At 47.3% G+C, this 71743-nt stretch overlaps 4 protein-coding genes across 5 annotated transcripts in view; 1 reads left to right on the forward strand and 3 right to left on the reverse strand.

The window, feature by feature from the left end:
* SPTB (spectrin beta, erythrocytic) overlaps positions 1-220 on the reverse strand; it is a 141871-nt gene extending 141651 nt beyond the window's left edge. The window contains exon 1 of the mRNA XM_063947201.1: positions 98-220. The gene's annotated coding sequence lies outside the window, so the exon portion shown is untranslated. The remainder of the gene's footprint in view (positions 1-97) is intronic.
* A 16697-nt stretch (positions 221-16917) lies between these two features.
* CHURC1 (churchill domain containing 1) lies at positions 16918-27630 on the reverse strand. The gene is made up of 4 exons (XM_063947202.1): positions 27417-27630; positions 25700-25835; positions 19746-19816; positions 16918-17111 (listed from the first exon to the last, which is right to left on the reverse strand). The coding sequence occupies exons 1-4, from the start codon at positions 27453-27455 to the stop codon at positions 17019-17021; spliced, it is 339 nt and encodes a 112-aa protein (XP_063803272.1). The 5' UTR covers positions 27456-27630; the 3' UTR covers positions 16918-17018.
* A 20516-nt stretch (positions 27631-48146) lies between these two features.
* Positions 48147-52795, reverse strand: GPX2 (glutathione peroxidase 2). The gene is made up of 2 exons (XM_063948670.1): positions 52376-52795; positions 48147-48970 (listed from the first exon to the last, which is right to left on the reverse strand). Exons 1-2 carry the CDS (start codon positions 52664-52666, stop codon positions 48620-48622), a joined length of 642 nt encoding a protein of 213 aa, XP_063804740.1. The 5' UTR covers positions 52667-52795; the 3' UTR covers positions 48147-48619.
* Positions 52796-60008: 7213 nt separating this feature from the next.
* Positions 60009-64508, forward strand: SRSF5 (serine and arginine rich splicing factor 5). Of its 2 annotated transcripts, none has more exons than XM_063947203.1 (8): positions 60009-60110; positions 61330-61484; positions 61762-61832; positions 61949-62101; positions 62203-62269; positions 63259-63332; positions 63500-63610; positions 63840-64508. In XM_063947203.1, the coding sequence occupies exons 2-8, from the start codon at positions 61359-61361 to the stop codon at positions 64114-64116; spliced, it is 879 nt and encodes a 292-aa protein (XP_063803273.1). In that variant the 5' UTR covers positions 60009-60110; positions 61330-61358; the 3' UTR covers positions 64117-64508. The 2 variants fall into 2 exon arrangements, with proteins under 2 accessions (XP_063803273.1, XP_063803274.1); XM_063947204.1 differs by having other exon boundaries at positions 60031-60115.
* The last annotated feature ends 7235 nt before the right edge of the window (positions 64509-71743 follow it).

Genomic DNA, 71743 nt, shown 5'->3' on the forward strand with positions numbered 1-71743 from the left:
ATATACATTGAATATATATTCAACAGATCAGATACATTTTTCAAGTACATAGTTTTACACATGACGTTATCGGAAACAAACAGGAATATGACTTTACCTTGTTGTATCCAGCCCAACTCCCACACTGGGTCCAATGTCACCACCACAATGGTGACGATGAAGTAAAACTTAGGGACAAAGGAGAAAGGACAGCTGAAAAAAGGTCACAAATACACTTTCACACAGCACTACAAGTTGGAGGCACGCCCCGTGTTACCAAAATAAAATTATCAGTAAGTGAGCAGGGACATTCCTGAGGTGTGGAGATACTGGGCAGAAGAGAAGCCAATAGAGTCAGCTGTGGAATGCCACGGACAGAGTGTCAGTCAGTCACACACTGAGTTGGCACTGGCAGGACACATCAGTGGGGGTGCAGGGAAAAGGGATGCCATTTCCTCTAAGACTAAGAGGGACATTTACTAAGCAGTGATAAGAGCGGAGAAGTGAGCCGGTGGAGAAGCTGCCACATCAACCAATCAGCAGCTCTGTATCATTTTATAGTATGCAAATTATAGATGTTATTTCAGTGCTGATTAGTTGCCATGGGCAACTTCTCCATTGGCTCACTTCTCTGCTCTTATCGCTGCTTAGTAAATGTCCCCTTTAGGCTATATTTACTGAAAGAACCATCGTCTGTTAATAAATACAGAGTTTTCATTACAACTGCCTGCAAGGAACATTGGGGGTAATTCAGAGTTGATCGCAGCAGTAAATTTGTTAGCAGTTGGGCAAAACCATGTGCACTGCAGGTGGGGCAGATATAACATGTGCAGAGAGAGTTAGATTTGGGTGGGTTATATTGTTTCTGTGCAGGGTAAATACTGGCTGCTTTATTTTTACACTGCAATTTAGATTTCAGTTTGAACACACCCCACCCAAATCTAACTCTCTCTGCACGTGTTACAGCTGCCCCCCACCCCCTGCAGTACACATGGTTTTGCCCAACTGCTAACAAATTTGCTGCTGCGATCAACTCCGAATTAGGCCCATTGGGCCTAATTCAGATCTGATCGTTGGGCTGTGCTTTTTGCCGCCCTGCGATCAGAGAGTTGCCGCCTACAGGGGGTCACATCTGATCGCTGCTGTGCGTTTTCGCACAGCGGGTGATCAGGTCATAACTGCGCATGCACCGCAATGCGCACGCGCGTCAGTCAACAACTGGTCAGCGATGGGATGGTGTGAAAAATCAGATCGCACAGGCGTTCACAAGGAGATTGACAGGAAGAGGCCATTTGTGGGTGGTAACTGAGCGTTTACTGGGAGTGTCCGGAAAAACGCAGGTGGGCTCAAGCGTTTTCAGGGAGGGTGTGTGACGTCAGCTCCGGACCCGATCAGACTCTTCTCATCGCACTGTAGGAGTAAGTCCTGGGCTGCGCAGAGATTGCACACACTGGATTTTCGCAGCTCGGCGTACACATGGGATCGCAGACTTGCACGGTGAATTTACACTCCCCCTGGAGGCGGCGACTATCTGAACGCAGGACAGCAAAATTAGCAGCCCTGCGATCAGATCTGAATTAGGCCTACAGGGGGAGTGTATATTCGCCGTTCAAGTGTGCGTTCCTATGTGGAGCAGAGCTGCTCAAAATCCACTGTGTGCAATCTCTGCGCAGCCCAGGACTTACTCCTACAGTGCGATGAGAAGAGTCTGATCGGGTCCGGAGCTGACGTCACACACCCTCCCTGAAAACGCTTGAGCCCACCTGTGTTTTTCCGGACACTCCCAGTAAACGGTCAGTTGCCACCCACTAACGGCCTCTTCCTGTCAATCACTTTGTGAACGCCCTTGCAAATTGATTTTTGGCACCAGCTTGTCACTGACCGGCGATTCCCTTTGTTGCTGTTTGATGCGCGTGCGCATTGCGGTGCATACGCATGCACAGTTACGACCTGATCGCCTGCTGTGCGAAAACGCACAGCAGCGATCAGATGTGAATGATCCCCATTGTTGTATCTGCTTTCTATGAATTGTTAGTGCTTATTATTTATTCACAGGAATAACATGATATGGGTCAATAGTTATATTGTAGTGTAGCGCTCAGTCCTTGCTCCTAGTTTGGTTGTCTAAGTGAAAGTAGTACTGTCTGTGAGTGCCCTTAGGTTAAATATATTCAATAGGTGTTTATATCTCTTAGTATCTCTTATATTAGTTAAAGGAAGAGTTATGGGTAAACTCTTAGTCATAACTCTTCCTTTAACTAATATTAGCATCAATAAACCATCGTTATCATTAATGAGCTATATGTGGACATTTCATTTGGGAAACATAATTGTTCTGTGATATTGTACACCATTTAAGAGATATAAACACCTATTGAATATATTTAACCTAAGGGCACTCACAGACAGTACTACTTTCACTTAGACAACCAAACTAGGAGCAAGGACTGAGCGCTACACTACAATATAACTATTTCTACAATCTGTAGTCCGGTCGCCTACAAGTGTTAGCAGCTCGTCCACACATTAGGATCTCAGTGCGCAGATAACCCAACAATAGCATGAGATGGGTCAAGTAGTAGATTTTAAATAAAATCTTTCTACTGTTCATCTTCAAATTAGGTTAACATTCTTAATTTATTGCTCTCTTGAGGTCATGCCACAGCATCTCTATCGGGTTGAGGTCAGGACTCTGACTGGGCCACTCCAGAAGGCGTATTTTCCTCTGTTGAAGCCATTCTGTTGTATATCTACTTCTGTGCTTTGGGTCGTTGCCCTGCTGCATCACCCATCTTCTGTTGAGATTCAATTGGGGGACAGATGGCCTGAAGTTCTCCTGCAAAATGTCTTGATAAACTTGGGTATTCATCTATCCGTCAATGAAAGCAATCTGTCCAGGCCCTGAGGCAGAAAAGCAGCCCCAAACCATGATGCCCCCTCCACCATATTTCACAGTTGGGATGAGGTTTTGATGTGGGTGTGCTGTGTTTCGGCCGTGGTATCCTCCCATGAACTCCATTCTTGTTCAGTGTTTTACGTATGGTAGATTTGTCAACAGAGATGTTAGCATGTGCTAGAGATTTCTGTAAGTCTTTAGCTGACATTCTAGAATTCTTCTTCACCTCATTGAGAATTCTGCGCTGTGCTCTTGTAGTCATCTTTACAGACGCCCACTCCTAGGGAGAGTAGCAACAGTGCTGAACTTTCTCCACTTATAGACAATTTGTCTTACCGTGGACTGATGAACATCAAGGCTTTTAGAGATACTTTTGTAACCCTTTCCAGCTTTATGCAAGTCAACAATTCTTAATCATAGGTCTTCTGAGAGCTCTTTTCTGCGAGGCATGGTTCACATCAGGCAGTGCTTCTTGAGAATTGCAAACTCAAAACTGGTGTGTTTTTTATAGGGCAGGTCAGCTTTAACCAACACCTCCAATCTCATCTCATTGATCAAATTAGGTCTTGGAGAAGTCATTAGCCTAGGAGTTCACATACGTTGTTCACCCTGCACTGTGAATGTTTACATGGTGTGTTCAATAAAAACATGAGAACATATAATTGTTTGTGTGGTATTACTTTCAGCAGACTGTGTTTGTCTGTTGTTGTGACTTAGATAAAGATCAGAACACATTTTATGACCAATTTATGCACAAATCTGGAGGGGGGGGGGGGGGGGTTCAGGGGAAATTTAAGGAAAAATTACTTCACAGAAAGGGGAGTGGATAAGTGGAATAGCCTGCCATCAGAGGTGGTAGAGGCTAAGACTGTAGGGCAATTTAAACATGCTTGGGACAGGCATATGAATATCCTTACAAAGAATTAAGGTTAAAAAAGGGTTGAGATTGCCTAAAGGATAAAATAAAAAAGGGGCAGACTAGATGGGCCAAGTGGTTCTTATCTGCCGTCAAATTCTATGTTTCTATATAAATCCAGGAAATTTCAAAGGGTTCACATACTTTTTCTTGCATCTGTATTTTATGATCTACGTGGACTATGATTGGGAATAGTAACCTTGCCCGAAGCATGGTGAGTGAAGCGAGCCATGTGAGGGGACACGGGGCACTAATTGGGGTTCCTGGTCACTTTACAATGAAAATTACACCAAAAACAAAGACCGTAAGAGAGTAGCCCTTAAATGTAAATTAAGTTTTACAGTGTTGAGGGAGACGTAGGACAGAATGAATAAATACAATGTAAAATACTAATAAACTCACCCGGAAATGATCACTGCTAAAGGTTGTTGCAAAGATGTACTGACTATCACACACATCACTTTTTACAAAGTAACAAATGTATCACTTAACCACTTAACTGACTCTTTTTATCCCCAAAAACCGCTCAGAAATTGTCAGGTTTTTCTATGAGTGAATGAGGTGAAGAACATGAATTTAACCTTATCCAAAATTATTTGAGTTAAAAATAAAGAAAAAAAAATAATTTTCCTCAAACATCGGGCGGGAACATTGGTAACATTGGAACAATGGTAACATTGCAACGTTATATTTTACACCTAAAACAGCCGCCAGGTACACAGGGAGGGGGAATTGGGTGGGGGTTTACACTTTCACAGCGGCTGCCATTGTCTACAGCCGGTGGGTGGGGGGTCCTGCTGACCGATCAGCAATGATCGGCAGCACAGCAACACTGAGGGAAGGGTGCAGTGAGACAGGGGGACCTTCCAGTCCCTCTGACAGCAGCAGCAGAGGGAAGTTTCCCTTCCCTGCAGCTGCTAAAGGGCCCTTTAATTTACATTTAACGATTGCCTGCCGAGCTGCCCGATGGTGGATTCGGCCAACGGGCGACCCGGCGGCGGGGGGGGGGGGGGGCAGTGCATGCACAAGCGACGGGGCACCAGTGATGAACGAGCGCGGGGCCGCACACCATTAATCGTTGGTGCCTCCACACTCAAAGATACGAACGAGTTCTCGTTCATTAATGAACGAGATCTTTCATATCTTTCAGTCAGATCGACCAGTGTGTAGGGCCTATTACACTATTTATCTGACTGGTTGCATCCTGTGCGACCAGGTCAGATAAGACACTTGCTGGTGTGGTCGCATCCGATGCCACCATACCAGGCAAGTGGTTAAGGAATAGACATACTTGCCTACCTGACCCTCTCCATGAGGGAGAAAATGCTCTGTTCCTGGACTTTCCTGGTAATGTATGATTGCCATCACCTGGGGTGAAACACCTTTCTTATCAATTACCCAGCTCACCACAGGTGATGGCAATCATACATTACCAGGAAAGTCCAGGAACAGAGCATTTTCTCCCTCATGGAGAGGGTCAGGTAGGCTAGTATGGGAATAGATAAGGATTAGATCAGAATCATCTTAATGTATAAACACACTGGGCAGCTGCCCAGGCTCCCACACTTCTAGGGGCCTACCAGCAGGTGAGGGTTGGTGCCTCCGGAGCTTCTTGGGAGGCAGGTAGATAGAGTGGCCTTGAAGCAGTGATTGTGAACCACACACAGTCATATCAGGAAGGCAGCTTTCACTACATGCCTCCCTGCCTGCAGCCAAACAGTGAATATCTGTAAACATGTTTATTGGTGGATGGCTGGAGCTATCCACCAATCAGAGTGCTGAAAGAGGGCCCCAGCGTATTGTTTTGCCCAAGGCCTACAATGCTGTTAAAACAGCCCTGGATTAGATGATTGTTAATTATGTCCTGATTGAAAGGTGCGCTCATCTTATTTCCCATATAAAGCTGTATATGTATCAAGTACATGCAAAATAAAACATTTCCGGTGATGCCAGTTCTGCTTCTTCTTTGTATCTGCCCCCTGTATACATATAGGAGAGCCTTAATATCTTCTGCCCTATGTAGGCAGCAGTAAGGATATGTACACATTAAAACCATGGGGGTCATTCCAAGTTGATCGCTAGCTGCCGTTGATCGCTGCGTAGCGATCAGTGAAAAAAAAGGCTAATCTGCGCATGCGTATGCACCGCAATGCGCACGCGTGTCGTACGGGTACAAAGTCCTTCGTGGTTTTGCACATTCCAACATTGACGATTCCAAACACACAGCCGATCGCAAGGAGATTGACATGAAGTGGGCGTTTCTGGGTGGCAACTGACCGTTTTCAGGGAGTGTTTGGTAAAACGCAGGCGTGGCTGGGCGGGTGTGTGACGTCAAAAGCCGTCCCTCCGTCGTTAGAATCAACGCACACGAAGTGTAAGTACAGGGCTGGTCTTGTTTTGCACAAAATGTTTTTGCAGGCGCTCTGCTGCACAAGCGTTCGCACTTCTGCAAAGCAAAAATACACTCCCCGGTGGGCGGCGACATAGCATTTGTACAGCTGCTAAAAACTGCCAGTAAGCGATCAACTCAGAATGACCCCCCATGTGTGCTCGATGCAACATAGTTTAGGACGGGGCATTGGCAAGTGCATACACACTTGCTAATGTCGGGAGCAATGGGGGTGGCCATGCTGCGGCTTCATCTACGATATGGCCCGTTGGACCTGCATGCAGGTCCGACGGGCGATGTTGCAGACGACCCACGGGAGTGCGCATCGAGCAACATATCGTCTGTACAGACTAGACAATATTGATCTGAACCGGCCCATATCGGCCTGATCTAAGCGATGTCGCCCTACTGTGTACGCACCTTAAGGATTTTGGGGGCCCTGCACTACAGCGGCTGGTCAGAGCTTCCTGTCTAAGACAACCTCAGATTATGGAGTAACGACCAGAAATAAGTTACGTTATTGCTGCAACAAAGAATCAGCGCTCAAAAGAAATATTTTTTTCCTGAAATACAATTTTGCTACTATATCACCATCACTTAACTTAGTGATTTTAGTTTCTGAAGAGGGAAACATTGTAATTTTTTCAGTAACACAAAAAAGGTTCATATTAATTAAATGTTATTAATTAAAGATTAGGGCTTCTGGCCCTATATATAGCTCAAACCTTGCAAATGGTTTCAAAAGAAGAAAAAGAAAAAAATCAAATAATTGGTGCAAACTAAATTCATTTACAAACCAATTACAGTATACCATTATTTTTTTCTCTGCGATGGCAAAACATCCTAATTTTTTTAGTATGCGGTCGGCAGACACATTTTCTGTGCATGGAAATAGACACAAAGCAGAACCAACAGCGCCATCTGCTGCCAAGAAGTGTCAGTGAAATAAATACACCACAAAAACACAACCAAGAGCTTTACATTCCAAGCCAGGATTTCTCTGCTCTTTTCCTGGACATGCGGGCTTATTCCTGTAACCAATTACCTATATATGTCCTCCAAAGGTGTGATCTTATTGGTGTATATTTGGGAATACTTGTCAATTACTCCATTATATGACTAATACCCCTTTCAGACCTACAGCAAAAATCCGGATTTTTGCCCATGAACGTGCATTGACCTGGGTTTTTGCTATGTGTGAACAGAAACAACCCGGGTTTGCCTCTAGTGTGTACGCAACCAACCTGGCATTTTAGACTCGGTTGGGAAGAAAAGTGTCTGATTGGCTGTTCAGCTAATGGCTATAACTTGCCCCAGCTAAGTTTAGACTCTTATACCGCTTTTCCACCTACTGAGCACGGGTCGTAGCCGGGAGCCTGACACGGGTGCTACCAGGCTGCGGCCCTTGCTCAGCCCCCTTTCCCACTGCGCTCACCAACCCGGCACATTGCCGGGATGGTGACGCTGCTAGTGACGCGGCAGGGGCGGTGCTAGGGACCCCAAATATACAGAGACGCCTTGATGCGGCTTTGGGGCTTATTCACACATTTGCGCAAATATGTGTAACGAAGATCTCTGAATTAGATCACATGATCTCCCAGCACCACCCTTCCATACAGTGTAAACGGGAGCAGTGTCACATCGATGCGCCTTCCGTTTACAGTACAACCCTACCCGGATCATTCCCGTGTCCTACCCAGGTAAGATTCACGGGCCACTTGATCCGGGTTTTTGCGGGGGGACCCTTTTCCACTAGCAAAAAACACGGGTAAATGCGCGCCTCCGTGCATTTACCTGTGTTTTTTGTGCTAGTGGAAAAGGGGTATTACACAGCAGACTATGTAAATGCTGTATACTTACAGGAAGCTCACACATGACAAGGGCAGATCTGACACTGAGGAATGGTAATACTGGCTGATAGGTGGGCAGTACGGATGGTGTAATGGTTAGCATTGCTGCCTCACAGCACTGAGGTCATGGCTTTAATTCCCACCATGGCCCTAACTGTGTGGAGTTTGTATATTCTCCCCGTACTTGCGTGGGTTTCCTCCGGGTACTCCGGTTTCCTCCCACAAACCAAAAATATACGTGTAGGGTAATTGGCTCCTGACAAAATTAACCCTAGTATGAATGTGTGTGCGTGATCATGTGGTAGGGAATATAGATTGTAAGCTCCACTGGGGCAGGGACTGATGTGAATGGCCAAATATTCTCTGTACAGTGCTGCGGAATATGTGTGCGCTATATAAATAACTGGTAATAAATAAATAATAGCTGGGTGTGGGAGGGGAATGTGAGTGGAAGCAACTCCGTAAGAAAAAATTATTACCTACTGTAGTAAGTAGCACAGCTTTAAAGCAAAATGTATTTAAATATGAAATAAAACCACATATTTGCCATTAATAAATGGCTGAATAATATACATGAAAGTGTCACCTTTAAATACACCCCAAATTCCAAGGCAGAGCCAGGTTCTGTGTGAACGCATCCAACATGGGAATTTCCCCGGTTTTTGGTGTAGTGTGAATGGGGGACTCAGACTGAGACCGGGAAATATCTGGGTTGATAGATCTGGGTCATACCCATGTATTTCCCAGGTCTTATGTCTGAAAGGGGTATAAAAAACATGGGCCCTTATTCCGAGTTGTTCGCTCGCTAGCTGCTTTTAGCAGCATTGCACACGCTAATCCGCCGCCTACTGGGAGTGAATCTTAGTTTTGCAGAATTGCGAACGAAAGATTCGCAGAATTGCGAATAGAATAGCGATTAGAAATTTCTTTGCAGTTTCCGAGTAGTTCGAGACTTACTCTGCCACTGCGATCAGTTCAGTCAGTTTCGTTCCTGGTTCGACGTCACAAACACACCCAGCGTTCGCCCAGACACTCCCCCGTTTCTCCAGCCACTCCCGCGTTTTTTCCAGAAACGCCAGCGTTTTTTCACACACACCCATAAAACGGTCAGTTTCCGCCCAGAAACACCCACTTCCTGTTAATCACACTACGATCACCAGAACTATGAAAATTCTTCGTTACGCCGTGAGTAAAATAACAAACTTTTTTGCTAATTTACTTGGCGCAGGCGCACTGCAAACATTGCGCATGCACAGTTTGCGACTTATCGCACCGATGCGAAGAAAAAGAACGAGCGAACAACTCGGAATGAGGGCCATTGTTGATAAGATTTTAGGCATTACCAATCCAGGAATCTGATATAATAAACATTATCATTCATGGCTCCCTGTCTTTTAACAAATGTTTTGTTTTGAGAATCTTCTGTAGGAAGATGCAGTTATGTGTCCAACTACTAAAACAATAGCTCACAATCTCAGTCCTCAGAACGACACAGTTCAGGTTTTCCAAGTTACCTAGCAGGTGCACAGGTGTACCCATAACTCACACACAGGTGGAGCTAATGATTCTGTGAGAAGACGTGGAAAACATGAACTGTTTGGGCTCCTGAGGACTGAGCTTGGGAACCTATGTTCTAAAATATGAATTTGATAGATCACTGTGGCAACTTTCCCATACCTCCCAACATAACCCTGTCCAGGAGGGACACAATGCTCTGCTTCTGGACTTTTCTCTTAATCTATGATTGCCGGCACCTGTGCTGAACAGGTAATGTATAAGAAAGGTGTTTCAGTACAGGTGATGGCAATTATAAATAAAGAGAGAAGTCCAGGAGCAGAGCATTGTGTCCCTCCTGGAGAGGGTCATGTTAAGAGTTATGTCACACTCTTATAGGCCCTACACACTGGCGGATTTTCTGAAAGATATGAACGATCTCGTTCATAAATGAACGAGAACTCGTTCATATCTTTCAGTGTGGAGGCTCCAGCGGTGAACGATGCGCGTCCCCGCGCTCGTTCATCGCTGGTCTTCCGTCGGCTGTGCATGCAGGCCAATATGGACGATCTCGTCTATATTTGCCTGCACTTCAATGCAGCCGCGTGACGGGGGGAGTGAAGAAACTTCACTCCCCCCGTCACTGCCCCCCCGCAGCCGGGTCGCTCGTCGGCCGTTTCGGCCGTCGGGCACCTCGGCGGCGCATCGTCAAATGAGTAGGGCCCCTTAGGAGCCGAAAGACTAAAAGGGAACTTGACTGATGTTTTTTTTAAATCATACATTCTAGCATAAAAAGGGTTTGAAAATAATGATCTTGGTTTTTTTCTGATGGAAATAAAACACACTGGGTGAGATTCAAATGATATATCACGCTCAATTTCCTTTCTAAAATGATCTCCGTTATCGCGCATATTGCGCCCATAGTAATCAGGTTTAGCTGTGTAAATGGTCGGGTGCCTCGCTACTCCGAGGGTAGCGAGCTGAAAATAAGAATTTACTTACCGATAATTCTATTTCTCATAGTCCGTAGTGGATGCTGGGGACTCCGAAAGGACCATGGGGAACAGCGGCTCCGCAGGAGACTGGGCACAAAAGTAAAAGCTTTAGGACTACCTGGTGTGCACTGGCTCCTCCCCCTATGACCCTCCTCCAAGCCTCAGTTAGGATACTGTGCCCGGACGAGCGTACACAATAAGGAAGGATTTTGAATCCCGGGTAAGACTAATACCAGCCACACCAATCACACCGTACAACTTGTGATCTGAACCCAGTTAACAGCATGATAACAGAGGAGCCTCTGAAAGATGGCTCACAACAATAATAACCCGATTTTTGTAACAATAACTATGTACAAGTATTGCAGACAATCCGCACTTGGGATGGGCGCCCAGCATCCACTACGGACTATGAGAAATAGAATTATCGGTAAGTAAATTCTTATTTTCTCTAACGTCCTAGTGGATGCTGGGGACTCCGAAAGGACCATGGGGATTATACCAAAGCTCCCAAACGGGCGGGAGAGTGCGGATGACTCTGCAGCACCGAATGAGAGAACTCCAGGTCCTCCTCAGCCAGGGTATCAAATTTGTAGAATTTAGCAAACGTGTTTGCCCCTGACCAAGTAGCTGCTCGGCAGAGTTGTAAAGCCGAGACCCCTCGGGCAGCCGCCCAAGATGAGCCCACTTTCCGTGTGGAATGGCTTTTACAGATTTTGGCTGTGGCAGGCCTGCCACAGAATGTGCAAGCTGAATTGTACTACAAATCCAACGAGCAATCGTCTGCTTAGAAGCAGGAGCACCCAGCTTGTTGGGTGCATACAGGATAAACAGCGAGTCAGATTTTCTGACTCCAGCCGTCCTGGAAACATATATTTTCAGGGCCCTGACTACGTCCAGCAACTTGGAGTCCTCCAAGTCCCTAGTAGCCGCAGGCACCACAATAGGTTGGTTTAAGTGAAATGCTGAAACCACCTTAGGGAGAAATTGAGGACGAGTCCTCAATTCTGCCCTGTCCGTATGAAAAATTAGGTAAGGGCTTTTATAGGATAAAGCCGCCAATTCTGATACACGCCTGGCTGAAGCCAGGGCTAACAGCATTACCACTTTCCATGTGAGATATTTCAAGTCCACAGTGGTGAGTGGTTCAAACCAATGTGATTTTAGGAATCCCAACACTACATTGAGATCCCAAGGTGCCACTGGAGGCACAAAAGGAGGCTGTATATGCAGTACTCCCTTGACAAACGTCTGAACTTCAGGAACAGAAGCTAGTTCTTTTTGGAAGAATATCGACAGGGCCGAAATTTGAACCTTAATGGACCCTAATTTGAGGCCCATAGACAGTCCTGTTTGCAGGAAATGCAGGAATCGACCCAGTTGAAATTCCTCCGTAGGGGCCTTCCTGGCCTCGCACCACGCAACATATTTACGCCAAATACGGTGATAATGTTGTACGGTTACATCCTTCCTGGCTTTGATCAGGGTAGGGATGACTTCATCCGGAATGCCTTTTTCCTTCAGGATCCGGCGTTCAACCGCCATGCCGTCAAACGCAGCCGCGATAAGTCTTGGAACAGACATGGTCCCTGCTGGAGCAGGTCCTGTCTTAGAGGTAGAGGCCACGGGTCTTCCGTGAGCATCTCTTGAATTTCCGGGTACCAAGTCCTTCTTGGCCAATCCGGAGCCACGAGTATAGTCTTTACTCCTCTCCTTCTTATGATTCTCAGTACTTTTGGTATGAGAGGAAGAGGAGGGAACACATACACTGACCGGTACACCCACGGTGTTACCAGAGCGTCCACAGCTATTGCCTGAGGGTCCCTTGACCTGGAGCAATATCTGTCCAGTTTTTTGTTGAGGCGAGACGCCATCATGTCCACCTTTGGTTTTTCCCAACGGTTTACAATCATGTGGAAGACTTCTGGGTGAAGTCCCCACTCCCCCGGGTGAAGATCGTGTCTGCTGAGGAAGTCTGCTTCCCAGTTGTCCACTCCCGGAATGAACACTGCTGACAGTGCTATCACATGATTTTCCGCCCAGCGAAGAATCCTTGCCACTTCCGTCATTGCCCTCCTGCTTCTTGTGCCGCCCTGTCTGTTTACGTGGGCGACTGCCGTGATGTTGTCCGACTGGATCAATACTGGCTGACCCTGAAGCAGAGGCCTTGCCTGACTTAGGGCATTGTAAATGGCCCTTAGTTCCAGGATATTTATGTGAAGTGACGTTTCCATGCTTGACCACAAGCCCTGGAAATTTTTTCCCTGTGTGACTGCTCCCCAGCCTCTCAGGCTGGCATCCGTGGTCACCAGGACCCAATCCTGAATGCCGAATCTGCGGCCCTCTAGGAGATGAGCACTCTGTAACCACCACAGGAGAGACACCCTTGTCCTTGGAGACAGGGTTATCCGCTGATGCATTTGAAGATGCGATCCGGACCATTTGTCTAGCAGATCCAACTGAAAAGTTCTTGCGTGGAATCTGCCGAATGGAATCGCTTCGTAAGAAGCCACCATCTTTCCCAGGACCCTTGTGCACTGATGCACTGACACCTGGCCTGGTCTTAGGAGTTTCCTGACTAGGTCGGATAACTCCCTTGCTTTCTCTTCCGGGAGAAACACCTTTTTCTGTACTGTGTCCAGAATCATCCCTAGGAACAGCAGACGTGTCGTCGGAATCAGCTGCGATTTTGGAATATTTAGAATCCATCCGTGCTGTCGTAGTACTATTTGAGATAGTGCTACTCCGACCTCTAACTGTTCTCTGGACCGTGCCCTTATCAGGAGATCGTCCAAGTAAGGGATAATTAAGACGCCTTTTCTTCGAAGAAGAATCATCATTTCGGCCATTACCTTGGTAAAGACCCGGGGTGCCGTGGACAATCCAAACGGCAGCGTCTGAAACGGATAGTGACAGTTCTGTACCACAAACCTGAGGTACCCTTGGTGAGAAGGGCAAATTGGGACATGGAGGTAAGCATCCTTGATGTCCAGAGACACCATGTAGTCCCCTTCTTCCAGGTTCGCTATCACTGCTCTGAGTGACTCCATCTTGAACTTGAACCTTTTTATGTAAGTGTTCAAGGCTTTCAGATTTAAAATGGGTCTCACCGAGCCGTCCGGCTTCGGTACCACAAACAGCGTGGAGTAATACCCCTTTCCCTGTTGTAGGAGGGGTACCTTGATTATCACTTGCTGGGAATACAGCTTGTGAATGGCTTCCAATACCGCCTCCCTGTCGGGGGTAGACGTTGGTAAAGCAGACTTCAGGAACCGGCGAGGGGGAGACGTCTCGAATTCCAATTTGTACCCCTGAGATACTACCTGCAGGATCCAGGGGTCCACTTGCGAGTGAGCCCACTGCGCGCTGAAATTCTTGAGACGGGCCCCCACCGTGCCTGAGTCCGCTTGTAAGGCCCCAGCGTCATGCTGAGGACTTGGCAGAAGCGGGGGAGGGCTTCTGTTCGTGGGAAGAAGCTGTCTGTTGCAGTCTTTTTCCCCTTCCTCTGCCCCGGGGCAGATATGAGTGGCCTTTTGCCCGCTTGCCCTTATGGGGACGAAAGGACTGAGCCTGAAAAGACGGTATCTTTTTCTGCTGCGAGGTGACTTGGGGTAAAAAGGTGGATTTCCCAGCCGTTGCCGTGGCCACCAGGTCCGATAGACCGCCCCCAAATAACTCCTCCCCTTTATACGGCAATACTTCCATATGCCGTTTGGAATCCGCATCCCCTGACCACTGTCGCGTCCATAATCCTCTTCTGGCAGAAATGGACATCGCACTTACTCTTGATGCCAGAGTGCAAATGTCTCTCTGTGCATCTCGCATATATAGGAATGCATCCTTTAAATGCTCTATAGTCAATAATATATTGTCCCTGTCCAGGGTATCAATATTTTCAGTCAGGGAATCCGACCAAGCCACCCCAGCACTGCACATCCAGGCTGAGGCGATTGCTGGTCGCAGTATAACACCAGTATGAGTGTATATACTTTTAAGGATATTTTCCAGCCTCCTATCTGCTGGCTCCTTAAGGGCGGCCGTTTCTGGAGACGGTAACGCCATTTGTTTTGATAAGCGTGTGAGCGCCTTATCCACCCTAGGGGGTGTTTCCCAACGAGCCCTAACCTCTGGTGGGAAGGGATATAGTGCCAATAATTTTTTAGAAATTAGCAGTTTTTTGTCGGGGGTAACCCACGCTTCATCACACACTTCATTCAATTCATCTGATTCAGGAAAAACTACGGGTAGTTTTTTCACACCCCACATAATACCCCTTTTTGTGGTACTTGCAGTATCAGAGATGTGCAAAACCTCCTTCATTGCCGTGATCATGTAACGTGTGGCCCTACTGGAAAATACGTTTGTTTCTTCACCGTCGACACTGGAGTCAGTGTCTGTGTCTGGGTCCGTGTCGACCCACTGAGGTAACGGGCGTTTAATAGCCCCTGACGGTGTTTGAGACGCCTGGACAGGCACTAACTGAGCTGCCGGCTGTCTCATGTCGTCAACAGTTTTCTGTAACGTGCCGACACTGTCACGTAATTCCTTAATTACGGCCATCCATTCAGGTGTCGACTCCCTAGGGGGTGACATCACCATTATAGGCAATTGCTCCGCCTCCACATCATTTTCCTCCTCATACATGTCGACACACACGTACCGACACCCAGCACACACACAGGGAATGCTCTGATAGAGGACAGGACCCACTTAGCCCCTTGGGGAGACAGAGGGAGAGTTTGCCAGCACACACCAGAGCGCTATATATGTATAGGGACAACCTTACAATAAGCGTCTATCCCTTATAGCTGCTTATATCTGTTATTTTGCCAAATAAGTGCCCCCCTCTCTTTTTTACCCTGTTTCTGTAGTTGCAGGATGCAGGGGAGATTCTGGGAGCCTTCCTACCAGCGGAGCTGTGTGGGAAAAATGGCGCTGTGTGCTGAGGAGATAGGCCCCGCCCCCTTCACGGCGGGCTCTTCTCCCGCTTTTTCTGGAAAACTGGCAGGGGTTAAATACATCCATATAGCCCAGGAGCTATATGTGATGTATTTTTTGCCAAATAAGGTAAATTCATTGCTTCCCAGGGCGCCCCCCCCCAGCGCCCTGCACCCTCAGTGACCGAAGTGTGAAGTGTGCTGAGAGCAATGGCGCACAGCTGCAGTGCTGTGCGCTACCTTATGAAGACAGGAAAGTCTTCTGCCGCCGATTTATGGACCTCTTCTTGCTTCAGCATCTGTAAGGGGGCCGGCGGCGCGGCTCCGGGACCCATCCATGGCTGGGCCTGTGATCGTCCCTCTGGAGCTAATGTCCAGTAGCCTAAGAAGCCCAATCCACTCTGCACGCAGGTGAGTTCGCTTCTTCTCCCCTTAGTCCCTCGATGCAGTGAGCCTGTTGCCAGCAGGTCTCACTGAAAATAAAAAACCTATTTAAACTTTTACTCTAAGCAGCTCAGGAGAGCCACCTAGATTGCACCCTTCTCGTTCGGGCACAAAATCTTAACTGAGGCTTGGAGGAGGGTCATAGGGGGAGGAGCCAGTGCACACCAGCTAGTCCTAAAGCTTTTACTTTGTGCCCAGTCTCCTGCGGAGCCGCTGTTCCCCATGGTCCTTTCGGAGTCCCCAGCATCCACTAGGACATTAGAGAAATAATGATACAACGTCCCTGAGGGCAGAAATAGAATGGGTGTGGAAAGGGGTGAAAAGAATTGAATCCCGCCCACTAAATCAATCGTATTACACTTATGATGAGCGTACAGCAAATCTGCGTAGTAATAGCTTTCACGACCCCCTTCTTCCTCCTAGCTGTTTAGTTGGCAAGCAGATACTGTGATATGGCAACCAGTTTACACTTTATTTTTCATCTCCTACCATACATCTCGTCCCAGCCTTATTTATTCCTTTAGTCAGGACTGTCTTCATTACAGATTTATTACATGGGTATTTGTAGAGCTATAAAAGCTTTTCCCTGAATAAAATGTGCATATAAATACCTTGACCCCTGACGGCATTGCTGAGATGGCGGTATTGATCATGTGACCACCGTCATCCCGACCACTGGTGAAATGTATCATACCCGCATAGAAGTCTGATGTTACAAACTGGCATTTCCTCCGCACAGACATTTGTGCACTTTCTTAAATGACCAATTCTGTGCTCGGTGATCCAGCAGGTTATCCTGAAAACATGGTCAGTCCTGATACCCTTTGTGCTTCATAAACTGCAAACAGCTGTTCTAACAAGTAAAGCCCCTGTACAATGTATGTTTGCCTAAAACTAGCAGGAACCAGCACCTGTGGTTGAAAATGTATAGGGAGCAACGGACTGTTCCATACAAAATGATTTCTATAAACCAACGCTAGTATAATAATACTGCAAAACTCAAGTAAGTTCCGTTGGTTGGTTCAAGCTCAACTTTTACTTATATTTTATGTCGGAAAGAAAGAAAAAATACAAATATAGGAAAACGAATATAAAACAATGGCGATATAATAATAGGTCTAGAAGAGAGGAGCCATCTGTCGTGGGTCATCCGGCAGAACGCTGACAGAGTCTTCCGCTCTGCCACACAGCATGCAGAGCATAGTGTACTCCTGAAACAAAACACAGGCAGAATTAAGGTACTGCGGCAGTCTTTGTCCTCTCATCAACTCTTATCGTCAAGCAGGAACGGATTTAGACTTTTCTTTAGGGGGGGGGTTACTGTTTAATCTTGACTCCTCCCTCTACAGTCCCAACTCCTCCCATCTGCAATCCTGACTCCTCCTCTCTCAATTCTGACTGAAATTTTTGAGTGAGACTGAGATAGAGCTTTGTGATTGTTCTATGTACATGTGACTGTGCTATGGGGTAATCGTATTTATTAGCCCTAGTACCCACACAACAGCAAGTGAGGGGCAAATGCTCTGTAGCCCTTGCTCTCCTGGCTCCTCTGTGGAGTCCTTCTGCACATGCATCAAGTGACACAATGCCGCGGGGGGTGCTGGGAGACCCCTCTCATGCGGACACATGGAGAGAAGCCCATAGGCTTATATTGAGTAAGGCTATCTTAAGATGCTATGGTCTACTGCATCCAACCTCCAGAATATATCATATTCCAGTTCTTGTTGCATATGCGGTAAGCAGGCAAACCTCCGCAATTTTGGAAGTTTGACCGCAAATTATGCTTTGAGGCATACCGCCCAAAAAGACCAGCTATATTTACGAAGCAATGGCTTTTGTAAGCTGCCACTTACCGGTGGGGTGGAACTAAAAAGTTTAAAGCAGTACTCACATTAAAGGGGCAGATTTATCAAAGATTGGGAAGAGATAAAGTGGAGAAGATCAGCGGCTGTGTTTGAAAAATAACAGTTGACTGGTTGGTACTGTATCGCACACCGGAATTAACAATGACTGTTAGGGGGATATTCAATTAGCCCCCGAAGAGACATCGGGAGTAAAAACTCCCACTGTATTTTCGGGTTTTGCGGTCAGCCTATTCGATTTAACCGGCCGTAAAAAAGTGCATTTTCACCCGAAAATACACAGGTTCAGTGAAACCTGTGTGTTTTCGGTGAAATAGCCCCGTTTTCCGATGAAAACAGGGCTGTTATCAGGGATTTTGTTCGTCTGCCGGAGGCAGGTGAAACAAAATCCCAGATAAGCCGCGGCACACGCCGGCTTATTGGGGCTAATTAGATAGCCCCCTCGGCGAGACTTTTACACCCGCAGTCGGTGCGGGTAATTGAATATCCCCCTTAGTGGTGCTTTCAATCTTCTGTGGCGGTGGCTTTTCGGAAATATAGCATCTGTAAGTGCTGTATTTCAACCATAAAAAACCCGCAGCAGAATAACTAATAAACTTTGGTTCATGCAAATCACTGTTATATATTTCCTAGGGGGAGATGTACTAAGCAGTGAAAAGAGTGGAGAAGTGAGCCAGTGGAGAAGTTGCCCATGGCAACCAAACAGCTGCTCTGTATAATTTTCTAGTATGTAAATTATAAATGTTACTTCAATGCCGATTGGTTGCCATGGGCAACTTCTCCACTGGCTCACTTCTCCACTCTTTTCTCTGCTTAGTACATCTCCCCCTTAGGCTCTTACGTACATCATGAAGCCTAGAACAATGTCGACTCTTGTCATCATGTTGACGCATCCAAAATGTCAACACCCATTTTTAACCCTACCGCTAATCTTAATATTTCCATTGATAACCATTTTGACTATGCAGCACCGCATATGTCTACATTTCAAGTGTGTCGACATTTTGCAGATGCTGACATGTTAACTGTCGATAACCGACCACGTCGACATGATACAATTCGACATTCTGTTATCGACATTTTGACAGTCTACTGTGTAGTTGCAGATATGCGGACTACATCCCACATAAAAGTACTAGATAGACAAGGGCGGAGTCAAGTACACAGGCAGAAACGCGCACGGATCTCACAGATTTCTGCACACGCGCCAAAGAGAGAAACTGGGTTCCAAGCATGCGCCCGATCAGGTGTCCACACAGGGATGGTACATACAGAATGCAATGGACGCACCTGGCCGGTAACTGCGGTAAATGGTGGGAATGTCATGAGTGTGTCGGAAAACTTCCAAGCTCATTTGCAGTGTGTGGATAGAGGGCCTTATTCAGACCTGATCACAGCAGCAAATTTGTTAGCTAATGGGCAAAACCATGTGCACTGCAGGGGGAGGGGGGGGGGGGGGGGGGGCAGATGTAACATGTGCAGAGAGAGTTAGATTTGGGTGGGTTATTTTGTTTCTGTGCAGGGTAAATACTGGCTGCTTTATTTTTACACTGCAATTCAGATTTCAGCATGTACACACTACACCCAAATCTAACTCTCTCTGCACATGTTACATCAAAACCGCGCCCCCCCCTGCAGTGCACATGGTTTTGCCCGTCAGATAACAAATTTGCTGCTGCAATCAGATCTGAATTACCCCCAGAGAGGGGATGCCTGTTTCAGCCAGTGGCTGGTGTGAGTCCATACATTATCGGCAGAACAAGCGAGTGGGACCGGCTTTCACATGCAGTCGCACAGAACTGTAGTATACAAAGGCGCATTCTCTCTCACACTAGCATAACGCAGTCAGCAGTCATCCGTAGCCAGACGGGAAAGCTTCTGCAGAAGCGTCAAACTCACAATGGGTCCCATACTGTGTTTAACATTTTCACGAACCCGACCCCTACCAGGCATAAAGGCCGGGTGCTATGCAATGCTCTGTACCTGATACTCATCCACCACGCTGAAGGTATACTCATGCTTTGCGATCACATGGTGACAGTTTTTGCACATGTCTGGAAAATAAATAATAACATCATAATAATATTAAGAGTGGTTTCACCCAAAATTAATTTTTTTGAAGCATGCTAAAGTACACTAAGAGACGCCATACTGTAGCCAAGCTAGTGCAGACCGTACGCATAGCAGCTGTTATTGAGAGATTTGCACTGAGCCATACAGACTAAATCATTACTGTCAGGGGCAGGTGTCCGGAACTTGGAATCTGTATGCAGATTTGGGCTGTCAGTGGGGGTGGGATGTCACTAAAATAGTACATATGGGCCTTCTTAAACTTTAGTATGCAACACAACTACTTTGATATTACTATGGGGGATCATTTTCCGAGTTGTTGGCTAGCTGCTTTCGGTCGCTGCGCAGTGATCAGGCAAAAAATCGGCACTTCTGTGCATGCGGCGCAATGCGCACACACGAAGTACTTTTACAACGGCCGATGTAGTTTCACACAGGGTCTAGCGAAGCTTTTCAGTCGCACTGGTGGCCGCAAAGTGATTGACATGAAGTGGGCGTTTCTGGGTGTCAACTGACCGTTTTCAGGGAGTGATCGAAAAAACGCAGGCGTGCCAGGAAAAACGCAGGCGTGGCTGGGCGAACGCAGGGCGTGTCCGTGACGTCAAAACAGGAACTGAAGAGTCTGAAGTGATCGCAAGCGCTGAGTAGGTGTGAAGCTACTCTGAAACTGCACAAAATTATTTTGTAGCCGTTCTGCGATCCTTTCGTTCGCACTTCTGCTAAGCTAAAATACACTCCCAGTGGGAGGCGGCATAGCGTTTGCATGGCTGCTAAAAACTGCTAGCGAGCGAACAACTCGGATTGACCACCTATGCCATTACATATCTTTCAGCTATTCATTTTAATCTAAAATCTTGTTGAAACATATATAACGGTTTGTTATTCAGAATTCTTAGAAAACATTTAGCTGTGAATCGGCGGCAATTGTCCCTTCTCATGAAAACAGTTTTCAGAATTAAAAGATAAACACTCGTAAACAGCAAACATTCCTTCAACAGACTCAAAGGAGCCTAATTCAAGGTTCATTGCAAAACAAAATTTTCCTCTAATGGGCAAAACCATGGGGGTCATTCCGAGTTGATCGCACGCTGCAGATTTTCGCAGCAATCCGGTTACTACTGCGCATGCGTATGCACCGCAATGCGCACGCGCGTCGTATGGGTACAAACAGCATCGTTGCTGTGCAAGGCTTCTAGCGACGATTCCATTCGCACAGCCCATCGCAAGGAGATTGACAGGAAGAGGGCGTTTGTGGGTGTCAACTGACCGTTTTCTGGGAGTGGTAGGGAAAACGCAGGCGTGTCCAAGCGTTTGCAGGGCGGGTGTCTGACGTCAATTCAGACCTACTCAGAAACTGCTAAAAACTTTTTTTGGCCCGCTCGGCTGCACAAGCGTTCGCACACTTGCAAACCGAAAATACACTCCCCTAGAGGCGGCGACTATCTGATCGCTGCTCTGCAAAAAATAGCTAGCGAGCGATCAACTCGGAATGAGGGCCCATGTGCACTGCAGGTGGGGCAGATATAACATGTATAGAGAGAGTTAGATTTGGGTGGGGTGTGTCCAAACGGAAATCTAAATTGCAGTGTAAAAATAAAGCAGCCGGTATTTACCCTGCACAGGAACAAAATAACTCACCCAGAAGGGTCCACACAAGGCCTTCATGCAGATTACGGATAATCTGTGTGCCTACGGAAATGCCTTTATATAAAGCCGGCTGCATTTAGATTTAGCTGCCCATTAGAACCCCTTCACAGCACAGTCCTAAAATACACTAACCAGAGAGCAGGCTGTGGTGTCACCATAACTCCCCTTTTCTCATACAAGCATTGGAGTAACATCCACACAGCCAGGAATGGTTGCACGCTATGTCTCCAGCCTGATGGACATTATTCCGTGCTGTAATGTGAGCAGAGCTGCTGCACTGGCACGATGATCAATGATTGTGACGCCTGCTCTATTTTCAGTCTGCTGCGCACGCAGCTGGAGTGGCATTCCAGCACTGCGGAGCACACAAGCCCCCTGCACCTGTTACGCAGTGTCAGAAAAAGAGAATATTAATAGTACAACATGGATAAAAGCTCGGCTGCCCTGCGCACTGTAACTGTGGATATCACTGCTGACCACATCTAAAAGAACTACAATTCCATCTGCTGAGCATATTCTAGCTGTTTCTTGGGCTAACGATCCTGCCATCCTAATTTCTTGTCATCTTTCAGCGCCAATACAGAGGCTGGTACCGCTTCTCCCCCTCGTATTACTGTGCTGATGTGTGCTGTAGGACAGGGGCGCTATGTAAGATAGGGCGCCGATATGCCGGGCAATGTATGAACGGTCAGAGGGGGTCATTCTGACCCGACCGCACGCTGCAGTTTATTGCAGCGGTGCGATTGGGTCAGAACTGCGCATGCAGTGCGCCGTCGGTGCGGTACAATCGTCTCTGCCTGATTGACAGGCAGAAGCGGTCGCTGGGCGGGGGGACGAAACGGCGGTGTTTGGCCGCTGTTTCGTGGGCAAGGTCCGGCCAACACAGGCGTGGCCAAACCGTGCGGGGGCGGGCCACAGCGGCTGCGTGACAGGGAGCGACGAATAGCTCCCGGCCAGCACGCTAAATCTGCGCTGGCCAGGAGCTACTCCTAAAGTGGAAAAGCATCGCACAGCTTTTGCACTTCTGCAGGGAGGGGGGCGGCACTGACATGCGCGGCGGGATAGCACTGTGCTGAACGTCCCCCCGCATGTCTATGGTCATGATCGTAGCCCTGCAAAATTTTGCAGGGCTACGATCAACTCGGAATGACCCCCGGTGTTCATATATCTCGTTGGCGTTGCTTCCTGTTTCGCCTCTGTAAAGACCTGAAGCAGGATGAGCTATAGCGGAAGGATCCGTGCCGCTATATATTACATATTACATTTACCCCTCAGTCGCACACAGATATAAATATATTGCATATCAAATGAATCCGTGCAGTCTATTGAAGCCGTGTTGTTACAATCCATTGCGGTTACTACAAACACTGGAGCGAAAAAGACATGACAAAGAAGCTGGGGCAAGGTAAGCCGCGCAGGGTCTGGCGCACCAAGAAAGAATGGCGTATGAGGACACATCTGAGGCTACACAATCCTTCAGCATAAATCCAGTGAATGGAGGCTAGGGAATGGTGCAGGCATTCAACCCTGCAAATAGGCTGAAGTCGATGAGAAAGCTGTACACTGAGGGGGCAGATTTACTATCCGATGGCTTTGACAGTGAATTCCAAAGGTAATAGAAATGAATTCTAAATCAGCTTGGTTTAGTATTAATTACTATTGTCCTAAGAAATCCATCGGTCACAGACACTGATCGTCGGCAGCGGCTTTGTAAATCTACCTGTGGGTCTTCTGTACATGCCGGCAGCTCTCTAAACAGCACAAATATTGATCCTCCATATACATTTTTTTTTTCTGACCATGCTGAAGATGGTGGATGCATCCTCAGACGCAGTTTCACCGGCTTCAGCAGCGTATCGTTCCCGTGTGTCCCAAGTAAGCTGAGGGTGGCACAGATGACCAACGTTCACACACATGATCCAATGCTGTGTTCTTGGTCACACCAGTGGAACAGAGAAGGCGGCAAGAGGCGTTTACTTACACAAGATGCCTCCCGGGTCATTAGCATATTATGGCACAGCTGCACTGTGCAGTAGCACACACCTCTGTCCTTGTTTCACAGAGAGACAGCGGCCAACAGAAACCCGAGGCAGGGAGAGCAGCAGGTATAGTGGGAGCAGGGCCCGGGTCTTTGTTTTACTGCAGACTGAGGAGGAGTCTTCTCTCCAGAAGATAAACGATAGCCCCTAAAAGGGCGATATGGTCAGAATTCCGACATTTGGGATCCCGGTACTCAGAATCCAGATGCCGGAATACCGAAGCCGCTTGGAATGCCGGCGCCGGGATCCCAAATGAAAGTATGCCAGGCTGCAGAGAGGTAAGCCGAGGAGGGGTGTTAAGTTTAGGCTGGGGGGGAAGGTTAGGCTTAGCTGCAAGGGGGGGGGGGGGGTTAGGCTGCGGGGGAGGGTTGTCGGGATCCTGAGTGTCGGGATGCCGCTGTCGGTATTCTGACTGCCAGCAACCCAAGCGCCGGGATCCCGATACCATCCCCCTAATAGGTAGGAGAAAGTAAGTCTCTTACTCATACCGGACGACTACTCTAGAGCAGTGGTTCTCAAACTCGGTCCTCACACGGTTCACGTTTTCCATGTCACCCAGCAGCTGCACTGTGCATCACCAACTGTCACATTTTAAAAATCTACAGGTGACCTGCAAAACATGAACCGTGTGGGGTCCTGAGGACCGAGTTTGAGAACCTGTGCTCTAGAGCAGAGGTTCTCAAACTCGGTCCTCAGGACCCCACACAGTGCATGTTTTGCAGGTAACCCAGTAGGTGCACAGGTGTATTAATTACTCACTGACACATTTTAAAAGGCCCACAGGTGCAGCTAATTATTTCACTTGCAATTCTGTGAGGAGACCTGCAAAACATGCACTGTGTGGGGTCCTGAGGACCGAGTTTGAGAACCTATGCTCTAGAGTAGGGGTGGGCAACAGGCGGCCCGTGGACCGATCGTACCTGGCCCGCTGTGCCCCATTAGAGTGCAATGACAAGCGGCCCGACAGGCCGCTTGTCATTGCACTGCTCTCAGACGAGGCGCCGCTGAGGAAATCCCGGTCACGTCACAGGGTCAGCTGACCAGGATTTCCTCTGTTACCAAGCGCGCTGGGCGGCACGGGGGGCGGGCACTGCAGTAAGCAGGAGCGAGGAGAAGAAGCAGCGGCCAGCGAGTGGGAGCAAGAGAGGCCACATCAGCAGTGACTCCAGGCGGCATCATCGGACAGCGGGGATCGTCTGCCACTGTGACGAACAGGTAAACCTCCTGTCCTGCCAGACCCTGGATCACTGCTTAAGCTGCCATATAGGTTTAGGGGTGGGGAGGCAGCTGAGTTAAAAACTACAATATGGGTTTAGGGGAGGGAGAGGATAGGGGGGTAGGGACTGTCTGCCGTAATGTGTAAAAAAGGGTGATGCTGTCTGCCGTAATGTGTAAAAAGGGGGACGATGTCTGCCGTAATGTGTAAAAACGGAGGCACTGTCTGCTGTGATGTGTAAAAAGGGAGACAATGTCTGCCGTAATGTGTAAAAACGGGGGCACTGTCTGCTGTAATGTGTAAAAAGGGGGACGATGTCTGCCGTAATGTGTAAAAAGGGGACGCAGTCTGCCGTAATGTGTAAAAAGTGGACGCAGTCTGCCGTAATGTGTAAAAAGGGGGACAATGTCTGCCGTAATGTGTAAAAACGGGGGCACTGTCTGCTGTAATGTGTAAAAAGGGGGACGATGTCTGCCGTAATGTGTAAAAAGGGGACGCAGTCTGCCGTAATGTGTAAAAAGTGGACGCAGTCTGCCGTAATGTGTAAAAAGGGGGACAATGTCTGCCGTAATGTGTAAAAACGGGGGCGCTGTCTACTGTAATGTGTAAAAAGGGGACGATGTCTGCCGTAATGTGTAAAAACGGGGGCGCTGTCTGCTGTAATGTGTAAAAAGGGGGACAATGTCTGCCGTAATGTGTAAAAACGGGGGCACTGTCTACTGTAATGTGTATTTTGTGTGTGGCCCTCGAATATTCGCTGGAAGTGTTAAGCGGCCCCCCAGCTGAAATAATTGCCCACCCCTGCTCTAGAGGATTCATATGAACTGTACAGAGAAGGTTTAATTCACGTTAGTGGAGTTTCAATTCATTTTTTTTTTTAAGTGACTCATTTCTCACGTTCACAGGTACTAATGTACATTATAGAATATTCTAGAATTTTGTGTGAGAAAAACGACAGAACTTACGATCAAATGTAATGATCTCTTCTCCATCCTCCTCATCTGTCGTTCTATTGGCGATGAGCACAAAATCCCGTGTACTGCACTTGGCACAACTGACGTAATTCAGCAAGAAGGAGCCCGTCTCCAGACAGGTATTACCCTACACAATACACACATTTATCAAGGCTAAAACTTCAAGCTATACACACAGAACAATTAAAATGCACAAGGGAATGGACACTTGTCATCTAGGCAAATGAAGAAGGCAGGCCTGGCGACGGGGTGGAGGGGAGTTCAAAGAGGACACCTGTCCTGGGCCCTCTGGCGTTGGGGGGGGGGGAGATATCAGTGAACCAGGCCCCAAGATTTCTGTTGCCGGCCCTGCTGGAAGAAGGTGACATGTGACAGGACTCCCGAACCCCCCCCCACACACACACACATTCACACACACACACACACTTCCTCCCATTGCAGACTAAGGGGTATATTCAATTGAAGTCGAAAGCTGCCGTCTGTCGAAAAGACGGCAGTTTTCGACTTTTTAAGGTCGAATCCTGATTCGACCTATTCAATATTTCCCTAAATTTTTCGACAAGTCAATGAATTCGACTTGTTGAAAAGCATATGGATCGGCGGAATAGCTGCCGATCCACGTGCTTGTGTCGAAAACGAGGCCAAAACCGATAGGTTTTGGCATCCTTTTTGACCATCTCAGTCCGACATCAAAATGATGTCGGACTGAGATGCGGACCCAGAGGAGGCGAGGAGGGGGAGCCGCAGGGAGACGGGGGGACAGCCGGCTCATTCAGTGTGCTATAATGTGAATTTCGGCTCATTCAGTGTGCTATAATGTGAATTACGGCTCATACCATGTGTGGTGTAATGTAAATTTCTGTGTGGTGTAATGTGAATTTCGGCTCATTCTATGTGCTATAATGTGAATTTCGTCTCATACCTTGTGCTATAATGTGAATTTCCGCTCATTCAGTGTGCTATAATGTGAATTTCGGCTCATACCATGTGCTATAATGTGAATTTCGGCTCACACTGTTGGGTATAATGTGAATTTCGGCTCATACTGTGTGGTATAATGTGAATTTCGGCTCATACTGTGTGGTATAATGTGAAAGGGGCACCAGTAAGGGGTCCTACTATTGTGGTGCATAATGTGTATAAGGGGTATATGGTGTGGTAAACTACACTGAAGGACACGCCCCCTTTGAGTGGCCACACCCCCTTTTCAGGAGCACGCGTCTTTGGCGCACACATAATTACAACCTTCACTTTTCCATCCCCCCACTTCAAAATTTCCACTTGGGTGCTACTACTGTGGGCATTATTACTATTGTGTGACCACGCCCCTTTCTTTTTGAGACCACACCCCTTTTTGCCACGCACGCAATACCTTTATTACATGGGCGCCGTGGGGAGGGGGGTGAGTTCCACCACCTCTCTAGGACCACTTTAAGCACTGATAGCAACCGTACCTGCAACACACCATCTTCCATGGACACCGCACCCATCATGCACAATACCATATAGTAGTGCATGTCTGGCACCCTCCACCATATCAGTTTTCCAGGATATAATTGTATAACAATAAGGGCCACTGCCACCTGATGGCTAATAGAGACACACGGGCACACGTCCAACGACAAACCCTAAAAAGTTGGGATTGCCCCTGGAAATTAGGGAAGTTGGCAGCCCCCCCCAGTGGCAATGACACCCGTATTGCTCTCACCCGGTCCGGGTACTCCTGCTGCACACAGCCTCCGCACATGGCGTCGCCCTATAGCGTGAGAGATCCGGGACGGAAACTGCTGTCGTTATCGAACTGTGATAAATACCGGCCTGCCAGCGATTATCGGGGACTGTAGGGACTGTACAGCTGTTCCGGGCCAGCAGCAGACAACGCGAGATGTCAGAGACGTCGCAGTGCGCAGACGGGCCACACGGGGGCGCTGCGCTCACTGAGCTCAATAGGAGGCGCAATGTAATGTACCCTGGCAGCGCCCCCTGTATCTTACAGTGTAATTATAGCTCAGTAGGTAAGGGTTCATGCCCTGCTGTAAGAATATACTGCACACCAGTAGCTGCTGTGTCTTGTATACTATTTCTGGCACATTTCTAGAGCCATAAGCCGTCTATACACTAGGCGATAAATCGGACGATATATATCTTTCCGACGCGGATCAGAATGATATATCGGCCACGTCGCTCTGTGTGCCAGCGTTCGCACACTCCCATCGGTCATTCCGTGGGTCTTAATGTCAGGCGTACTGCATTCCCAATGGGATGACCCAGGAAACGACGGAATGCATTTTAAATGCAATGGGTGCACACATCGTTTAGTTTGTACCCAGCATTAGCTGCATCCAGAAAATGCGCAGTATTTTCTCTATCGTCCTAGTGGATGCTGGGGTTCCTGAAAGGACCATGGGGAATAGCGGCTCCGCAGGAGACAGGGCACAAAAGTAAAGCTTTCCGATCAGGTGGTGTGCACTGGCTCCTCCCCCTATGACCCTCCTCCAAGCCAGTTAGATTTTTGTGCCCGGCCGAGAAGGGTGCAATCTAGGTGGCTCTCCTAAAGAGCTGCTTAGAAAAGTTTAGCTTAGGTTTTTTACTTTACAGTGAGTCCTGCTGGCAACAGGATCACTGCAACGAGGGACTTAGGGGAGAAGAAGTGAACTCACCTGCGTGCAGGATGGATTGGCTTCTTGGCTACTGGACATCAGCTCCAGAGGGACGATCACAGGTACAGCCTGGATGGTCACCGGAGCCTTGCCGCCGGCCCCCTTGCAGATGCTGAAGTAAGAAGAGGTCCAGAATCGGCGGCAGAAGACTCCTCAGTCTTCTAAAGGTAGCGCACAGCACTGCAGCTGTGCGCCATTTTCCTCTCAGCACACTTCACACGGCAGTCACTGAGGGTGCAGGGCGCTGGGAGGGGGGCGCCCTGGGAGGCAAATGAATACCTATTTTGGCTAAAAATACCTCACATATAGCCTCCGGAGGCTATATGGAGATATTTAACCCCTGCCAGAATCCGTTAAGAGCGGGAGACGAGGCCGCCGAAAAAGGGGCGGGGCCTATCTCCTCAGCACACAGCGCCATTTTCCCTCACAGAAAGGCTGGAGGGAAGGCTCCCAGGCTCTCCCCTGCACTGCACTACAGAAACAGGGTTAAAACAGAGAGGGGGGGCACTAATTTGGCGTTAGAAATATATAGAAAATGCTATAAGGGAAAACACTTATATAAGGTTGTCCCTATATAATTATAGCGTTTTTGGTGTGTGCTGGCAAACTCTCCCTCTGTCTCTCCAAAGGGCTAGTGGGTCCTGTCCTCTATCAGAGCATTCCCTGTGTGTGTGCTGTGTGTCGGTACGTGTGTGTCGACATGTAGGAGGACGATGTTGGTGAGGAGGCGGAGCAATTGCCTGTAATGGTGATGTCACTCTCTAGGGAGTCGACACCGGAATGGATGGCTTATTTAGGAAATTACGTGATAATGTCAACACGCTGCAAGGTCGGTTGACGACATGAGACGGCCGACAAACAATTAGTACCGGTCCAGACGTCTCAAAAACACCGTCAGGGGTTTTTAAAACGCCCGTTTACTTTAGTCGGTCGACACAGACACAGACAGGGACACTGAATCCAGTGTCGACGGTGAATAAACAAACGTATTCCTTATTAGGGCCACACATTAAAGGCAATGAAGGAGGTGTTACATATTTCTGATACTACAAGTACCACAAAAGAGGGTATTATGTGGGATGTGAAAAAACTACCATAGTTTTTCCTGAATCAGATAAATTAAATAAAGTGTGTGATGATGCGTGGGTTCCCCCCGATAGAAAATTATGGGCGGTATACCCTTTCCCGCCAGAAGTTAGGGCGCGTTGGGAAACACCCCTTAGGGTGGATAAGGCGCTCACACGCTTATCAAAACAAGTGGCGGTACCGTCTATAGATAGGGCCGTCCTCAAGGACCAGCTGACAGGAGGCTGGAAAATATCATAAAAAGTATATACACACATACTGGTGTTATACTGCGACCAGCGATCGCCTCAGCCTGGATGTGCAGAGCTGGGGTGGCTTGGTCGGATTCCCTGACTAAAAATATTGATACCCTTGACAGGGACAGTATTTTATTGACTATAGAGCATTTAAAGGATGCATTTCTATATATGCGAGATGCACAGAGAGATATTTGCACTCTGGCATCAAGAGTAAATGTGATGTCCATAACTGCCAGAAGATGTTATGGACACGACAGTGGTCAGGTGATGCAGATTCCAAACGGCACAAAGGTGTATTGCCGTATAAAGGAAGAGGAGTTATTTGGGGTCGGTCCATCGGATCTGGTGGCCACGGCAACTGCTGGAAAATCCACCGTGTTTACCCTAAGTCACATCTCTGCAGAAAAAGACACCGTCTTTTCAGCCTCAGTCCTTTCGTCCCTATAAGATCATATCTGCCCAGGGATAGAGGAAAGGGAAGAAGACTGCAGCAGGCAGCCCATTCCCAGGAACAGAAGCGTTCCACCGCTTCTGACAAGTTCTCAGCATGGCGCTGAGACCGTACAGGACCCCTGGATCCTACAAGTAGTATCCCAGGGGTACAGATTGGAATGTCGAGACGTTTCCCCTTCGCAGGCTCCTGAAGTCTGCTTTACCAAGGTCTCCCTCCGACAAGGAGGCAGTATGGAAAAAAATTCACAAGCTGTATTCCCAGCAGGTGATAATTAAATTACCCCTCCTACTACAAGAAAAGGGGTATTATTCCACACTATATTGTGGTACTGAAGCCAGAAGGCTAGGTGAGACTTATTCTAAAAAATTTTTTGAACACTTACAAAGGTTCAAATCAAGATGGAGTCACTCAGAGCAGTGATAACGAACCAGGAAGAAGGGGACTATATAGTGTCCCGGGACATCAGGGATGCTTACCTCTATGTCCCAAATTTGCCCTTCTCACTAAGGGTACCTCAGGTTCGTGGTGCAGAACTGTCACTATCAGTTTCAGACGCTGCCGTTTGGATTGTCCACGGCACCCCGGGTCTTTACCAAGGTAATGGCCGAAATGATGATTCTTCTTCGAAGAAAAGGCGTCTTAATTATCCCTTACTTGGACGATCTCCTGATAAGGGCATAGTCCAGGGAACAGTTGGAGGTCGGAGTAGCACTATCTAGGATACTGCTACAACAGCACGGGTGGATTCTAAATATTCCAAAATCGCAGCTGATCCCGACGACACGTCTGCTGTGCCTAGGGATGATTCTGGACACAGTCCAGAAAAAGGTGTTTCTCCCGGAAGAGAAAGCCAGGGAGTTATCCGAGCTAGTCAGGAACCTCCTAAAAACAGTGCATCATTGCACAAGGGTCCTGGTAAAAATGGTGGCTTCCTACGAAGCAATTCCATTCGGCAGATTTCACGCAAGAACTTTTCAGTGGGATCTGCTGGTCAAATGGTCCGGATCGCATCTTCAGATGCATCAGCGGATAACCCTATATCCAAGGACAAGGGTGTCTCTCCTGTGGTAGTTATAGAGTGCTCATCTTCTAGAGGGCCGCAGATTCGGCATTCAGGATTGGATGCTGGTGACCACGGAGCCCAGCCCGAGAGGCTGGGGAGCAGTCACACAAGGAAAAGCTTTCCAGGGAGTGTGATCAAGTCTGGAGACTTTTCTCCACATAAATATACTGGAGCTAAGGGTAAATTTATAATGCTCTAAGCTTAGCAAGACCTCTGCTTCAAGGTCAGCCGGTATTGATCCAGTGGGAAAAACATCACGGCAGTCGCCCACGTAAACAGACAGGGCGACACAAGAAGCAGGAGGGCAATGGCAAAAACTGCAAGGACTTTTCGCTGGGCGGAAAATCATGTGATAGCACTGTCAGCAGTGTTTCATCCCGGGAATGGAAACTGGGAAGCAGACTTCCTCAGCAGGCACGACCTCCACCCGGGAGAGTGGAAACTTCATCGGGAAGTTTTTTCCACATGATTGTAAACCGTTGGGAAATACCAAAGGTGGACATGATGGCGTCCCGTCTGAACAAAAAAACGGGACAGGTATTGCGCCAGGTCAAGAGACGCTCAGGCAATAGCTGTGGACGTTCTGGTAACACCGTGGGTGTACCAGTCGGTGTATGTGTTCCCTCCTCTGCTTCTCATACCTAAGGTGCTGAGAATTATAAGACGTAGAGGAGTAAGAACTATACTCATGGCTCCGGATTGGCCAAGAAGGACTTGGTACCCGGAACTTCAAGAGATACAGAGGTCTTATGGCCTCTGCCGCTAAGAAGGGACTTGCTTCAGCAAGTACCATGTCTGTTCCAAGACTTACCGCAGCTGCGTTTTGTCGGCATGGCGGTGGAAAGCCGGATCCTAAGGGAAAAAGGCATTCCGGAAGAGGTCATTCCTACCCTGGTCAAAGCCAGAAAGGAGGTGACCGCACAACATTATCACCACATGTGGCGAAAATATGTTGCGTGGTGTGAGGCCAGGAAGGCCCCACAAAGAAATTTCAACTCGGTCGTTTCCTGCATTTCCTGCAAACAGGAGTGTCTATGGGCCATCAAATTGGGGTCCATTAAGGTTCAAATTTCGGCCCTGTCGATTTTCTTCCAAAAAGAATTGGCTTCAGTTCCTGAAGTCCAGAAGTTTGTCAAGGGAGTATTGCATATACAACCCCCTTTTGTGCCTCCAGTGGCACTGTGGGATCTCAACGTAGTTCTGGGATTCCTCAAATCACATTGGTTTAAAACCAGTCAAATCTGTGGATTTGAAGCATCTCACATGAAAAGTGACCATGCTCTTGGCCCTGGCCTGGACCAGGCGAGTGTCAAATTGGTGGTTTTTTTTCTCAAAAAAGCCCATATCTGTTTGTCCATTCGGACAGGGCAGAGCTGCGGACTCGTCCCCAGTTCTCTCCCTAAGGTGGTGTCAGTGTTTCACCTGAACCAGCTTATTATGGTGCCTTGCACCTACTAGGGACTTGGAGGACTCCAAGTTGCTAGATGTTGTCAGGGCCCTGAAAATATGTTCCAGGACGGCTGGAGTCAGGAAAACTGACTTGCTGTTATCCTGTATGCACCCAACAAACTGGGTGCTCTTGCTTCTAAGCAGACTATTGCTAGTTGGATGTGTAATACAATTCAGCTTGCACATTCTGTGGCAGGCCTGCCACAGCCAAAATATGTAAATGCCCATTCCACAAGGAAGGTGGGCTCATCTTGGGCGGCTGCCCGAGGGGTCTCGGCTTTACAACTTTGCCGAGCAGCTACTTGGTCAGGGGCAAACACGTTTGCTAAATTCTACAAATTTGATACCCTGGCTAAGGAGGACCTGGAGTCTCTCATTCGGTGCTGCAGAGTCATCCGCACTCTCCCGCCCGTTTGGGAGCTTTGGTATAATCCCCATGGTCCTTTCAGGAACCCCAGCATCCACTAGGACGATAGAGAAAATAAGAATTTACTTACCGATAATTCTATTTCTCGGAGTCCGTAGTGGATGCTGGGCGCCCATCCCAAGTGCGGATTATCTGCAATACTTGTACATAGTTACAAAAATCGGGTTATTATTGTTGTGAGCCATCTTTTCAGAGGCTCCGCTGTTATCATACTGTTAACTGGGTTTAGATCACAAGTTGTACGGTGTGATTGGTGTGGCTGGTATGAGTCTTACCCGGGATTCAAAATTCCTCCCTTATTGTGTACGCTCGTCCGGGCACAGTACCTAACTGGCTTGGAGGAGGGTCATAGGGGGAGGAGCCAGTGCACACCACCTGATCGGAAAGCTTTACTTTTGTGCCCTGTCTCCTGCGGAGCCGCTATTCCCCATGGTCCTTTCAGGAACCCCAGCATCCACTACGGACTCCGAGAAATAGAATTATCGGTAAGTAAATTCTTATTATCGCTTATATCGTCGGAAATATGGTGCCACATTTCTGCGGAAATCACTGATACAGGGGCACGCTGTGTATCCATTATACTTGCTTCACATCCTGTCAAGGGGCAGGCTGATTTGCTCCCACCCCCAGAGAAACCGTGTGTCAGCTGGCCTGAGGCAGACTGTCCTTGTAGCAGGGGGACCTGTATCAAGTACAGACCCGATAAATGTCATTTCTTATCGCCACTATTCACAGCAATAAAAAATAAAGATTTATCAAGCCTTGGAGAGTGATCATCTGCACGGTGATAAAGTACTAGCCAATCAGCTCCTAACTGTCACGTCACAGGTTGTGTTTGAAAACAGAGGCGTATCTACCTATTGGCCAGGATGGCACTCGCCAGGGGCGCCAGCCGAGGAGGGGGCGCCACCCGACGGTGCCACCCGCGGCCAGGAGGTAGATACACTTTGCAGCTTTGTTCCCCCTTCCCCTGGCATTTCCTCACCTGCCCCAGCATCAGCCACGGCAAACAAGAGATGGAGCCACTGTAAGGCCCGGGGTCCGGGGCAGCATCGCATTACAATAAAGAAAACGCTGCATAAACTACAGCTCCCAGCAGCCCTTGCTGCAGGAGTTCACAGAAGCAAGGGCTAGTGGGAGCTGTAGTTTATGCAGTGTTTCTTTATTGTAATGCGGCGCGGTGCCGGCAGAGCTGGATTAAGGGGGGCACTGGGGTCAAGTAACCCTGGGCCCCCCAGCTGATATTATTGTATTGATGCTGTGGCGTTTTTTTTTACAAATCTATTTTTCTCTGACGTCCTAGTGGATGCTGGGACTCCGTAAGGACCATGGGGAATAGCGGCTCCGCAGGAGACAGGGCACAAAATAAAAGCTTAAGGATCAGGTGGTGTGCACTGGCTCCTCCCCCTATGATCCTCCTCCAAGCCTCAGTTAGATTTTTGTGCCCGGCCGAGAAGGGTGCAATCTAGGTGGCTCTCCTGAGCTGCTTAGAATAAAAGTTTAGTTTAGGTTTTTTTATTTTCAGTGAGTCCTGCTGGCAACAGGCTCACTGCATCGTGGGACTAAGGGGAGAAGAAACGGACTCACCTGAGTGCAGAGTGGATCGGGTTTCTTAGGCTACTGGACATTAGCTCCAGAGGGACGATCACAGGTTCAGCCTGGATGGGTCACCGGAGCCGCGCCGCCGTCCCCCTTACAGAGCCAGAAGAGACGAAGAGGTCCGGTGAAATCGGCGGCAGAAGACATCCTGTCTTCAGTCTAAGGTAGCGCACAGCACCGCAGCTGTGCGCCATTGCTCTCAGCACACTTCACACTCCGGTCACTGAGGGTGCAGGGCGCTGGGGGGGGAGCGCCCTGAGACGCAATATAACAGTATATACCTTAGGTGGCAAAAAGAATACATCACATATAGCTCCTGGGCTATATGGATGTATTTTAATCCCCTGCCATTTTTACACAAAAAAGCGGGAGATAAGGACGTCGTGAAGGGGCGGAGCCTATCTCCTCAGCACACAAGCGCCATTTTCCCTCACAGCTCCGCTGGAAGGACGGCTTCCTGACTCTCCCCTGCAGTCCTGCTTCAGAATCAGGGTAAAAAAGAGAAGGGGGGGCATTTTTGGCAGCAAATAACGATAATAACAGCAGCTATAAGGGAATAACACTTATATAAGGTTATCCCTGTATATATATATAGCGCTGGGTGTGTGCTGGCAGACTCTCCCTCTGTCTCTCCAAAGGGCTAAGTGGGGTCCTGTCCTCTATCAGAGCATTCCCGGTGTGTGTGCTGTGTGTCGGTACGCGTGTGTCGACATGTATGAGGAGGAAAATGATGTGGAGGCGGAGCAGTTGCCTGTGTTGGTGATGTCACCCCCTAGGGAGTCGACACCTGACTGGATGATTGTATTTAAACAATTAAGTGATAATGTCAGCAATTTGCAAAAAACTGTTGACGACATGAGACAGCCGGCAAATCAATTAGTGCCTGTCCAGGCGTCTCAGACACCGTCAGGGGCGCTAAAACGCCCGTTACCTCAGTGGGTCGACACAGACCCTGACACAGATACTGAGTCTAGTGTCGACGGTGACGAGACAAACGTAATGTCCAGTAGGGCCACACGTTACATGATCACGGCAATGAAAGAGGCATTGAACCTTTCTGACACTACAAGTACCACAAAGAAGGGTATTATGTGGGGTGAGAAAAAACTACCAATAGTTTTTCCTGAGTCAGAGGAAATAAATGAGGTGTGTGAAAAAGCGTGGGTTTCCCCCGATAAAAAACAGCTAATTTCTAAAAAATTATTAGCATTATATCCCTTCCCGCCAGAGGTTAGGGCGCGTTGGGAAACACCCCCTAGGGTAGATAAGGCGCTCACACGTTTATCTAAACAAGTAGCGTTACCGTCTCCTGATACGGCCACCCTCAAAGAACCAGCTGATAGAAGGCTGGAAAATATCCTAAAAAGTATATACACACATACTGGTGTTATACTGCGACCAGCAATCGCCTCAGCCTGGATGTGCAGTGCTGGAGTCGCATGGTCGGATTCCCTGACTGAGAATATTGATACCCTGGATAGGGACAATATTTTGTTAACTATAGAACATTTAAAGGATGCATTACTATATATGCGTGATGCACAGAGGGATATTTGCACCCTGGCATCAAGAGTAAGTGCTATGTCCATCTCTGCCAGAAGAGCGTTATGGACGCGACAGTGGTCAGGGGATGCGGATTCCAAACGGCACATGGAAGTATTGCCGTATAAAGGGGAGGAGTTATTTGGGGCTGGTCTATCGGACCTGGTGGCCACGGCAACGGCTGGAAAATCCACCTTTTTACCCCAGGTCACTCCACATCAGCAGAAAAAGACACCGTCTTTTCAAACTCAGTCCTTTCGTTCCCATAAGTACAAGCGAGCAAAAGGCCACTCTTTTCTGCCCCGGGGCAGAGGAAGAGGAAAAAGACTGCACCATGCAGCCGCTTCACAGGAGCAGAAGCCCTCCCCTGCTTCTGCCAAGTCTTCAGCATGACGCTGGGGCTTTACAAGCAGACTCAGATATGGTGGGGGCCCGTCTCAAGAATTTCAACGCACAGTGGGCTCACTCGCAAGTGGATCCCTGGATTCTACAGGTAGTATCGCAAGGGTACAAACTGGAATTCGAGGCGTTTCCCCCTCGTCGGTTCCTGAAGTCTGCTTTACCAAAGTCTCCCTCCGACAGGGAGGCAGTTTTGGAAGCCATTCACAAGCTGTATTCCCAGCAGGTGATAATCAAGGTACCCCTCCTGCAACAAGGAAAGGGGTATTATTCCACGCTGTTTGTGGTACCGAAGCCGGACGGCTCGGTGAGACCAATTTTAAATCTGAAATCCTTGAACACTTACATAAAAAGGTTCAAATTCAAGATGGAGTCACTCAGAGCAGTGATAGCGAACCTGGAAGAAGGGGACTATATGGTGTCTCTGGACATCAAAGATGCTTATCTCCACGTCCCAATATACCCTTCTCACCAAGGGTACCTCAGGTTTGTAGTACAAAACTGTCATTATCAGTTTCAGACGCTGCCGTTTGGATTGTCCACGGCACCTCGGGTCTTTACCAAGGTAATGGCCGAAATGATGATTCTTCTACGAAGAAAAGGCATTTTAATTATCCCTTACTTGGACGATCTCCTGATAAGGGCAAGATCCAGGGAACAGTTAGAAGTCGGAGTAGCACTATCTCAGGTAGTGTTACGTCAGCACGGGTGGATTCTAAATATTCCAAAATCGCAGCTGATTCCAACGACACGTCTACTGTTCCTAGGAATGATTCTGGACACAGTCCAGAAGAAGGTGTTTCTCCCGGAGGAGAAGGCCAGGGAGTTATCCGAGCTAGTCAGGAACCTCCTAAAACCAGGCCAGGTCTCAGTGCATCAGTGCACGAGGGTCCTGGGAAAAATGGTGGCTTCTTACGAAGCGATTCCATTCGGAAGATTCCATGCAAGAACATTTCAGTGGGATCTACTGGACAAATGGTCCGGATCGCATTTGCAGATGCATCAGCGGATAACCCTGTCGCCAAGGACAAGGGTGTCTCTCCTGTGGTGGCTGCAGAGTGCTCATCTACTAGAGGGCCGCAGATTTGGCATTCAGGATTGGATCCTGGTAACCACGGATGCCAGCCTGAGAGGCTGGGGAGCAGTCACACAGGGAAGGAATTTCCAGGGCTTGTGGTCAAGCATGGAAACATCTCTTCATATAAACATTCTGGAACTAAGGGCCATTTACAATGCCCTAAGTCTAGCAAAACCTCTGCTTCAGGGTCAGGCGGTGTTGATCCAATCGGACAACATCACGTCAGTCGCCCACGTAAACAGACAGGGCGGCACGAGAAGCAGGAGGGCAATGGCAGAAGCTGCAAGGATTCTTCGCTGGGCGGAAAATCATGTGATAGCACTGTCAGCAGTGTTCATTCCGGGAGTGGACAACTGGGAAGCAGACTTCCTCAGCAGACACGACCTTCACCCGGGAGAGTGGGGACTTCACCCAGAAGTCTTCCACCTGATTGTAAACCGTTGGGAAAAACCAAAGGTGGACATGATGGCGTCACGTCTAAACAAAAAACTGGACAGATATTGCGCCAGGTCAAGGGACCCTCAGGCAATAGCAGTGGACGCTCTGGTAACGCCGTGGGTGTACCAGTCAGTGTATGTGTTCCCTCCTCTGCCTCTCATACCAAAAGTACTGAGAATCATAAGAAGGAGAGGAGTAAGAACTATACTCGTGGTCCCGGATTGGCCAAGAAGGACTTGGTACCCGGAACTTCAAGAGATGCTCACGGACGAACCGTGGCCTCTACCTCTAAGACAGGACCTGCTACTGCAGGGGCCTTGTCTGTTTCAAGACTTACCGCGGCTGCGTTTGACGGCATGGCGGTTGAACGCCGGATCCTGAAGGGAAAAAAAAGCATTCCGGATGAAGTCATCCCTATCCTGATCAAAGCCAGGAAGGATGTAACCGCAAAACATTATCACCGCATTTGGCGAAAATATGTTGCGTGGTGCGAGGCCAAGAGGGCCCCTACAGAGGAATTTTAACTGGGTCGTTTCCTTCATTTCCTGCAAACAGGACTGTCTATGGGCCTAAAATTAGGGTCCATTAAGGTTCAAATTTCGGCCCTGTCGATTTTCTTCCAAAAAGAACTGGCTTCAGTACCTGAAGTTCAGACATTTGTAAAAGGGGTGCTGCACATACAGCCTCCTTTTGTGCCTCCAGTGGCACCTTGGGATCTCAATGTGGTGTTGAGTTTTCTAAAGTCACATTGGTTTGAACCACTTTCCACTGTGGACTTAAAATATCTCACATGGAAGGTGTCGATGCTGTTAGCCTTGGCTTCGGCCAGGCGTGTGTCAGAATTGGCGGCTTTATCATATAAAAGCCCTTACTTAATTTTTCATTCTGACAGGGCGGAATTGAGGACTCGTCCTCAATTTCTACCTAAGGTGGTTTCTGCATTTCACATGAACCAACCTATTGTGGTACCTGCGGCTACCAGGGACTTAGAGGACTCTAAGTTGCTTGACGTTGTCAGGGCCTTGAAAATATATGTTTCCAGGACGGCTGGAGTCAGAAAATCTGACTCGCTGTTTATCCTGTATGCACCCAACAAACTGGGTGCTCCTGCTTCTAAGCAGACGATTGCTCGTTGGATTTGTAGTACAATTCAGCTTGCACATTCTGTGGCAGGATTGCCACAGCCAAAATCAGTAAAAGCCCATTCCACAAGGAAAGTGGGCTCATCTTGGGCGGCTGCCCGAGGGGTCTCGGCTTTACAACTTTGCCGAGCAGCTACTTGGTCAGGGGCAAACACGTTTGCTAAATTCTACAAATTTGATACCCTGGCTGAGGAGGACCTGGAGTTCTCTCATTCGGTGCTGCAGAGTCATCCGCACTCTCCCGCCCGTTTGGGAGCTTTGGTATAATCCCCATGGTCCTTACGGAGTCCCAGCATCCACTAGGACGTCAGAGAAAATAAGATTTTACTTACCGATAAATCTATTTCTCATAGTCCGTAGTGGATGCTGGGCGCCCATCCCTAGTGCGGATTGTCTGCAATACTTGTATATAGTTATTGTTACAAAAATTCGGGTTATTATTGTTGTGAGCCATCTTTTCAGAGGCTCCCTTGCGTTTATCATACTGTTAACTGGGTTCAGATCACAAGTTGTACGGTGTGATTGGTGTGGCTGGTATGAGTCTTACCCGGGATTCAAGATCCTTCCTTATTATGTACGCTCGTCCGGGCACAGTATCCTAACTGAGGCTTGGAGGAGGGTCATAGGGGGAGGAGCCAGTGCACACCACCTGATCCTTAAGCTTTTATTTTGTGCCCTGTCTCCTGCGGAGCCGCTATTCCCCATGGTCCTTACGGAGTCCCAGCATCCACTACGGACTATGAGAAATAGATTTATCGGTAAGTAAAATCTTATTATTTTCTGAAGGTACTGGCTGTAAATAGTGAAAACGTTTTATACATATTTATACATTGTATTACGATTGTCCATGACAGAAATTGTTTTGTATTTTTTAATATCACTTCTAAATATAAATAAATATTATACTGTATGTTTTGAACTAATCGGGCTATCCTTCATGTTTTAACGTAATCCCTCATTTTAATACCTCCCAGCTATTATATGTGCTGGGTCCGGACTTCTCTTTTGTGCCGAAAAGTGTGAGCAAGGAAGACGCATGGCTTTGTGTCTGACAGGCCATGATGGGGTGGAACTGTCTGTCACTCCCCCTTCTCTCGTCATGCTGAAGGGCTGCCCCCAGCACTCTAACTGCAGCACTCCAACTGCTGCAGGGCTGTCCCCCAGCACTCCAACTGCTGCAGGGCTGCCCCCAGCACTCCAACTGCAGCACTCCAACTGCTGCAGGGCTGCCCCCAGCACTCCAACTGCAGCACTCCAACTGCTGCAGGGCTGTCCCCCAGCACTCCAACTGCTGCATGGCTGCCCCCCAGCACTCCAACTGCTCATGGGCTGTCCCCCAGCACTCCAACTGCTGCAGGGCTGCCCCCTAGCACTCCAACTGCTGCAGGGCTGTCCCCCAGCACTCCAACTGCTGCAGGGCTGTCCCCCAGCACTCCAACTGCTGCAGGGCTGCCCCCCAGCACTCCAACTGCTGCAGGGCTGCCCCCCAGCACTCCAACTGCTGCATGGCTGCCCCCCAGTACTCCAACTGCTGCAGGGCTGCCCCCAGAGCCGGCCCTAACCAATATGATGCCCTAGGCAAGATTTTGGCTGGTGCCCCCTAGCACCACCGCTGGTTCCGCCTCTGACCTTGTACCCCCTATATTTTAAATAGGAACAGTTCGCACATTTGGCGCACAGCCCAAAGAGGGGTGTGTTTTTGCTGGCAAGGGGCATGGCCACACAATAACCCCAATTCCAATTCCGCCACACAGTACTGCAACTTTATTCACATATGATCATGCGATAGTGTCCATAATTCATATTACATCCCACAGTAGTATCACTTTACCTTATAAACGTTACTACTCACAGTAGAGCCCCTTATTCACATTACATCACACTGAATTGCTCCTTATTCACATTACACCACACTCTATTGCTCTTTATTCACATTAGACGACACAGTAGTGCTCTTTCTATACGCAACGCCACATAGTAGGGCACCTTATACACATAATGCCACACATTAGTAATGCATTTATACACAATTCCACACAGTAATGCCCCTTACACATGACACACATTAATGTCCTTATAAACATAATGCACCTTACACATTATGACAACCTTTATTAATGCCCTTTTACACATAATGTCCCTTATACATATGCCGCACATTATTAATGCCCTTATACACATAATGACACACATAGTGCCCCCTACACATTTGCTGCACATTATTAGTGCCCCAATACACATAATGCACACATACAGTAGTACCCTGTTACACATATGCCGCACATTATTAATGCCCTTATACACATAATTACACACAGTGCCCCTTACACATTTGCTGCACATTATTAGTGCCCCTATACACATAATGACACACATACAGTAGTACCCTGTTACACATATGCCGCACATTATTAATGCCCTTATACACATAATGACACACATAGTGCCCCTTACACATATGTTGCACATTATTAATGCATTTTTACATGACACACATAATGCTCCTTACACATATTCCGAACATTACTGCACAACCAACCCTCTCACATGCACTCCAACTGCTGCAGGACTGCCCCCCCCCCCCCCCCCCCAGCACTCCAACTGCTGCAGGACTGCCCCCCCCCAGCACTCCAACTGCTGCAGGGCTGCCACCCAGCCTCTCCCGGCACTGAATGGACATTGCATGAGAGTGGTATCCATTCACTGCTGCCGCTTTGCCTCCAAATTGCCCACGGTTGAGACAGTGTCCAAAAAGTGGGACTGTCCTGCTGAAATGGGGACAGTGGGAGGATTGTATCTTGGTGGGGGGTTTTTTTAAGATTTTCCAGTGGTTTAGAAGCAATGATCTTCATCTGACCTCTGCTAAAGCACGCAATAGTTCTCCCTCTACAAGGGAATAAGGCAGTGGAATATCTATACTGGGCAGTGTCAGACTGGGACATAAAAGGCCCACCGGAGGAATGCTGTTGTAGGGGCCCATGCTTAAGGGTGTGGCCAGGCTCCACTGGGGCGTGGCCAGCCACCACAGACGTTTGGCTAACCATTACAGAGTACATGTTCTGTCTCCCTTGGTAAATATATAATAAACCATATTCTTGTGAAGTATAATGTAACATAAGTATAATGCATAATTCATGTGCACTAGGATAGAGTCTGAAACCTGATCCCTAGAGGAGGAAGAGGGCCCACAGGAAGTGGGGCCTACCGGTGGTTTCCCCTGTTCCCCTGCGGGCCAGTCCGACCCTGATACTGGGTACAAATTGTGCGGTGCTCATGGGCCCGTGGGTCCAAGCGGGGCCCACACAGCACACCCTGCACCCATACCTCAATATGAATATGCTGCTTGATGAGACTGGAAGTTAATTCTGTCAGCAATATTGTGTTGTTATTCCTGGCATTACACTGCGGGGGCAGGGCTGCAATGGCACAGTCCATATCAATGGCGTCACCAGGGCCTCCTGATTCGCCCACCTCACCCAAGAAGTTGAAATACGCAGGAGGGTTGTCCGCTATCCCAAGAGCCAGGAGATTTCCCGGAAATGTAGGAAAGTGGGCAAGTATCAGTCCGACGCCTATGTGAAATATATTTGTATCTATGTGTTAAAATCAAGACACAAACATGTTAATAGTAAGAGGGTAAAAACAACATTCCTCATTCTAGGAGACATCACACAAAACAGTCATTGCTGCATTTATGGCAGTACGGATGGGGTAACAGCATTACTGCCTCACAGCACTGAGGTCATGGGTTTGATTCCCACCATGGCCGTAACTGTGTGGAGTTTGTATATTCTCTCCGTACTTGTGCGGTTTTAATCCAGGTACTCTGGTTTCCTCCCACAATCCAGAAATACACTGGTAGGTTAATTAGCTGTTCTGGGGAATAATATAAACAATCCCTGTAGTGAAGGCAATTTTTTTGTATATTGTTTTTATCAACTAGATTCTAGTTGATAAAAACAATATACATAAACAATTGCCTTCACTACAGGGATTGTTTATATTATTCTCTGTCTATTCAATTGATGTCGGATCCTTTCCGACGGAAAGGATCCGACATTTCAGTATTTAATTTGTGGCCAAATAGGACAGGTTTTGGCCATTCCTGAGAATGCCAATCCGACTTTTTTTAACGTTGGAATGACATCGTGGGAAACGGGGCTAAAACCTGTCGGATTTGACCGCGAATCTGACAAAACACGTGGGTCCGCGGCTAATCCACCGATCCACATGTTTTCCGACAAGTTGCAATTTCTGACTTGTCGGATAAACGTCAGTTGATTGAATAGGTTGAATCTGGATTCGACCTTAAATTGTCGTAAACTGAAGTTTTTCTGACAAGTCAGGAATTCTGACTTGAATTGAATAGACCCCTATGTCTTTATTTGTACACTGAATGGGGTTAATATTTATAACACAAAATAATACATTGAAGCAGATAGAAGGGTCAGTGTGCATGGTGTTAACTTATATGAATCTCTTTTATCTTGGGAATAGATTTTGAGTGGAAAGCAAAACCTCAGAGGCCAGATAAACGGAATGTTAAGTAATCAGCTCTGATTAGCTGTATTTATGCTTCTCTGTGGCAGGTAACACGTGTAGACAGGTTTCACACAGTTGGAGGTTATGTAATGTGGAGGTAGCTGTTTTTTTCGAGCGAACCCATATTCCTGAGACTGTAGCCAGTCAATTCACTATGGGGGTCATTCCGACCCGATCGCTCGCTGCAGTTGTTCGCAGAGCAGCGATCGGGTCGGAACTGCACATGTGCCGGTGCCGCAGTGCGCCAGCGCTGCAGTGCACCGGCGCATGCCGGACGGCCGAAGGCCGTTGTTCCATAGCGATTGCCTCTGCCTGATCGACAGGCAGAGGCGGTCGCCGGGCAGGAGGGGCGGCACTGCAGCGTTTGGCCGTCGTTTTGGGCGCGCGGTCCGGCCAACGCAGGCATGGCCGGACCGTGCGAGGGGCGGGCCGCAGCGCCTGCGTGACATCACAGGCAGCCGCTGCGACCAGGGGCAGCGACGAGCAACTCCCAGTCAGCCGCAGGAGCTGCCCTGGCCGGGAGTTACTCACCAAGTATAAAAGGATCGCTGCTGTGCAATGCTTTTGTACTTGTGCGGTGGGGGGGGGGGGGAAGGGGGGTGGACAGACATGCGGGGCGGGCTAGCCCTATGCTGGGCATGCCCCCGCATGTCTGGGAACATGATCGTAGCTGTGCTAAATTTAGCACAGCTACGATCAACTTGGAATGACCCCCTATAGACGTAACTGAAGGGTATGCAGTCAGTTACAGTACGTCAACAGCCACACTTCAACACTGACATAATGTTGACAGCCAGAATGTTGACACAGCATTTCAGGTATAGGGTTAGAGGTTGGCTGCAGTTAGGCCTATGGTTAGGTTTAGAGTTGGATTCATAATGTTGACATTGCATCAGTGTCGACAGTGTGTACATGTCAACATCATGAATGTCAACAAAATATAGCGCACTCTACGGAGTTATAAAACACTATCAGGTCACAGCAACACTGGCCCCTTGTGGGATGAATTAGCCAACTTGTGCTTTCCCAATGAAACCGCAAGCCCAAATTTGGGGTTTAGTTACACCAATTCAAAAATAACTATAGATAAAAAACCTATAAAAACCTAAACATATATTTAAAACAACCTTTAACAAATTTTTTTGTTAAGATGGTGATAAGAAAAAAGTATTTTGGCAGAACGTGCTTGTTAATGGTGCAGACACATTTGGAATGAGGAGAATATTTTACTGAATCATTTTTTAAAATGTCAATAATCTGACCATGAATGAAAAATATATATTAGGGTCATGAGTGAAAATTGATGCATAGGTAAGCTGACCATACTAGGCTTTTAATGATGAATTACATAGGTTAGGGATGGCCATCGGTGTTACTCGGTAACATCGATTGTGTGAAACCATCTGTAAGGGAACCATCGATGTTTCCCCCACCGATGGTCACCCCTGCTCTACTATTCAATATGCTGCGGGCCAATGGAGCCCAGGGGTGGAGTTTTGTGGGAGTGTCAGGGGGCGGAGCTAAGCTCCATAGCCCAACACCTTGAAATAAAAAATTTGGTGGCTGTGTATCATTGATGGTGAGGAACCATCTGGTTCTCCCCCATCGATGGGAAAACTACTCTACATCGGCCATAGACCATTGATGATTTTGAATTGTCGATGGTCAATGGCAATGCCGAACATAGGTTCTGTGGCTGGCTTAATTCAAGTGTGCATTTCACCTGGTTTTAAACAGCCATAGAACCTATGTAATTCATGAGTGTCCCAGTTTAAAGGGATAGTATGGTAAGCCTATGCACATGAGATAGGAACAGGCCATACAGGCCTAAGGGATACCCCAATAGCATACCTCCCAACTTGTCAGCGAAGAGAAGCGGGACCCATGGCGTGCGTAGCGCGCTCACTGCCTAAAAGGGAGCGTGGCCTAAATAAAATGGGGCGTGGACTCGCGGCAGTGTCGCGATCGTGAGTCACGCCCCCTTTTACAATCACTAAAGGGGCATGACCAGCGCTCAAAAAAAAAAACTCTTTTTGTTTATTCAAAAAGTGAGCCACTGATTTTATTTTTGGTTGCAGCACCTGCAGAACTATTTATGGGCCCACTTTCACATGTACATTATTTCTGAAACCCTGAACAATAAAACACATACTGACAAGGGCTTTTATGCAAGTTTATTAGAGTTTACATACAACAGCATTCAGACACAGCCCTGATACAACATTCATGCACCCTTCCACTGTGTTTTAAAAGAGTACAGTCATCTAGTATTAGTTTAATATCTGAACACTAGTCACATTCTAAAGAATAATTAAACAGATCTTTTTTATATAATTAAGCTTGATAAAATTTACATGAAACTTTTTGCTTACAAACATTCTTGTTGCCTGAAAGAATATTCATGAGATTTACAAGGAAGCAGTCATGTAGCACACAGTAGAAGAAGACATTTTGAGAGCCTAACCAATATCAGTAAGAATGTGGTTGGTATTCTTTCACTAGGATCAAACATGAACAACTCCCAAGTGATGGAGTTAAATTCAGAATGATGTTTTGTTCAAATTATGTTGACATGTAGAAAATTGCTCAGCTTAGATTCCCATGATCTTAGCAGATTCAAGATATACAAAGTAGCACATGGATTCAATGGTATGCCATTATCTATGTGTTCCCAGGGACAGCAGAATAGTCTAGAAAATAAGTCATTATTTGCTTAATAATAATAATAATAATAATAATAATTATTATTATTATTATTATTATTATTTAGGCAATACTGCCCCCTGCTGCTAATACAAAATTGAGTTTAAAGTGTATACTTGATTCTCATATCAATCCTGGCAAAGATCCATGCATGCTATAAACATGATATGATGTTTGATTGAAAAAGGTATATAAACCCCTTTCATTCCAAATAAAGGCAGAATACTGCTAGAACACCATAATTGTGTGTGTGTTCTCTTAATCTCTGGCCATTAACTCTTTCTTTTATAGATATCCTGGTTAAGTGACAACTCACCATTATCACAAGCATTCAAAGGGAACTCTGTGAAGCAGGTTTGGGTGGAAGGAACATTTTTTATGCTTTTCCTTTTTTACATTAGTGATGTTGTTTAGGATACACATGGTAATGTGGCTGTTCTGCGGTTCCATTCCCAAACCAAGATTCGTTTGGAGAATGTATCATGTAGAATAAAGAGTTGAGAAATGGACTAGTTGCCCATAGCAATCAATCAGATTTTATCAAGTACATCCCTATAAAATTATCAGCAGAGCTGATTGGTTGCTATTGGTAACTTCTCCACTTGTCCACTCATGACACTGCTTCAGGGGCATCGGAATGGGGGGGAGGGGCAAGGGGCGGCATGCCCACCCCCCAAAAAAAACACAACAACTTGACAGGCGCAGGCGCTGGGGAGCGCTTACCGGCTGATCACCGCGGAGGCTCCAGTCCCACTTTGGAAAGTCTGCGTGCTGCCCCATGTGCTGTGTCCTGGCCAGCTCTTCACACAGATGCATTACTGGGAGGAGGCGTGCCCATGCTGAGCCTGCTGGGATATCCCCGCCTCCTCTCAGTAATGCATCTGTGTGAAGAGCCGGCCAGGACAAAGGACATGGGGCAGCACGCAGCGGCGGCAGAGCAGACTTTCCAAAGTGGGACTGGAGTCTCCGCCTCTCCATGGTGATCCGGTGGTAAGCGCTCCCCGCATGGGGGAAGGTGTAATCGTTAGGGGAGCGCCAAAGGGGTTTGTTTCACGCCCCCCCCCTCCCCAACCAGATAACGTTGTGACGCCCCTGCACTGCTTGATGCATCTCCCCCAGAGTGTAAACAAGTTACTGTGATATTTAGTTGAATGTAGTGATGCCCAGTCAGTAATCGGGCATGTTTGTCAGTACGACCAGACTCCTTGCACTTACAGACACCATTATCAGAAGTGATCTAGCCACTGGGCTCAGGCACCGCACGCAGGATCTTCTCATATCTGGCCACCGAATTTTTGACGTACTTAAACCAAAGAATCCAAGAACTATTGGTGAACCACCTTTAAATGGTGAAGTATTATTTGGTCAGAGAATTGTTTTATAAACTTCACAGTAGTGACTATAGCCAGAGCCGGCCTTAGGTATAGGCAAACTAGGCAAATGCCTAGGGCATTTGGTATGCTTAGGGGCACCAGCAGCTTCTGCTGATTAAAATGATATGCGGCATGCCTATATTCTGTGTGTGACTGCGGCTGTATCTGCATAAGAAATGCTACGTTGCAGTGTATTGCTGGAAATCACTGTAATGTAGCATTTCGTATGCAGATACAGCCACAGTCGTACACGGTATATAGGCATGCTGCATATCATTTTAATCAGCAGAAGCTGCTTGTGCATCCTAGCCACAAAGTAATGCAAATAAGATGCATTTTCATAAACAAAAGGTGCCTGACGTTAGCAGAGCTGCCAGCTGACTCATGCCAGGCATCTCCTTCAGAACTAGCGGCGGTGCTAGGGGGCACCAGCCAAAATCTTGCCTAGGGCATCATATTGGTTAGGGCCGGCTCTGACTATAGCTGTCATTACTGTAAAACAATAAATGCAATTCTGCCATTCTGCCCAAAAGTCTGGATAAATGTCAAATATGAGGTCACACAAGTGGGTGGCTAAAATAAAATAGATCCAGTCATTCAGGACTTGGGCCAAGTGACCAGATCACTTTCAGCCTCACTGAACTCAAGAAGTATAGAGTTGCCATTGGTGGGAACTGCTGTAAACCTTACTGTTAAATAATTAAGCAATAATTTACATTATTTGGCGAGTTTTAGGAGTCTCTGAATATCTGGTTCTATGTTGATTGTTTGGAAACTTTTACTGTAGCGCTTGAAAGGTTCTCCTTCTGGGCCTATGAGAAACTTCTCAAAGTTCCAGGACAGGTCAGACCGATGTACGGGGCTCCATACTATATACCGGGGATCAGTAATCAGACAGGCTGGGTCATCATCGGGAGTAGGAAGTTTGTCCTTCAAGTAAGCAAAGACTGGGTGAGTGCCTTTTCCATTCACTTCACATTTCTGGAATAGGGTGAAACCAGGTTCAAAGCCATTACCTGGTCTTACGTATTTTAGACAATTCAGAATCTCTTCATCTTTACAGTTTTCCTGTTAAAAGAAATAAAATCAAAGTTGGGGTCTATTGTAATTTCATTCAAATCATTTCGGTACAGATGTGGACAACGAAATCATTTTGTACAATGGGGCTAATTCAGACCTGATTGCTACTGTGCGTTTTCGCACAGCGGGCGTTCAGGTTTGCACTGTGCCGGCGCCTCAGTGCGCATGCAAGAGATGCTATCGCCATCTCAGCCCAGCGATCGCTCGGCGGGAGGGAGCGGGACGGTGACATTTGGCCACCGTTTTGGGGGCGCGGTCCGGGTAACGTAAGCCTGCCCGGACTGTGCAGGAGGCGGGCCGCGGCGGCTGTGTGACATCACGCGCAGCCGCTGCGACCCGGGATGCAACAAGTAGCTCCCTGCCAGCGTGCAGGAGCTGCGCAGGTAGGGAGCTACTTGTCAAGTACAAAAGCATTGCCGATGTGCGATGTACTTGTGCGGGGGGGGGGGCCTGACATGCGGGGCTGGGCGTCCCTCCGCATGTCAGAGTAGTCTGTAACATGACAGTAAGGAGCTGGTTGGTTGGTACTTTATCACCCTATTATTTATCACTCTCCAAGGCTTGATAAATGGGGGGCCCAAGTGGCTGTGTTAAATATATGTTAGATATATGTATATGGGCTCTGGCACCTGGGTTTTAAAGATTTTTTTTCGGTGAGGTTTTTTTTGTGGACCTTTATCTATCTATCTATCTATCTATCTATCTATCTATCTATCTATCTATCTATCTATCTATCTATCTATCTATCTATCTTAATATCTATCTTAATATCTATCTATCTATCTATCTTAATATCTATCTATCTTAATATCTAGTTATGTCTGTAACTATCTTTATACCCCTCAACTGAATAATGCCCCTTTTCAGAATATCCCGGATCGGCACTGCAGTGAAATGGGGGGAGTCCCGCGTCTGACCCGGCTTGGAACCGTGTTCCAAATCCTGGGTCAGACCCGGGATTTTGGTGTAAAAGGGGTATTAGATAGAAATACTGTATTCCATATAGCATCCAGTGTATAAAAATAAGTGTTAATATTTCTGAGAGGGTTTGCCTACCTGCAGTGTACAATGACAACGTACACCCTTATCTGCTATATAATAATGGCTTCTCTTCAGAAACAACAACCCTAATTATGAGATGTATTTAATGTAAATGAAAGGCTTCTGATTCTAAATCTTGTTTTGCGAGTATTTAAATTCCATGGAGCCTGGCACGATGCCTGCAGCATTCACAGGGTGTATCAGAGCATGTGTAATAGCGTCATGGTGATTATATCACCCGCCATATGCAGTGAAATAAAGAGTATAAATTCAGGATTCACTGGATTAAAATGACAGTACTAGTACTATGAGGTGGGGAGGGTATTTATCAAAGCTTTGAGAGAGAGAAAATTGTGAGGGATAAAGTGCTAACCAATCATCTACTGCCTTACATTTTACAGGCTTTGTTTAAAAAATGACAGTAAGGAGCTGATTGGTTGGTACTTTATCTCTCATCATTGTATCTCTCTCCAAGCTTTTATAAATACCCCCTATGTTACTATTATACTTTGTCAAGATGCAGTGAATAGAAAATAGGCATGTTAGTAAATGAGAACACAAATGTGTATTATTATTATTATTATTATTATTATTTTTTTTATTTAATAGCCTATAATTGAATGTGTGGGCATTACTCTTTGCTGTAATATACATTTTTCGTTGCATGTTCTGTTAAGATTTATCGCAGAATATGGCAACGTCCTCTACAAGGCTGACCGAAAATGATCTTGTGTGTCGGGTTATTTTGTTGGACAAGTAAGATTTTCCCAACATTGCTCATCTATATATGCAGAATTATTCTTACTCTTATGGGTTAACAAATAAACCTGCTCACACCCACATTACATATGGCGGGCCTGCGCATTTCATGTGTACGATCACCCTGGTTTGGCAGCTGAGACTCCATCATGCATCATTTGCACAACAGAAAACATCATAATGTCATTTGTACTATTTCCTCATGTGCAAGTAGTGTGCTTCCTAATTATTAGGATTACCATACAACGGGCCAGATGTACTAACTAAGCCTTAAAAAGTGAAAACATGGCAAGTGATAAATGACCAGTCAATCAGCTCCTGTCATTTTTCAAACACAGCCTGCAACATGACAGTTGGGAGCTGATTGACCTTTATCACTTTTCAAGGCTTAGCACTCCTCCCCCTATACCTTTAAACCGGAACGCTCATGGATTTTACAGGTTCTCTAGTTGATTAAAGCCATATAAAATGCAGACTTGAAATCAGCCAGCCACAGAACCTGTGTAATTCATAAGTGCCCCGGTTTAAAGGGACAGCATGGTAATCTTACTAATTATACATGCAGGGCCGGTTCTGCTTCTTCCAGCGCCTCGGGCGGGCAAAGGGGCGTGGCTTCGTACAGGGGGCGTGGTCATTTACGCCCCCTGTACAGTAGTGAAATGATGTGCGGTGTGCGATGACGTCATCGCGCACCGCACATCAAAGGTCCTCTCCACGAAGGGAAACTAGACGCTCGCGTCTAGTTTCCCTTCGTGGAGAGGACCTTTGCTGTGCGGTGCGCGATGACGTCATCGCGCACCGCACAGTAAAGGTCCTCTCCATGAAGGGAAACTAGACGCTACACGTCTAGTTCCCTTCACAGCGGGGGGCAGCGGCAGCGGGACAGAGCGACCAACGGGGGGCACAGCAGCAGCGGATCTTGCCATGGTGCGGCGCCCTCTGGATGGCGCTGGCGCCCTCCGGAAGGCGGCGCCCCGGGCAAAAGTCCTGCTTGCCCGTGGCAAGATCCGCTACTGTATACATGTTACTGTACAGTACCATAATAGAGAAATGAGGCACCAGCAGAGCATATGTGCCACTTATTTGGTTCATAAACTACCCTTATAAACGTGTAAAATAATTGTTTTCCAGTGTACAATTTATTCATAACATAGGGGGAGATGTACTAAGCAGTGAAAAGAGTGGAGAAGTGAGCCAGTGGAGAAGTTGCCCATGGCAACCAATCGGCTGCTCTGTATAATTTTATAGTATGCAAATTCTAAATGTTACTTCAATGCTGATTGGTTGCCATGGGCAACTTCTCCACTGGATCGCTTCTCCACACTTTTCACTGTGGTACATCTCTCCCAAACTAAATTTTTGTAGAGTGATTTGTATGAAGCAATTACTGTGAAAGATGACTCATTCCCAGGTTCTATATATGTTTCCATGACAACAGTTTCACCCAGCAGGAATGATCTGAGCTGCAGAATTTGTATGCAGGTGGCCTGGTGAATGCTGTAAGCACATAAAAACTCCAACATATATATACATACATACATACATACATACATACATACATACATACATACATAAATACTTAGCACCACTTACTTGATAGCCGAACTGATTGCATGGAAAACCCATCACCACCAGCCGCCGGGGATACTTGTTCTGCAGCTCGTTAAGTTGGGTATAATCTCTTATGGTGGTGTCTCAAAGGGAAGCAACGTTTTCTATTAGAACTACCCTTCCCCTAAATACATTGAAATCTACCTTTTCCCCTTCCAGGGACGTGGCATGGAGGTCATAAAAAGATTTAGCGATGTAAGCCATTGTTTCTGCAGAGGAAGTAGCAAGATCTCGGAAGAGACGACGCATTTGAAGCCTTTTATTGGCGATCATGTGACCAGTTGGCGTTAATGATAATCTGTAAAGTATACGTTACAGAAAGGGGATACCTGAGTGTCACTGATACTGCCAGCAGATAAAGCTATTGTAACTGTTCAGTCTAGTGACTTCTCTTCATGAAAAATGCAGAGACAGTAATACAGGGTACATTTCTATTCTGAACATGAGCTTATGTCTGCATAATAATAAGATTCAAATGCTGGCATTACCTATATGCAAATGTTTGTTGTCTGGTAATAGATCGGACGATTAAAAAGATTCCTTACGTTTTGTTTAAATAAGAACACAACCCAAATGTAATTTAAAGGAGATCCAACGTCCTCTTGCAAAGTAGCATAACCAAGATCCCAAAATTTCACAAAACACTCACCACTACCTTCTACAGGGGATGCGGTCAATTTACCTACAATCAAAATCCCGACGGTCAAAATCCAGACAAGGTCAAAATCCAGACATTTAAAATGCCGACAAGGTCAAAATACCAACATTTAGAATGTCGACAGGTCAAAAAGTCGACATGGGTTTTTCATGATTTTTCCATTGAAACTGCCTTGTTCATACTCTACCATCCCAGTGGACCTGGAGGGGGAATATAATAGTGTGCCGGGCACAGCGAGGCACCGACACTGACGAGCACAGTGAGCCATGCGAGGGGACGGGGTACACTTATATGATGTCCATGTCGACCTATGTCAACATACACAGCAGATTCAATCGAAATATTGTGTCCACTTTTTGACCTGTCGACATTTTAAATGTTGTTATTTTGACCTTGTCAGTATTTTAAATGTCAGTATTTTGACCGTCGGGAATTTGATTGTAGGTATTTCATACTAAACCCCTTCTACAGGTAATAGGAATTTATCCCCTATAAGTAAAGTATTCCCGTAATTTGTTGTTCACACTTTCTATATTGGGGGCAGTGACGGACTGGGGCACCATTTCGGCCTGGGCACTCGTGAACGTGCGCGCACGTCATAGGGGGCGTGCCGTCACGTGTACGGGAGCGAGCTGCGAGTCATGGGGGCTTGGACTTGTGACACCCCCCCCATTACTATGGTGACATTTGCTGGGGGCGGGGGCGCGCTGTAAGTATGGAGACTGGTGGGGGGCAGCTGAACCAGAGAGCCGGAGGCTGCGCTGTGCGCTGCCTTCCCAGCTCTCTGAGGGATTGGCCCACCTGCCCTTCTGGCATATGCCAGAAGTGCCAGATGGGCAGTCTGGCCCTGATTGGGGGTCTCCACCCTGAGCACATAAGTGAATTTAGTTTTGGAATTACATGCAACTTACTGTTGAACAACCCAGATAAGCAGCAGCACTAGGTGGCACTTCCTTGGCTAAATGTAATCTCCAGGTCACCATTTTGGCGACCTGTGTAATTCTATGACCGTGGATTGTGGACAGCATGGGGGTTATTCAGGTTTGTTAGCAAGTCAAAAAAAGCACACTAATGGGCAAAACTATGTTGCACTGCTGCATGGTTCTGGAAATCAGAGGTTCCCATAACGTCATGAACACCAGTGCCTAGGCAAGTGCATGAGAGAGGCGTGGTATAATTAGTTGACATTCAAAATGTTGACAATGACATAACATTGACATTGGCTGAAAGTCAACATTGTGAATGTCAACAATTGGCATGTCAACAATGCAATTTTACATTCACTTTGGATGTAACCTAACCCTAAGCTTAATCTAACCATAACCCTAAAATGAGTGGTCGACATTTTGGTGTTGACATTCTGAGTGCCGATATAATGACTGCATACCAGGGTTGAATTAGCCGTAGACTTCACTGGGAGTCTTTCTGGTGAGCCAGATGGTTTCGGGGTGCTGACATTTTTTTTTTTATGGTTTATTATTATATTTTGTTAAATACAAGCCTGGTTGCACTGATTGGGACATGGCACCGAGTTCATGTCAACGACAGAACTGGAAGGAGGCCTCACTTCCAGTCCTCACAGCTCTCTGGGATGGTGGTTGTCTGTGTCTGATGCCTGGGCTGGGACAGGCCACAACAAGGCCTGTCTCTGTTCCCCTACCATGAAAACCGGGATGCACTACACCACCACCACATACCCTCCAACATGACCCGCCCCACTAGGTACAAAATGCTCTGTTTCTGGACTTCCCTCGTCATTTATGATTGCCATCATCTGTGAAGAAACAGCTTTCTTATCATTTAACTAGTTCTACACAGGGGTGTAGTATGGTATGCTGGCGGCTGGGCTCCCGGCGACCAGCATACCGGCGTCGGGAGCCCGACCGCCGGCATACCGACAGCATGGCGAGCGCAAAGGAGCCCCTTGCGGGCTCGCTGCGCTCGCCACGCTGTGCTTGCCACGCTGCGGGCATGGTGGCGCGCCACGCTGCAGGCATGGTGGCGCGCCACGCTGCAGGCATGGTGGCGCGCTACCCACGCTATTTATTCTCCCTCCAGGGGGGTCATGGACCTCCACGAGGGAGAATATCTGTCGGTATGCCGGGTGTCGGGACTGTGCGCCAGGATCCCGACATTCGGCATACTGAAGACCACCCCCACACAGGTGATGGAAATCATAAATGAAGAGGGAAGTCCAGAAACGGAGCATTTTGTACCTAGTGGGGCGGGTCATGTTGGAGGGTATGCCAACATGGAAAACCAAATCCAGTCTCCCAGATCTAAGGAGCATTCGGAGCTGGAGCAGAGAGGCTGGTGCAGAGAGGCTGGTCAGAAGGCTGCAATCGGTGTGTGCTGTGCTGGAGCAGGTGTTGTGAGGCCTGCCGTGCCATATACTGGAACAGCAACAACTCCAGTTTAGTACACACTCTCCCCTGAGCCCAGATTTCCTCCAGCATCTAGCCCAGTGGCCCCCTCCCTAACTGGGAACAACTCAGCCACTCCTTAATCCCTCCCTTCCCCCATCATTAGGGCAGCCTTCCCCCTCTCACAGCTGGATGCACATATTGCTTGGGAAACAATTATATTCAACTCTTGCAAAGTTTTCTAAATACACTTTTATCCAACAGTAGAGGATTGTTTTATTATAGGATTGCTTCCTTGTGTATAAAATCTTGTGTATTATTATAAATGTATTATATGTACAGTATTATGTTTAATGCTATGACACTGCACAAAATATACATCAATCTCCATGAAGTAATTAGAAATTCAGAAAACAAATATATAATAATCCACATTCGCTCTCTCAAAGGAGTATTTACCCCCTTTACCATGGATATATCTAGAGCACAGGTTCTCAAACTCAGTCCTCAGGACCCCACACAGTGCTTTTTTTGCAGGTTTCCTCACAAAATCACAAGTGAAGTAATTAGCTCCACCTGTGGACCTTTTAAAAAGTCAGTGAGTAATTAATACACCTGTGCACCTGCTGGGTTACCTGCAAAACATGCACTGTGTGGGGTCCTGAGGACCGAGTTTGAGAATCCCTGATCTAGAGATATGCTGCTGTCAGTCAGACAGATGTATGAAACTGCAAACGCAGGGACAGGGGCTCCAAAATTGCTTGTGCGTGGTCCCGCTGACCACGCATGCGCAGGGGCCATTGCCGAAGAGGGTTCTGGGTGAACTCTCTCACAGCTCATTATGCAAATTTTCAGATGGCCGTAGCAGTGGGGTGGGAGACAATCATTGGAATGCTTTGCATTACAAAGCTTGGTAAATCTGGCAGTATCACATCCCCCATAGAAGCCTATTTGGGTTGCAGCTGGGTAGGGAGACATTGCAGCAGCTAGTGGAGATATCTGCTGCGGTTCCTCAATAATACATTTGTGTTATACTAAATATTTGTGGGCAATAAGCTGCAAATATTTGTTTTTATAAATGGACCCCACAGTGTTTTATTACTGAGGAACATGCATGTTCCTTCTTACACAAATAAGCTGATTTGGCTGCTTGGCATTTGTTGGTAGGCCGACCAATCAGAGCTCGGGCTGAGACGACCGTACACACAAGCTGATAGCATGACTGGTAATGATATCAATGGATTATATTGGAATACAATAAGACATTGTTCTCATTTTGGGACACAGTGGCCCATATTGTCGCTTGCTTAATCCATATTATGGACTTTACTGTTTATTCAAAATTTGGCAATAGAGCTAAATGTTAACAGCTGTTTTTTTATCCAGAAACAACTCTAGCACATGAAGGAACAGCTCTGTGTCTGCAATGGCTTCCCCCTCACAGAGCTGCAGAGATGCCCCACCCATCCCTCAACGCCAGCTCTCACATTTTACATTACGGGCAGTCCAGAGTTAGAGAGAGGATTAACTCTCTGCTGACTTTTGTTACGCTATCCCCATTTTGGGTGTCCTTTTCTTTTTGTTTTCCATCTAGAACACAGTCACATATAACAAGGAGGCCTTATTAATGATACAATATGTTAATGAATGTTTCTGACGACAGTACCTCATGTCCAATGCAATTGTACCAATTTGGTCACTAACATTAGAAATGTCTCATCTCATCTGTGTTTTACTTCACAAAATAACAGGAACATTTGAGGTAAAGGAATACCAGTTACATATAGTATACAATATTGAATGTTTTGGATCCAGCTTGAAAAACTGAATAAAGAGAATCTACACTACAACAAATAAAAACTATATGTATGGCCTTTATAAACACATAAAATACATACACAGTGCTGCAAAGATCTATTTACAGTAACAAGCTTTTAGATTATTCATGTGTGACACCCAATGAGTGTCTCAGTAAGCAGTCTCCATACACTGTGACTTTTGTCAGGGCTCCAAGGACAAAAGAATTTATAGGCTTGTCCTATTTCCCCTCACACCCACCCCCACCTCACAATAGACAACAGATGCTGTAGTAAAAAGAGGTCAACAAAATGAAGATAATTCCAGGTTTCCCTTTAAAAAAATTTTTTTTTAAAACAAATTGGAATAACATTATTCTTGCTGATCTATACAAAAAGTACAAACATCAATGTTTTTTTCTGGGATTTGTAGTTTCATATAATCTGCAACGCTCTAAAATGCCTAAATGGAGTCTCTAACGCGACATTGGTGCTTCCAAATATAATATTATTATTATTTATTATCCTTTATTTATATGGCGCCACAAGGGTTCCGCAGCGCCCAATTACAGAGTACATATGCACATAATCAAAACAGGAAAACAGTGACTTACAGTTGAAGACAATATAGGACAAGTACAGGGTAACTAAGCATATCTACACCAGTAAACAACATAGAGATAAGTTCCAAGGTGGCCAAAAAACTGCGGGATTTGGGCAGTTGAGGATTATTAAAGTAAGAAAAGTATAAGTACATGAGGGAAGAGGCTCCTGGAAGCTAGTAGCTCTACTCTGATCTTTCAGAGGCAAAAGGGTTTTATGTACTAAGCCTTGACGAGAGATAAAATGGAGAGAGATTAATAAGTGGTCTATTTACTAAGCATTGGATGGAGAAAGAGTTGACGGAGATAGTGGGGGAAATGTACTAAGCAGTGATCAAAGTGAAGAAGTGAGACAGTGGGGAAGTTGCCCATGGCAACGAATCAGCATTGCTGTAACATTTATAATTTGCATACTATAAAAGTATACAGAGCAGCTGATTGGTTGCCATGGGCAACTTCTCCACTGGCGCGTTTCTTCACTTTTATCACTGCTACATGTCCCTAGGGAAGCCAATCCCTGGCCATTTTTTAAATCCCGGATATCGGGATTGAAAAATGGCCAATTCCAGTATTCCCGGGATTGGCTTTTAACTATGTGGCCGCCCCCTCGCCCCGCCCACATAACTCACCATATACCGGGGCGGGCGGGTGAGAAACAACCTCTGCTCTCTCCTGGCGGCTCCCAGCGGCGTGTGACGGCACAGCGTGACCTCTCACGTTGCGCAGGGGAGCCGGAAGAAGGAAGCTGGGCAGCATCTGAGCGTCCTGTGGACGCTCAACGCTGATCCCTCAATCCTCGGGATTGGAGCTTCCAATCCCGGCCGTTTTTGGCCCTAAATCCCGGGATCCCGCCAATCCCCATCCCGGGATTGGCCACCATACATGTCCCCCAAAGTACCAGTCAATCAGTTCCTAACGCCCATGCCACAGGCTGTGTTTGAAAAACGACAGTTAGGAGCTGATCGGCTGGTACTTTATCTCCGTCCACTTTAACTCCATTCAAGGCTTAGTAAATAGAAACCAAAGTACCAACCAATCAGTTACGGTTGATTCTATATCGGAGTGGGAGAAGGGACCTTCTGACGTACCTAGGGGAGGCGATACATCACCAGGGGGAGGAGCTACGGCCGAACAGGGTACCCAAAAAGTACGCTCGCCACGCTTCGGGCTCGGTGGCTCGCTCCGCTTCCCTCGCCACCTGATTACTAAAGGTAATAGATGGTGGTGTGGATAGTAGAGGAACTATCCCGATGGCCTAGCTCCTCCCCCTTGTTGCTCCTCCCCCTGATGGAAAAGGTCCCTTAGCCCACTTGAATCTAGCATCAACCAATCAGTTACTGTCATTTTTCATGCACAGCCGGTAACATGGCAGTTAGGAGCTGATTGGCTGGTACTTTGGGGTCTATTCATGAAGCAGTGAAAACTGTGGAGAAGTGAGCCAGTGGAGAAGAGCCAATCAGCACTGAGGTAACATTTATAATTTGCATACTATAAAATTATACAGAGAAGCTGATTGGTTGCCATGGGCAACTTCTCCAGTGGCTCACTTCTCCACTCTTTTCACTGCTTCATGAATAAACCCCTTTATCTCTCTCCAAAGCTTAGTACATAGAGCTCTATGGATTGCATGTGGGGCACTTTAATAGCGATCTATGCTCTCTTCAGAAGCAGCAACGCATGTCAGGACAAGACCCATGAATTGCAAAGTGTATGCCTGGAGTCAGACTTCGGGAATAAAGATCCCAGATATTAAGTTACATTATATAAATCAGTTGCAATAAATAAGTGTATTAGTGTATTGCCACCTGCAGTACTGCTGTAGTCATTGTCCTGTCTATTCCCACCACCACCCTGACTGACCCCTGGACAGAGGCTGCTGCAGACTCCACCAGCCAGGGCAGCCACTACAGTGTGAGCTCTCACATTACAGTGCGCTGTATTAAAGGAAGATTTACAACAAAAGCACAGTTAGCCGTCCGCCATTTTGTGAACAGGGAAGACGGCTGCAGCAGCTGCAGGGATGACTCAGCGTCACTGTACGACGCCGCTAGCCAATCGGCTCGATGGATTTCCAGGCCCGCCCCGCCGAGCCACCATTTTGTGACTTCGGCTGCAGGGATGGGGGGAGGAGGGTTCGCCGGCTCTCCATAGTCATCGTACAGAGGAACACGTATCACTCCCATCACGTGACCCGCTGCAGGGCGGCCCCGCCCCTTCCCCCGAAGCCGCGCCCACTCCGCCTTTTGTCCGACTGCAGCGCTGGGTCTGCGTCATTCGGAGCTGCAGTGTCGGAGAGAGGTGAGGTGGGTGTCTGGAGCCGTGCGGCGGCTTTTGTGGGTTTTAATTGGCCTTAGAGGCTCCAGCTTTTCGGAAATGTTTTATTTTCAATGCCTGCTGGTTTAACCCTATGCGGTGTGCGATGTATGTAGTCGGATGTGCGGGCTGTCACATAGAACATTAGTTACTGCATTACTGTGATGGGGACGTTTCGGGCGGCGTGCTGTATGTCACCCGGGTGGGTATGTGGATGTTTCGGTGGCTGGTCCCGGTGTGTTGTGTGTGTGTGTGTGGGAAGAAGTCTCCTCCTCCAGCCGGCCAGCCCGGCGCCATCTTGGCTGGCTTAGGTCTGCACGCGGCTCGCCCTGCACATCGCGGGCTAATGATGTAAGCTTTGCTACAGTAGCCTGCCCTGGCTGGGATTAAATGCATCGAACATTGTAAATGGATGAGCAGCCATAACGGATTGCTATGGGCAACTGCCCACCCGATGCACGCCATTACTGATTGCTATGGGCAACTACCTGCCCGTTGCACGCCATTACTGATTGCTATGGGCGACTGCCCACCAGTTGCACGCCATTACTGATTGCTATGGGCGACTGCCCACCAGTTGCACGCCATTACTGATTGCTATGGGCGACTGCCCGCCTGTTGCACGCCATTACTGATTGCCATGGGCGACTGCTCACTCTTTGCACGCCATTACTGATTGCCATGGGCGACTGCTCACTCTTTGCACGCCATTACTGATTGCCATGGGCAACTGCCCTCTCATTGCATGCCATTACTGATTGCTATGGGCAGCTGCACACTTCTTGCAAGGCTTGCTATATTTCCCCCTTATAGAGGAGTGGGACTGCTATTCCCTATGTATATGGCTACATCAGGGAGCTGTGCGCAGGCTAGTAATGGTATAAGGGTCTGCTGCATTTTGCATGGAGGGGGGAGGTTAGATTGCTACGGGCGATTGCGATTATTGCACAGCTTTTTGCATCTCCCCCTTGCAGAAGAGTGGCACAGCTATTGTGTGTATGGTTACATAAGGGAGCTGTGCCCAGGCCAGTCATGGGATAAGGTTCTGCTGCATTTGCGTGGAGGGTGGAGCTTGTGGGGGAGGGTAAGGTTGCCTGATGGCCGCCTAGTGGTAGTATCTTGAATTGTTGCTTATGATACCCTGTTCTAGTTCATGCATTCATCCACCTAGTAGTTTGATCCCCTTGAAATATTTTTATTTCAGATACTTTATCTAAAGATACAGTAAGAAAAATGAGTGGTTGCAGAGTGTTCATCGGTCGCCTGAACCCAGCTGCCAGAGAGAAGGACGTAGAACGGTTCTTCAAGGGCTATGGGAGAATCCGAGACATTGACTTAAAAAGAGGGTTTGGATTTGTGGTAAGTAGCGGTCTCTGCCATACTGATCTCTTACTATGTTTAGCAACGCTTCTGTTTCCACCAGCCATTGCTTCATGGAAATTGCCTTATGGTGCTGTTGCAAGAAAGTTCAGATCTTCTCTTGTAAGGATCTGATATTAGGTCCTAATAGGTGTTGAGAATATAAGAAATGCGTTCCAGCCTGATCTTTATCTGTAAGGTTTTTTTTTGTTTTTTTTCCCTTAATATATATCTTGAGGATAATGTATATTAATTAAACCCCTTCAACACTTCACAGGAGTTTGAAGATCCAAGAGATGCGGATGATGCAGTTTATGAGCTTGATGGCAAGGAGCTCTGCAGTGAACGGTATGCATTAACCAAAATGTACATAATGCAATAGGTTGATACTATGTATTTCTTAGTGATCTGCATTGTCGGCTACTAACAATGATTTGGCCATTTTTAAAAATTTTTTTTTTTAGGGTTACCATTGAGCATGCCCGCCTACGTTCCAGAGGTGGTGGTGGTGGTGGAGGCGGGGGCGGTGGCGGTGGTGGTGGTGGAAGAGGCATGGGAGGAGGAAGGGGAAGATATTCTGATCGATTCAGTAGCAGACGCCCACGTAATGATAGAAGGTAATTCAGCTTGTATGACTGACTTTCTGGGTTAATACAGTTATAGTGAAATATTTATTCGAGTTTCAAATGGTTGCTTAAATAAAATTCTTCTCTCGCAGTGCTCCCCCAATAAGGACCGAGAACCGTCTCATAGTAGAGAACTTGTCGTCCAGAGTGAGCTGGCAGGTTTGTTGACTCATTCTTTAATGGGGCTACAGGGTATGTTCACCGGTGTACCTCACCAGTACACATTATAGTTAATGGGTTTTGGCTAAATGATAAAATTGGGATATGGGATTTTATTTTGTTTCTCCTAATTTTAACCAAATATTAAACCCTTTATTTGCCAGCCTATCTGTGTGTCGTTGGCCTTGTGACGAGGAGCGTCTGTTGGTTATCGCTCTGTGTTGGTCACTTTTGGTTGGGCCGGGTTGAATTCCCCTGTGAGCTCCTACAGTGCCTGTTGGCCACCTAGATCCGTTGCTGGTCTAGACATACTGGAGCACTTCCTTAAGTGCCAGGTTGCAGCGACCCCCCTGAGAGTTAACGAGATCTGGTCCTTAAGTTGAGATGTTCTTCCTGTAAAGATTCCGAATAAGAGGTCGTGGTCGCAAAGAGTTGAAAGATACGCAATTAGGTGGTCGTTGGAATCCTGGTCGCAGTAAAGTCCTTGGTGACACCACAAGAATAGAAAATGATGGCGATCGTCCATAGTCTTCTAATAGGGAGGGTCGTTCGATATAAAGGCTTCCATCAATTGGGTAGCCCTCAAGTTGGTTGTGAAGAGCCAGTCGGGCTTGTCTCGTGACGGTTCTCCAGTCGCTTTATGCAGTTTGCTGGTTGACTAGCCTAGGGATTTATTATTAAAGGTAAAGTAACCTACATTCTTAATGACATCATGGGCACCAAATAATTGGCTTTGTACTTAAAGTAAAACATTTTGCTACTAATCTTTAGTCTTTTGAATAACTCTTCAACTTTAAGCTTTAAAAGTAGTCTCTTAATACAGAAGACTTCACTTATTTTGTGCCCTACTGTTTTATTTCTCTGTTCTGAGACTCAAGAATGGTGAAATGTACAATCTTTAAGTTCCAGCTCTAACAGTGTTTTTTCCGGTCTTATTTTGTTTCAATGTCTCTTGTAATGATGCTAATAAGATCTCAATCTTGCATTAGGATTTGAAAGACTTCATGAGACAAGCTGGTGAAGTTACGTTTGCTGATGCGCACAGACCAAAGCTGAATGAAGGGTAAGCCTGCTGCATGGACGTTAAATGAGTGTGTATTTGCAGTAGAGTAAGAGCACAATTTTCTATCTTGTGCAGATTTTATGACCAGGCACACAATCCGGTCGACTTTCAGTGGAATTTTGGTTATGACAGAATTGTAATTTTTTTTTTTTCTTTACTTCCTTCAGGGTTGTGGAGTTTGCATCCTACAGTGATCTTAAAAATGCCATTGAGAAACTCTCTGGCAAAGAAATAAATGGGCGAAAAATCAAGCTCATTGAAGGAACCAAGCGGCACAGGTTGGTTCCTAATGGAGTCATTTTATTTTTAGTACTAATCAGATTTTCATTCTGGAACTTGGTATAGCCATCAAAATAATAACTGACAATTTAGACCAACTTTGTGTGCATGCACAGTTGCTCCAAATACAGTCTTATACTTCAAGCCTTAGCCTTCCATAACTATGCAAATTATTGTAGTGATCTTGATTGTAATGGCCTTTTTTATTAATTGAAATTTCTACATCAGCAGGTCAAGGAGCCGATCTCGTTCCCGCAGCAGGAGCTCATCCAGGTCTCGCAGCCGCTCCCGCTCTAGGAGCAGGAAGTCTTACAGCCGGTCTCGTAGCCGCAGCCGTACTCCTCGCAGTAACCATAGCAACCGCAGCAAATCCAGGTCTGTCAGTAGGTCTCCCGTTCCAGAAAAAGCCCCTATGGCTGCCTCTAGGAGCCCATCGAAGTCCCCAGCATCTGCTGATCACCAGAGGTCTCGGTCGAGATCTAGATCTGTTGATAGCAGAAACTGAACATTTGTACTTCATATTTTTCCTCCTCACCCCCTTATTTTTGATTCCCTCCCCTTTTAATTTTGTTTTGTGATGAACATACTTGCTACTTTTTGGTAAGTATTTGAGGAAGCGAAGCAGGAAAACTGAAGTACAGACTTTATGCGGACCACTGAGACAGATTCCTGTCCTTTGATAAACACCACCTGCTTGTCTTTAAATGTACAGTTTTTGTGTAAATTCACCCCCCCCTCAATATCTGTGTCCGAGCATTGGATGGATGTATTCCAGACTCTTGTTTATTGCTGTAAATACCGCTGGTTCCTGTGACCATACCACTGCCCCCCTCAGCTTTCATACAAGGTTTCATTTGTGAAATTCGCTGTTCAAATAAACTTTATTAAAGAAAACAATGTTGTGATCTGTATTGAAGGTGAGACTGATATTGGCTGTAGCAAATGTGTGAATAGTACGTAAGGTAAACAAGACTTTCCAATGCTAAAGTAGGCAACTTCAATCCTGACTTTCTTGTCTTGTAATTACACCATGTTAACTCATCTGTCTCTGGTTATGAGTCACTCACTAGTGAACACTTCACTTTGTAACACTATGTATTTCACCGCAGATACGGTTTTCATGAGCACGTTCAAGTCATGTTGCTGAAAACCTTGCACTAAAGGTTATATTGAGTAACGGGCTTTGCTGTAACTCAGTGCCTAACAAACATTGTGCTCAAGCCATCCCATCAGACCAGGTTTTAAGGCTATTGGTGCTTAAGCACAGGTACCTCTGACCGTCTGATTATACAGTCTGCACAAAACTGTATAACCACCTAAATCTAGCTCTCTGCACGTTATATATGCGCCCCCCCCATTTCAGTCCACATGCTTTTGCCCAACTGCTAACAAATTTGCTGCTGCGATCAACTCTGAATTACCCCCTAAGTCCCGGGTTCCAAACTATGCTCCTGAGCAGGGTCTTGGAGCAGAGACTTGCAAATTTGCCAGGTTAAGAGACCTGGCAATTTCCTGGGTTACAATTAAAAAAAAAAGGGGTATTCGAGTGAAGGCTCCATTTTCTGCAAGATGGAATAAATTTATAGCAGCTGTTCCCAAACAGTCCATGTTTTGGAGATATCATTGTCCTGTGCAGGGTAAATACTGGCTTCATTATTTTTACACTGCGATTTAGATTTCAGTTTGAACACACCCCACCCAAATCTAACTCTCTGCACATGTTATATCTGCCCCACCTGCAGTGCACATGGTTGTGCCCAACTGCTAACAAATTTGCTGCTGTAATCAACGCATTACCCCCCTTAAGGTGCATACACCCGGAGAGATTTTGACTGAGCGATTTCCCTTGAACTGGCAGTAGGAGATTTTGACTAACTTTACCAGAGATTTTGTTTCTATGCAAGAGATTATGGCTATGGGAGATTTTGACTATCATTTAAATGAGGGGGGGAGTGTCATATATATAGGATGATTTTACAGGGTGGCTGGTATTTAAATAGCTAAAGATAAAAAAATAATAATTGTGTGGGGTCCCCCCTCCTATGTATAACCAGCCTCGGGCTCTTTGAGCCAGTCCTGGTTGTTAAAATACAGAGGAAAAAATGAGTGGGGTTCCCCCATATTTAGACAACCAGCACCGGGCTCTGCGTCCGGTCCTAGTTTAATATAACGGGGGACAAAAGACATAGGGGTTCCCTGTATTTTTAAAACCAGCACCGGGCTCCACTAGCCAGGGAGATAATGCCACACCCGGGGGACCCTTTTATATTGGTCCCTGCGGCCGTGCCATTACACCCCCCCCCCCCCCAACTAGTCACCCCTGGCCAGGGTACACTGGAGGAGTGAGGATCCCTAAAATCAAGGGGTCCCTTCCTCCAGCCACCCAAGGGCCAGGGGTGAAGCCCGAGGCTGTCGTTCCCCCCCCCCCCCCCCCCCCCCCCAAATCCGTGGGAGGCTGATAGCCTTTCAAATTGACATAAAAAGAATATTCTTTTGCTGTGGAACTACAAGTCCCAGCAAGCCTCCCCCGCATGCTGGTACTTGGAGAACCACAAGTACCAGCATGCGGGGAAATAACAGGCCCGCTGGTACCTGTACCACAACAAAAGAAATACCCAAATAAAAACACAACTCGCACACCGTGAAAGTAAAACTTTATTTTCTCTGACGTCCTAGTGGATGTTGGGAACTCTGTAAGGACCATGGGGAATAGACGGGCTCCGCAGGAGACTAGGCACTCTATAAGAAAGATTAGGTACTATCTGGTGTGCACTGGCTCCTCCCTCTATGCCCCATCTCCAGACCTCAGTTAGAATCTGTGCCCGGCCTGAGCTGGGTGCTCCTAGTGGGCTCTCCTGAGCTTGCTAGAAAGAAAGTATGTTAGGTTTTTTATTTTCAGTGAGATCTGCTGGCAACAGACTCACTGCTACATGGGACTGAGGGGAGAGAAGCAAACCTACCTGCCTGCAGCTAGCTTGTGCTTCTTAGGCTACTGGTCACCATTAGCTCCAGAGGGTTCGAGCACAGGGCCTAACCTCGATCGTCCGGAGCCGCGCCGCCGTCCCCCTTGCAGAGCCAGAAGACAGAAGAAGGAGATGAAATCGGCGGCAGAAGACTCCGGTCTTCATTAAGGTAGCGCACAGCACTGCAGCTGTGCGCCATTGCTCCCACAGCACACCACACACTCTGGTCACTGTAGGGTGCAGGGCGCTGGGGGGGGGTGCCCTGGGCAGCAATAAGAATACCTTTCTCTAACGTCCTAGTGGATGCTGGGACTCCGTCAGGACCATGGGGAATAGCGGGCTCCGCAGGAGACAGGGCACATCTAAAAAAGCTTTTAGGTCACATGGTGCGTACTGGCTCCTCCCCCTATGACCCTCCTCCAAGCCTCAGTTAGGTTTTTGTGCCCGTCCGAGAGGGTGCAATCTAGGTGGCTCTCCTAAAGAGCTGTTTAGAAAAGTTTTTTTTTTTAGGTTTCAATCTCAGTGATTCCTGCTGGCAACAGGATCACTGCATCGAGGGACTTAGGGGAGAGATTTCCAACTCACCTGCGTGCAGGATGGATTGGAGTCTTAGGCTACTGGACACTTAGCTCCAGAGGGAGTCGGAACACAGGTCAGCCTGGGGTTCGTCCCGGAGCCGCGCCGCCGATCCCCCTTACAGACGCTGAAGAGACGGCAGAACGGAGGTCCGGAAAGCAGGCGGCAGAAGACTCCTCAGTCTTCTTGAAGGTAGCGCACAGCACGGCAGCTGTGCGCCATTGTTGTCACACGGCTCACTGACTCAGTCACGGAGGGTGCAGGGCGCTGCTGGGGGCGCCCTGGGCAGCAATATAATTATCTTTAGTGGCAAAATAAATACATCACATATAGCCATTAAGGCTATATGTATGTATTTTAACCCAGGCCAGTTTCTTAAAAACCGGGGAAAAGCCCGCCGGAAAAGGGGCGGAGCTTATTCTCCTCAGCACTCAGCGCCATTTTCCTGCTCAGCTCCGCTGGTGAGGAAGGCTCCCAGGTCTCTCCCCTGCACTGCACTACAGAAACAGGGTAACAAAGAGAAGGGGGGCATAAATTGGCGATATTTATATATTAAGAGCGCATATATAGTAAACAACACCTTCTAGGGTTGTTTATATACATTTATAGCGCTTTTGGTGTGTGCTGGCAAACTCTCCCTCTGTCTCCCCAAAGGGCTAGGGGGTCCTGTCTTCGATTAGAGCATTCCCTGTGTGGCTGCTGTGTGTCGGTACGTGTGTGTCGACATGTATGAGGACGATGTTGGTGTGGAGGCAGAGCAATTGCCGATGATGGTAATGTCACCCCCTAGGGAGTCGACACCGGAATGGATGGCTTTAGTTATGGAATTACGTGATAATGTCAGCACATTACAAAAGTCAGTTGACGAAATAAGACGCCCGGCAAACCAGTTAGTACCGGTTCAGGCGTCTCAGACACCGTCAGGGGCTGTAAAACGTCCTTTACCTCAGTCAGTCGACACGGGTACCGACACAGATGAATCTAGTGTCGACGGTGAAGAAACAAACGTATTTTCCAATAGGGCCACACGTTATATGATCACGGCAATGAAGGAGGCTTTGCAGATCTCTGATACTGCTGGTACCTCAAAAAGGGGTATTATGTGGGGGGTGAAAAAACTACCTGTAGCTTTTCCAGAATCAGAGGAATTGAATGACGTGTGTGATGAAGCGTGGGTTAACCCCGATAGAAAACTGCTAATTTCCAAGAAGTTATTGGCATTATACCCTTTCCCACCAGAGGTTAGGGCGCGCTGGGAAACACCCCCTAGGGTGGATAAGGCGCTCACACGTTTATCAAAGCAAGTGGCGTTGCCGTCTCCTGATACGGCCGCCCTCAAGGATCCAGCAGATAGGAGGCTGGAAACTACACTGAAGAGTATATACACACATACTGGTGTTATACTGCGACCGGCAATAGCCTCAGCCTGGATGTGCAGTGCTGGGGTAGTGTGGTTGGATTCTCTGACTGAAAATATTGATACCCTGGATAGGGACAGTATTTTATTGACTCTAGAGCAATTAAAGGATGCTTTCCTTTATATGCGAGATGCTCAGAGGGATGTTTGTACTCTAGCATCAAGAGTAAGCGCGATGTCCATATCTGCCAGAAGAAGTTTATGGACGCGACAGTGGTCAGGTGATGCGGATTCCAAGAGGCATATGGAAGTATTGCCATATAAAGGAGAGGAATTGTTTGGGGTCGGTCTTTCGGACCTGGTGGCCACGGCAACTGCCGGCAAATCCACTTTTTTACCTCAGACCCCCTCCCAACAGAAAAAGACACCGTCTTTTCAGCCGCAGTCCTTTCGCTCCTATAAAAAGCGACCAAAAGGACAGTCTTATCTGCCGCGAGGCAGAGGAAAGGGTAAGAAAGGGCAGCAAGCAGCCCCTGCCCAGGAACAGAAGCCCGCCCCGGCTTCTACAAAGCCATCAGCATGACGCTGGGGCTTTACAAGCGGACTCAGGAACGGTGGGGGGTCGACTCAAGATTTTCAGCAATCAATGGGTTCACTCACAAGTGGACCCGTGGGTCCTGCAGATAGTATCTCAGGGTTACATGCTGGAGTTCGAAAGGTCTCCCCCTCGCCGGTTCCTAAAGTCTGCTTTACCAACGTCTCCCTCAGAAAGGACGTCGGTTTTGGAAGCCATTCACAAGCTGTATTCTCAGCAGGTGATAGTCAAGGTACCCCTCCTACAACAGGGAAAGGGGTATTATTCCACACTATTTGTGGTACCGAAACCGGACGGTTCGGTAAGGCCTATTCTAAATCTGAAATCCTTGAACCTGTACATAAAGAAATTCAAGTTCAAGATGGAGTCACTCAGAGCAGTGATAGCGAATCTGGAAGAAGGAGACTTCATGGTGTCCTTGGACATAAAAGATGCTTATCTACATGTCCCGATTTACCCCTCACACCAAGGGTATCTCAGGTTCGTGATACAAGACTGTCATTATCAGTTTCAAACGCTGCCGTTTGGGTTGTCCACGGCCCCTCGGGTCTTTACCAAGGTAATGACCGAAATGATGGTTCTTCTACGAAGAAAAGGCGTATTAATTATCCCTTACTTGGACGATCTCCTGATAAGGGCAAAGTCCAGAGAACAGCTGGAAGTCGGTGTAGCGCTAACACAAGTAGTGCTTCAGCAACACGGGTGGATTCTAAATCTTCCAAAATCTCAATTGACCCCGACAACACATCTGCTGTTCCTGGGCATGATTCTGGACACGGTTCAGAAAAAGGTATTTCTCCCGGAAGAGAAAGCAAGGGAGTTATCCGAACTTGTCAAGAACCTCCTAAAACCAGGAACTGTGTCAGTACATCAATGCACAAGAGTCCTGGGAAAGATGGTGGCTTCGTACGAAGCGATTCCATTCGGCAGATTCCATGCACGAACATTTCAGTGGGATCTGCTGGACAAATGGTCCGGATCGCATCTGCACATGCATCAGCGGATAACACTGTCACCGAGAACAAGGTTGTCTCTCCTGTGGTGGTTGCAGACTGCCCATCTGTTAGTGGGCCGCAGATTCGGCATACAGGACTGGGTCCTGGTGACTACGGATGCCAGCCTACGAGGTTGGGGAGCAGTCACAAAGGGAAGAAACTTCCAGGGCGTGTGGTCAAACCTGGAGACGTCTCTTCACATAAATATACTGGAGCTAAGAGCGATCTACAATGCTCTAAGCCTGGCAAAATCGCTGCTTCAGGGTCAGCCGGTGTTGATCCAGTCCGACAACATCACGGCAGTCGCCCACGTAAACCGACAAGGCGGCACGAGAAGCAGGAGTGCAATGGCAGAAGCTGCAAGGATTCTGCGCTGGGCGGAGAATCATGTCGTAGCACTGTCAGCAGTGTTCATCCCGGGAGTGGACAACTGGGAAGCAGATTTCCTCAGCAGACACGACCTTCACCCGGGAGAGTGGGGACTTCATCCAGAAGTTTTCCACATGATTGTGAACCGTTGGGAAAAACCAAAGGTGGACATGATGGCGTCTCGCCTCAACAAAAAATTGGACAGGTATTGCGCCAGGTCAAGAGACCCTCAGGCAATAGCTGTGGACGCTCTGGTAACACCGTGGGTGTACCAGTCAGTGTATGTGTTCCCTCCTCTGCCTCTCATACCAAAGGTACTGAGAATTATACGGAAAAGAGGAGTAAGAACAATACTGGTAGCTCCGGACTGGCCAAGAAGAACTTGGTATCCGGAACTTCAAGAGATGCTCACGGAGGATCCGTGGCCTCTACCTCTAAGAAGGGATCTGCTTCAGCAGGGACCTTGTATGTTCCAAGACTTACCGCGGCTGCGTTTGACGGCATGGCGGTTGAACGCCGGATTCTAAAAGAGAAGGGCATTCCTGAGGAAGTTATTCCTACTTTAATTAAAGCCAGGAAAGAAGTGACCGCACAACATTATCACCGCATTTGGAGAAAATATGTTGCGTGGTGTGAGGCCAAGAAGGCTCCAACGGAAGAATTTCAATTGGGTCGATTCTTACATTTCCTGCAAGCAGGATTGTCTATGGGCCTCAAATTGGGGTCCATTAAAGTTCAAATTTCGGCCTTATCAATTTTCTTCCAGAAGGAATTGGCGTCAGTGCCTGAAGTACAAACTTTTGTCAAAGGTGTACTACATATACAACCCCCAATAGTGCCTCCAGTGGCACCGTGGGATTTGAACGTGGTTCTAAATTTTCTCAAATCTCATTGGTTTGAGCCTTTAAAATCGGTAGATTTAAAATACCTTACATGGAAGGTAACCATGCTGTTGGCCCTGGCTTCAGCCAGGAGAGTTTCGGAGTTGGCAGCTTTGTCATACAAAAGCCCATATCTGATATTCCATTCGGACAGGGCAGAATTGAGGACACGTCCTCAATTTCTCCCTAAGGTGGTTTCGGCATTTCACTTGAACCAGCCTATTGTGGTGCCTGCGGCTACTAGCGACTTGGAGGACTCCAAGTTACTGGACGTTGTCAGAGCATTAAAAATATATATTTCAAGGACAGCTGGAGTCAGAAAATCTGACTCGTTGTTTACATTGTATGCACCCAACAAGTTGGGTGCTCCTGCGTCTAAACAGACGATTGCACGTT

This window comes from Pseudophryne corroboree, chromosome 12 (assembly GCF_028390025.1).
Source record: "Pseudophryne corroboree isolate aPseCor3 chromosome 12, aPseCor3.hap2, whole genome shotgun sequence".
Classification (NCBI taxonomy): domain Eukaryota; kingdom Metazoa; phylum Chordata; class Amphibia; order Anura; family Myobatrachidae; genus Pseudophryne; species Pseudophryne corroboree.

Coding starts and splice junctions, on each gene's coding strand:
- CHURC1 (XM_063947202.1), bottom strand. CDS start 27,455: ATGTGCGGAGGCTGTGTGCAGCAGGAGTACCCGGACCGG. Junction 25,836..27,416: donor AGCAGGAGTACCCGGACCGG/GTGAGAGCAATA, acceptor TGTATTGTGTAG/GGTAATACCTGTCTGGAGAC. Junction 19,817..25,699: donor AGAGATCATTACATTTGATC/GTAAGTTCTGTC, acceptor TTTATTTTCCAG/ACATGTGCAAAAACTGTCAC.
- SRSF5 (XM_063947203.1), top strand. CDS start 61,359: ATGAGTGGTTGCAGAGTGTTCATCGGTCGCCTGAACCCAGCTGCCAGA. Junction 61,833..61,948: donor AAGGAGCTCTGCAGTGAACG/GTATGCATTAAC, acceptor TTTTTTTTTTAG/GGTTACCATTGAGCATGCCC. Junction 63,333..63,499: donor AGACCAAAGCTGAATGAAGG/GTAAGCCTGCTG, acceptor TACTTCCTTCAG/GGTTGTGGAGTTTGCATCCT.